Below are 72,089 nucleotides of genomic sequence, written 5' to 3'. Positions count from 1 at the left end.
CGATATCAAATAGGTCCTTATGTCTTGGCTTATCACTGAATTCCCATTGTGAGTTTTTTTTTTTTTTTTTTCCCTAAGCAAGTAATTAATATTGTGGAGTTTGATTTAAATAAGCGAACACTGAGATAGCCTTGACTATTAAGTTAAATAAGTCATTACAATGTGTTGAGTTTAATTTTTTTTTTTTTTTTATTACATAGGAAATCCAGCCACCAATAAGCCCTTCAGACCTCCTAGTATGGCACCAAACCTATGGATCAGCGTCCTCTTCCTAAGTCTCGTTGATCAGGTAAAGTCCAAAATGCTGACACGGCTTCCGTGCATCAGTTGGACATTTAGCCAACCCGACCCCCAAAACACACCTCCATTACCATCCACGGTTCCCATTGACTCACAGAAAACTCTCACCATCCACGGTCTCCGCTGGCTCACAGAACGAACTCTCACCATCCACAGTCTCTGCTGACTCACAGAGTAAATTCTCATCATCCACAGGTACCGCTGGCTACGTGAGTATATTTACTTGAAATTGAACCAAGCTTGTAACTAAACAATTCACAAACTAAAATCAGTCAAGTACGTTCGTGTTCAAGTTCAACTCATGTATTTAATAAATTATAAAATTAAATTTAAAAATCATTAATTATTATTCAAAATAAATCTAAACAAGCTTTTATTAAAGAAAAAAAAAAATTCTTCTAAAAGACTAGTATGATCTTCCATTTAATCATTCCAACTCAAATGGATAATAATTTGTTAATTCGAATATAATCTAATCTGTTTAAACTAACTCGTAATCAAATTGCTTTAAAAAATTTACTTGCTACTAAACAGATTGGGTTGAGTTTATCTGCCAAATATTTTCCAACTTGTTAACAATTAAAGTCCAAATTTATAATTTCATAAGCCCATCAGCCCAATTAACACTCCCAGTCTCCCTGCCCCTTTGTAGTCAATCCTACTCAAATCCAAGCCCAATTTTTGTCTAAACTCTAAAACCTTGAATTCATGATCTCAAAAATTTTTTGGGGGGGAAAAAGAAAAACAAAAAACAAAGAAACACTTAAGGCTTGTTTGGTATCGTTACTGTTTTTTATTTTCTATTTCTATTTCTCCACAATGAAAAAACATATTATAAAAATGTGTTTATTTCTTTTGTCAGTTTTCTGTTTATATTGTCTATTTTTAGCTGTTTTGCCAAAAAATTGAAAACTAGATTTTACGATTTTCAGATGTTTTAGGAACCCGTTGCCAAAAATTTTAACATCCAAAAATATTTTTTATTAGATTAAATTATTCTTTTCATACACTTTTAAACTAAAATCAAATTTAAATGATCACATGAATTTAAATATAATTAAAATAAAAATATACTTAAATTTTAAAAAATAATAATAAAGCCAATTAAAAAAATACTTTTACTATTTTTTAATTGTCATGTCCAATAAAATTTTTATTGTAAAGTAAAATTTGAAAGTAGAACAATTAAGTAAAATAATTATAATAAATTTTATTTTTATTTTAGTAATTTTTAATGTGTATTATTTGTAATTTTATTATTTTAATCGTATTTTGATAATATTTTAATTTAAATATGAAGGTGAGTATTTTTTTTAATTAAGTTTTTAATTTGTATTAGTTTTATAAATGTTAACCAAACAGGTTGTTTTTTTCTAGTTTTTAGTTTTTATTTATGGTTTGTGATTTTCATTTCTCTAATTTTTCACTGTGATACCACCAAATGACCCCTTAGTTTTTCAAGACTTGTATTAAAGAGGTAAAAAATAAGGATTTTTTTAAAATGTGCAAAATAATTTTTTAAAATTTTCAAGACTTTGAATAATTATAAAAAAACAACTTGTTTTTTCAATTTCTAAAAATGTTATAAGGTGAGAAAATGGATTTTGTGAATTTGGATTTATATAAATTTTTTTTTAAAAAAAATGTAATACATAATTTGCACAAACTAAAGTACATGATCCAAATTCCATTGTCCCTTATGCAAAGTAAGAGTTAAAAATCTTAAGAATAATAATAAGATATTTTTCAAATTTTTTCTACAAATTTGAAAATTTGGAAAAATAAGGTAGCATTTTTGTAATTATCTAAAAAAAAAAACTATGTCGACAAGCTAGTAATGCAAAACCTTTTTATTGTTGTTCATTTATTTCACATAAATGTTGTAAAAATGTAAAATTAGCCAACTTTTCTTTGTAATTTTTTGAAAAACTATAATACAAAATGAAAACTGTCTTACACAATTACATGGGTCTTAAGAGTTTGCCGCTCCTCATAGAGAGAGTTTCCAAGAACCAAACCATTCGGTTCGGGAGTAGTTCAATTACTTGGTTCGGTAATGAACTGTTTAGTTCAATCATTTACATAAATGGACTAGTTTGAACAAGTACATTTAAGGAAGTTACAAAAATTATGAGTGCCAAAGTATGCTACTAAGGCAACCATCTTGGTAAAAAAGCTAGCATTCATTGAATTTCAAAATTCACTATAAAAAAATATAACACGTTTCCTTAAAAAATCTTTTTTTGTTTTTTTTGAAAAATGTTAAACACTACTTTTTTACATATGCACTTATTTTAACTGATAATTACGATAAGTACTTGTACAAAAATATTGTTTAACTATTACCAAAAAATAGAGAATGATATATATATATTGATTTAAACATCTAGCTCATTTATTAGAGTGGATAATAAAATAATATATAATTATTAATTTATGTAAATAGTAATACTATCTTTACTTCTACTATAAATTAAAGGGAGATGAGGCAGTTTATCGACATTTTTTCCTTCTCATCATCCCTAAAATCTCATTAGTCTAATAATTTATTATTTATTTATAAAAAAATTTATAGACTATGGCTACACAAATAGTTTAATGAATTAATTTTAATTTGTAAATAAAATTTTTTTAGTTCTCTCTCTCATTTAATACCTTTTCATATTTTCTGGTGAGAGTCATTTTCTTTTACTAGACAAACAATAACTGTAGGGACCCGAATCCGGAAAATAAAATAAAGAAAAGAGAAGGGAATTTAAAAAGGATAAAACAGCGGAACTCGTCAACGGGACTCCATTTATCGTTGATGAAGTCTCTTCTATGGTTCAACGACGAGACGCAATGACTCGTCGACGAGGTTACTTTCTCAGCCACGAGTGACCTTCTACGGCTCGTCTACGAGAACTCCAACTCGTCGATGAGTCTGGGCAGGTCAACATTGTTTATAAATATCATTAGTTTGCTTAATGAGGAAGAAACACAAATCTTCTCTCTCTCTCTCTCTCTCTCTCTCTCTCTCTCTCTCTCTCTCTCTCTCTCTCTAGAATTCGAACTAGTCCACTCTCTCTCTAGGATTTTGTGTCGTCTGTTGCCGGAATCAACAATCTGACATCACTACGTGGATTTGGAGAAAAATCTCTACAATAATAGCAGATCAGATTTTCGATTTGAGGATTTTCAAGTTTTTCCCTAAAATCAAGGTAAGAATCTAATTTCGTTTTTGGTTTGGTAGTTATGTAGTAGTCAAGAATATAGTGAAGTATTATTTTTCAATTTTTAGGTTTCGGGGAGCCCATGTCGTTGCTTTGGATCGATTCGTTTGTGTTTCGATTTTCGGGATTAAGGTAAGGAGATTTGTTTACATCAGTATTTTCAGAAAATTAAACCACTAGAAAGTTAGCTTATGTCTTTATACACGTTTTGACTGCTTATTTGCAAAGTTTTACCGGGTATAAATGTTGTTTCTTACGATTTTACTATTTTTGGCAAAAATAAGGTTTTGGCATATGAACTCCAAACTTTTTGAAACTACTTTATTTGTTTTAAAACTAAAGTAGGAGTTGCTTGATACCCATGTTTGCGGTCCAAATGGTATTTTTCGAGTTATGCACTATATATAGCAGATTTTGACAAAACAAGCATGACATATGATATGAAGTGGAATATTGAAACGACCCCTACTCTGATACCCCATGCTATGAAACTCGAGCCTCGGAAGGCATCGGGGTAAATCTGAATATAAAATCATACCTATGCAGCGGAAACGTAATCCATACATCCATACACATCATACAATACCAAGAATCTGTATTTTTAAGCCATAACTATATAATACATCTCTCTCCATAAATATTTGTCCCAAAACACAAAACCTTGCACAAACTTACCCTCTAATCCGGGGTAATCAAATAAACTTTCTATCCGCGAGCCTGATCTGCTTGCCCAGCTAGTTCACCTGAAAAATGTTAAAGTCATGGGGTGAGTCGATGCTCAGTAAGTGAAAACATGCTATTACTAATATGTGGCGACCAAGTCATAAACTATAATAATAGTATGTAAAACTGCATGATCTGGTAAATCTGTAAAAACCATATATCACATGCATAGTAGCTTAAAATATATGTATCATCTGAACTTTCTATCATTGATACTGCTAATATCATACTATATACAACAAAAGTTATAAAACTGTATACATATACATAATTGTGTTTTATCCCTAGAACTCTGTATGTCATGATTTGACACCTCATGACAGGGTTGTGCGGCCTGTAGGCGGGACTTAATCTGGTTGGCCCTCCAGATAAGTCAATATACTCTACACTACCTCAGCCCGGCTAAACTGCATACTCTCCTAGGCGCGGGACTGGCTGCTACCTCGTCAAACCGGCCTCCTCAATCCAGCGAACTGGGGAGGTGCATACTCTCCGAGCACGGTTAACGGTACCCACACACTATTTGAGATATGTGCTTGCACTATATTTGTATATAGCAATGGTACTGTGCTCTGTATTCTTTATCTATATCTGTCTGTAATCATTCCTCAGAGTTTTGATACTATATATATATATATATATATATATACATATATACTCTTTTATTGTTTTCATCATGTTTCCAAAATTACCATAACGCTATCTTCTGTATTGTAAACTACAGATCTCTATATTTTGTATCAGTAGCATCTTGATGTTATCTCTGTATATCTGTCTATGAAAAATATATCTATATACTCTGTTTGTATACTCTGTATGTTATGGTAATAGGAAACATGACATACTATAAACACTATATATACTATTCTAAGCAAAGTTTTAATATACTGATCTGAGTAAAACTGTAATATACTATTCTGGATAAATATCTGTGATATACTGATCTGTATAAAATTATAACATACTGATCTCAGTAAAATTGTAATATATTGTTCTGGATAAATATCTGTAATATACTGTCTATATCTGTGTATTCAGTATAGTATGATATACTATAAAAACTATATAAGTTCTTCATCGCATAAATATCTACTCAGACCACACAAGTATTTAAAACTCATATTCTGTAAAACTAGGTAATAAGATGGTATATACATATGTGTAAAATCTCTGATAACATTATAAAAATTCCTAGCATAACATATTTTCCTTACTTAATTCCTGAAAAGCCCTCACTGAACTTTGGCCCTACACCCGCAGGGTTCTCCACTCAACACCTTGAAAACGACATCCCCTTGAACAAAACATCAGTATTTTTCTACATATTATATTTCCTATAATTGCAAGGAAAGAAGATTCTGAATAAAACACCTTACGCTGGTATTGGGATGAATTTCGAACCAACTTCCCCAACGATCAGCTCCGGTAGACTTACAGAGAACTTTTCCAGGAGCGTCGTGGTAGCCTAAGATCTTCAATCCGACAAGAAACGGAGCCAAGATCGAAGAGAGAAGGAGTGAGGTGCGTTTTAGAGAGAGAAAGGGAGAGTTTGCACTGAAAATTCATCCAAAAATCTGGGTTTTCACTATTTATAGAGCCGAATTCATTGACGAGACATGTCATCTCGTCTACGAATCCTTAAGGAATTTCGTCGATGAACTTCCTCCCTCGTCGACGAATTTCAGACTGCCCCAAGAACCCCTCTCGATACTTTCTCGTCGACGAAACCTGTCCCCGTCAACGAGCTCCTCTTATATCATCGTTGATAAATCCCTTGTGTTTGTCGACGAGGACCCTTCTAATTTTTTTGAGTTATTACATCCAAAGTGCAATGTCGTCGACGAACGCAAACTCTTCTATTTTTGTTTCCATTTCCCTCCCTCTTTATTATTTAAATACCATTATTCTTCGGGTCACTACAAATATACTGAACTGCTATACTGGAAAATGAACTATGAGAACTGAAGTTCCATTTTGTTATCTGAAAATGTGGAAAATAGGTGTCAGTTAATCACCGAGTTTTATATGTAAAAAGGGTTGAACCGAGAGTGTTTGTGTCGATTAACACCACTATTTGGAAGAAAGAATGAATGAATGAAAAATTGCGTGATTATGATTATGAAACTATTGCAATTACATAGGTTGCTATGTTTTCATTGTAAATTATATATATGATAAATTGGGACCACAGCTTGTAACTAAAGGAGTTGAAAGACACTCCAGGATATCTGAAGCTTTAAATAGCTTGAGGAGCGGTTCTGTTGCTAACTGAGGTACAGTGCAACCACACATGTGAATCAGTGTGGGTATCGAGATAGTCAGATTGCAGGAGTGTGTGGGGTCACTGGTGAAATAATGGATCAAGTGGGGCAGTCGGACTATATATGTGATGCTTGAATAGTGTCTGCACAAATAGGGCTCTGTCAGAGTTTATCAATGCACAACCCATGCCACGATGTAATTAGGCATATTATGAAGTTCCAAAGTTGGTCATTGTCCTAAATTTTCATATACATGATTTAAAAAATAAAATAGGCGAATTCACAAGGTTGAGTACTGTGTGGAGGGATCGTACAATGTATGGGTCTGTACCTTACCCTAACCTCGGTAAGTCTCGCTTGTAATGATGTTGTATTATGTTTATGTATCTTCTATAGTATAGTATTGTGAATGTGATATTGTGTAACTGTTTCTAATTGGAATAAACTCGTGTAGTCACATGCTGATGTAATATCTTCCACCTTATTGAGAAGTGTCTCACCCGAATCTTACAACCTTTGTTTCAAGTCCTATAGGACGTCAGTCTTAGTCTTCTAGAGGGACTTTGGTGCATAAAGTCTTGTTAGTAGACGTAAGTTTTTGTTTCAGTACTGGGTTGTTAGCCTAGTTGAATGTGAGGGGATGTAATATAGTTTATATTTTAAGTATGGATCTTATGTACTGAAGAATACAGATAGAAATCTGGTATATGTCTAATAGAATCCCGTAAGAATGTTTATGTTTTCCGCTGTGCATGAATACATATATGTATGAGATACACTCGTTTGTCCCTGTTTAGGGTGGGTTGTTTATGTATGTTTATCAGATACAGGTATAACGTATGTGTAGTAACACTCTGGGCTTGTGTAAAGGGTCGGGTTGTTACAATAACCAGTTGAAGAGTCATATTTTCTAAGGTAAAACAAGAGAATAGTAAAATTGCACTAGTTAAGCGGTTTGCGCCAATTCGATGATCAGTTGACTAGCCTCTTGAGGGTAATCAACCAATCTGGATAATTTTGAAAATTTGCCGATATTGTTAGGTGTCCTTAATCATTGACAGGTGTCCTATAACACTTACAATTAAGGGTGTTTAGAAAATTGGTCAAACCAACCGGCTCACTCGAACTAACTGGATCGAGAACCACAAGATGAGTTGGGCACTGATTCATGGTTTGATATGGTTCAAACAAGAGTGAACTAATTCTCGATTTATGGTTATCTGAACTTGAATGGACCCGACCTGACTGCCCCTCTATACAAATGATGCCATTTATATGTTTTATAGGGGGCTATATAAATCATTTTAACTCCCTCTCCCCTTCACTTCACTCGTTGCCTATTGCGCGAGCCCTAACCCTCGTTCATAGCTGTTGTGATTTCCATGAATCCACTCGTCTAGGCGGTCTAGCCACTGGCAACCAGTCACTCACCATTGCTAGCATCACCACTTGCCACTGACTCCTGAAGTCCTCATTTCTATGAGTTGTGAATCAAAATATAAATGCATCATCAGCCACAAGACTCACCGCACAATAGCACAGGTAAGGGTTGTAAGGCTTTTTGTCAAAAGTAACAAAATAAAGGAGCAATAGTGGTAAATTTTGGTTCAAGGAAGAATAAAGCAGCAAACTTTGTGAAGAATTAGTGTGGATTGGGGAAGAAATTGAGTTGAGAGGTGGGCAACTCAAGCTAGGGTCTGTTTTGGGGAAAATGTCGAACAAATGAAAGAAGCAGACTTAGAGAAGTTTTGGGAACACATGAGGATATCTATGGGATGAAACGGTGCGTTAGGGAATGGTTCTTATAAGGACTGCGGGCTGGACAGTGTTCTTATAGATCATTAGGCTTGTTAGTTTTGTTTTGAGCCTCAGTTAAAGACAATTTGGGTTGGTCATGCTTTAAGCAAACCTGGAACCCTTGGCCTAATTTAGCCCATGCATATTTCATTCAGTAGTTATTTATATCGAATCCATCCGTTTGAAATAGTAAAAGGAGAGAGAAAGTTAGTTCCCTTTATCAAGGGAATTGAACCAACATGCTGAACATTCAGAATTGGCTAGGCTAAATCTGGGACTAGAGGATGCTCCCTCGAAAGAGCTTGGTTCCTTTCACCTATGATTATTTTCTTTCTCAATTCCTGCAGCTTTCAATCTTTTGATATAATTTCATCACAATCATTCCACAATTCTATCATCCCTTTCATTTCTTTACAATTTCATTCGATCATCTGCCATAAATCCAAATTATTACAAACCATGAACACAATTACAACTTCAGATTTGTTACAACTAGTATCAGACCTGGCGGTTCTCTAGCCGGTTCCACCATTTCTAGCAATCCATTTCTAGCAATCCATTTCATCATCAGACCTTCATTCAGCCACTTATCTCAGCAATAACCTTCATCAACAACTCAATCCATTGGCAATTTATCTTGGCAGCAGCTTGTATTCCATCCACTCATGGTAGATAATACATGCCTCAAGGATCTTAGCACCACCATGGTTGACCTGCAGAAGCAACAAGAAGCACTAAGTCAGCAGCAACATCGACAATAGGAGGAAACAAGGCAAGGCATAGCAGAACTGAAAGATGAAGCAAAGTAGTCAAGGAAGTCAATAGCAGATTTGACAGCTAAAACAAGGCAGTCCATAGCAAAAATGACAGCGCATTTTAGCTCATTTGCAGCTGAGATGAGGGTCTTTCACCATGAACCACCTATGCTAGATCCACCCCAAGGCAACTATAGACCACCACCAGCTTATGATGACACTAAGGATGATGATGATTTGGTGCAAATCTAACCAGCTAGGCTTGAATTTCCTAAGTTTGAAGGTATGGATCCTATTGATTGGCTTTTCAAGGTTAATCACTACTTTAAATTTCAGCAAACCCCTCCAAATCATAAGCTACTCTTAGCCTCTTTTCATATAGAGGGAAAAGCCTTCGTATGTTACCAAGATATGGAGGGTTCGGGAAAACTTACCAGTTGGGAGGCTTTTGTTAAGGCTTTGTTGGCTAGGTTTGGTCCTCAATCTTATGATAACCCTATGGAGGCTATGACAAAACTTAAGCAAACCTCTAGTGTTGAAGGATATAAGGAGCAATTTGAATTCCTCTCTAATAGGTTGGGAAGATTACCCGAGGACTATAGGTTAAGGTGTTTCATTGGTGGATTGAAGGATGAAATTTAGTTTAAGTCAAAACCCTTAACCCCCTTACTATTCCACAAGCCTATGGCATTGCTAAGATACAAGAGAAGCATCAATGGGCTCTCAAAAAGTCACTATTCCCCAAAACTCACCATCAACCAGCAACTACAACTCACTCTCTTACAACCAACCAAATTACCCTAAACAGTACCCCAAACAGCAGCTACAACCCTCCCAATTACCCAAAACAACAGCCTAAACCAATGACCACTAACCAAATTACCAAAATGACTCCAAATCAGTTGAAAGAAAAGAGAGATAAGGGCCCATGTTTCAATTGTGATGCCAAATAGCACTCGGGTCATAAATGTGGAGGTCTTAAATTGTTTTTTTTTTTTTTTAAGGCAATGAGCTCAATGTCTTGAATGATCAAGTGCATGCTTTGGAGGAAATTTTGAATGAGGGAGATGAAGGAGTAATGGAAAACCATGATGAATTGCCGGTTGGACAGAATGAAGAAAACACACCTGAAATTACTCTTCATGCTATGTGCTGACTTTTTGAGTCCGTCTCTTGTTTTGATTATGACAAACCATGTATCTTATCTGTATGCTAAGTGTATGAATAGGTTTTGTTGATTCTACGAGTCCAATCCGATTTTAATAATGACAAATCACTTGGTATTTGATATGTGTATTGAGATTGTGAACAGGAACAATATTTAGCATGCACGGAAGGATAACAAGTCATGGAAGTCATGAAGATTGAAGCATACTCAACTTGGCACAATCCATGGAACTGAAAGAGTAGAAGAATAAATATGCAAGCGACAAGTTCAAGAACGTCATGGGAATGGGTACTTAGAACTTATGTATACACATATTGCATATGATTTAATTTGAGGCTCAATATATACCCTAGACTTAGGACTCATGCATCTTATGAACATCATTAGGTGATATTTATGGACTTATAAATATTTTTAAAACCCTAGAAAATATTTTTTATAAAAGAGCCAAGAAAGAGAGCAAAGAAGATTTTTTGAACTAAAAAGAAAAATTTAGGAATTTGTCACTTCAGAAGATCGAATTCAACGTTCAGTCGTCTGAAGTTGCAACTTCAGAAGACCGAAGTTAAGCTCAGTCATCAAAAGAATTTCTTCAGAAGATCCAAGATTAAGTTCAGTCATCTGAAGAATTAATGGTGAAACACAGAACCTAGCAGAAACACCTTAGAAGACTGAACTCAGACTTCATTCGTCTGAACCCGACACTTCAGAAGACTGAACCTCAACTTCAGTCGTCTGACCCTGTGTCCAAGTTAATTTTTCGAAGCTCTAAGGAAATTTAGTCGTCTGGGCCTTAACCCTCATTCGTCTAAACCCACAGGAAAGTTTAAAATTTTAATTTTTTAATGAGAGAACTCACGAATTATTTTTTGATCCAACGGTTAAGATTGATTCTAAGGGCACGATACATATATAATGAACATCTAAACCCTAGTGCCCTAAGAGATGAGAAGAGTACAAACCTTTGGCATACGTTTGAGGAGATTGCATGCTTAGCACAACTTTGAACACACTGCTGAAACTTTTGATTGGGATTTCAAAGTTCTTACGTTGAATTTGAGCTAAGGCTATCTCGATTTTTGAAAGACAATCTAGCAATCATTCTGCAATCATTTTGGTATTGAGGTTTGGTATATCGATCTGCCCGTTAATATTTATTTTCTAGTCTTTCATCTAAACCGATTTTCTTGTTGATATATATCTTTCAAAAAACTTTTCATCTCAAAATCTATTATTGAATATAAGCTGAGTGATTGATTTTGAGTGTACTTATAGATTATTTAGATAAGATCACTACTTAAGAAAGGTTTTTGCCATTGGTTAAACAGTTTTTGATTCAAGTGTATATTCAGACTCTATATTTTAGATATCTTAAAATCACTTGATTAAATATCCTTAGTGTTCATAACTATATATATTTTATTGAGGAATATTTTCTAGAAAACATTACATTCTATTTTTTATCTTTGGAAATCACATTATATATATATTTGCATATTACAAAGATCGTATTGTGGTTGAATATTTGAAAGAAAGCTTTTTGATTTTGATCGATATGATATTCAAGACAAAGCTTTTGATAAGTTCACATTTGATATTCATACATTTTCGCAAAGAGAACTAAAACACCCTAATTTTCTCCAAAGCTTTTACATAAATCATTACTTGGGAGATTTGATAAACGGGAAATTGGTTGAAGCATTTCATTTATATAACGATTGTATCGTTTCTTACATATTGAGCTTCAAGTTTCATCATATGTATATGTGATAGGTTTCAATTGTACTCACTTAACTTTGTTAGAAGCGATTCTTAAGTTGGTTTGCAGATTTGATATTATATTGTAATCACAGTTCGGGTTGTGAACCGGGTGAGGAGGAAGTTGTGGCTCTTGTAAGTAGCGGATGTAAGGGAAGCTCCGTCCCAATTTAAGGAGTAGGGATATAGTGGAATCCTTGAGTGGATTGCTCAAGGCGATGACGTAGGTAGGGTTGGCTGAACCTCGTAAAATCGCATTTGTCTTCTCTCTTCCCTTATCTTTTTAATTGCTACATTGCATTTCAATATCTAACTTGCATGCATACGTTGAATAACTCTACATGCACTTAATTGAGTAAAAAAAAAAAAGAAAAATTCATTGATAAAATAAATTAAAATCAGCCTCAAACTCCTGTATTTAATTTATTAAACTTAGAAATTGGGATTAAGTGGTAATTAATCTGAAAAAATTTAAAAATACCCAATTCACCCCCCTCTTGAGATTACACCTAAATTAACATTTGGTATCAGAGCGGGTTTACGTAGACTTAATAGTTCTTTTGTAAAAAGATCACATAACACACATCGGTGTAACTCCATTCGGTGAGGTACACTCATCCACTAGACCACCTATTTTCTTGCGGTGTAAATTAAACCTACTAGAAAAGAAGGATGAGTATATACCTTTTAAATATAGATTGGAAAGTGTGAAAAATTGTTTTCAAGGGAAACCATGTCCCTATGAAAGTAGTTGATAAGGTTAATGTATCCAAAACTGAAGATGAGTATACAGAGGAAGACTGAAAATCAGTACAAATAAATGCTACTGTGATGAACTTGCTGTTCTATACACTAGATGTAAATGAACTTAATAGGGTAATGACATGTAACTCTGCTAAAGAAATTTGGAAAAAATTAGAAGTTACATATGAAGGTACTAAGGAAGTAAAAGATAATAGGATAGACATGCTCACCAGTAAATATGAAGCATTTAGAATGATTGCTGATGAATCTATTCAATCCATGTACACTAGATTCACACACATCACAGATTCTTTAAATGCACTTGGAAAATCTTACCATACTTATGAGTTGATCAGGAAAATACTCAGGGGACTACCTCCAGTTTGGGAAGCGAAAGCTATGGCAATAGTAGAAGGAAAAAATCTCAAGGAGATGTCGGTTGACGAACTTATTGGATTGCTCATCACCTATGAGCTAGCAATAAATTAGAGGAAGAATGAGCAAAGTAAAGCAAAGAAAGCGACAGCACTTAATGCATTGTCAAACAACTCTAGTGAAGAAAGTGATTCTGATACAAAAGATGACATGGCCTTGCTAACAAAGAAATTCGGGAAGTTCTTGAAGAAGAATAAGAAGTTCAATAGAAAATTCCGGAACTCAAAATCAGAAAGGGGAGAGACAAGCATGAAGAAAAAGAAGGAAGATCCACCAGCATGCTACAACTGTAGAGAGATTGGACACATCAAGCCTGAGTGTCCAAACTAATGAAAGTCTCCAAGAAAAAGAAGAATGCGCTAAAAGTCGGTTAGGATACGCACAACACAAGTTGTTCAGAATATGAATCCAGTGATGACGAGACTGCGAATCTGTGTCTAATGGCACATGATGACCTTGAGGTACAATCATCATTCTCATCATCTTCTTATTATTTTAGTGATTCTGAAAATCAAAATGGCATGCTTTCATACAATGAACTGAAACAAGAATATTTGTACACTATTAAAATGCTTGAGAAGAAAACTAAGAAAATTTTTTATTTGAAAAATAAAGTTAAAGAACTTTCAAATTTAGTTGAACGTCAAAGTGAAACTCATGCATCTCTCATGAAAGATAAGGATTTGAAAATTGAGAAGTTAGAAAAGAATTTGAAAGACAAATCTAAGATTATTGGTAAGTGTATAGAAGGACAAACTAATTTTGAAAAAAAAAAAAAAAGAAACTTCTTAGAAAAGGAAGGTCTTGGTTATAATGGTAAGGATAACATAGAATGGAGACACCTTTATATGGGATATTTTGTAAAAGAGTCAAAATCATATGTTCCATCTAAAGACTATCATCAAAATATTATATATTTTAAATGTAAGAGGCTGGGTCACATAAAATTTGACTGTCCTTTCAAAAATAAAGATGTCAAAATTAAGAAAGTCTAGAAGGTCAAAGGAGAATCTAGTACTAACCTCCATGGACCCAAGAAAATCTGGGTACCAAAAGTAGTTATCAGATTGTGTCTTGCAGATATACTTAAGATCATCATCCTCAAAAGATAGATGGTATGTGGATAGTGTATGTTCATGTCACATGATCGGGGATAAAGCAAAGTTCACATCCATCACACCCAAAGATGGAGGATTTGTCACTTTTGGGGATAATGCAAAGGGAATGATCACAGGTGTAGGTAAAGTTGGTAATGATTCATCACTAATTATAGATGATGTTTTACTAGTTGATGGTTTAAAGCACAACTTATTGAGTATAAGTCAACTGTGTGATAAAGGTTACAGAGTGTCTTTTGAACATGACAAGTGTATTGTTGAACACAAAACTGATAATAAGACATTATTCACTGATGAGCGTCATGAAAACGTATATACCACAAGTTTTGACCACTTAACCTCACAAAGTGTGACATGCTTCTATGCTATGAATGAAATTAGTTGGATTTGGCATAGGAGATTAGGATACACTAACATGGACTTAATATCTAAACTAGTTAAGGGAGACTTAGTTAAGGAATTGCCTAAGACAAAATTCGTCAAAGATAAAATTTGTCAGGCTTGTCAACTAGGAAAACAAGTAAGAATGAGCTTTAAGAAGAAGAAAGAAATCTCCACTACTAGGCCACTTCAAATGCTACACTTAGATCTATTTGGTCCAAACCCAATTCAGAATTTAGGAGGAAAATCATACGCATTCGTCATAGTTGATGATTTTTTAAGATATACATGGGTATTATTTTTAGGTCACAAAGATGAAGCATGTGAACAATTCATAAACCTGTGGAAGAAAATCCAAAATGAAAAGGGATATACTATCACTAAAATTCGAAGTGATAGGAGTAGAGAATTTAAAATTCAAGACATGGAAGACTACTGCAGTTCATTAAGAATAGCGCATAATTTTTGGGCTCCTAGGACACCATAAAAGAATGGTGTAGTTGAAAGGAAAAATAGGTCTATACAAGAAATAGTCAGAATTATGCTTAACAAACATAAACTACCTAAGTACTTATGGGCTGAGGCAATAAATATCGCATGCTATGTTCTAAATAGAGTTTTGATTAGACCATCTCCAAATAAGAGTCCTTATGAATTATGGAATGGCCATGGACCAAACATATCATATTTCCATGTCTTGGGTTGTAAATGTTTTGTGCTTAAAAACAATGAACATTTAGGAAAATTTGATGTGAAATCAGATGAAGGTATCTTCCTAGGGTATGCCTTAGATAGTAAAGCCTATAGAATATATGACAAATAAACATTAACAGTTATAGAATCTATTCATGTAGTGTTCAATGAGTCAAATCCCTTCTCCAAAAGAACTGATGAAGATGAAATTGAGATACACAAGGAATTTGAGAAACTATCTATTGAAAATGATTCAGAAAAGAGAAATGAACTTAAGGAACCATCTACTGAATCTAATCACATTGAAAATAAGGATAATGCACTACTTAGAGAATGGAAGTACATAAAGAATCATCCCATTGATCAAATAATAGGTGAACCATTATGTGGAGTAGCCACACGATCCTCACTTAGGAATATGATTAATCATTTTTCCTTTCTATCTCAAGAAGAACCGAGGAAAGTGAGTGGAGCAATTGAGGATGAATCGTGGGTGTTGTCCATGCAAGAAGAGTTAAACCAGTTTGAGAGAAACAAAGTATGGACATTAGTTCCTAGATCTGTGGATAACAATTATTGGAACAAAATGGATATATAAGAACAAGAAAGATGAATATGGGATAGTTGTTAGAAATAAGGCTAGACTAGTAGCTCAGGGATATAACCAAGAAGAAGGAATATAATTTGAAGAAACCTTTGCACCTGTAATTAGAATGGAAGCCATTCGAATGCTTTTAGTCTATGCTGCTTTTAAGGATTTCAAGCTATATCAAATGGATGTCAAAAGCACATTTTTAAACAACTACATAAGTGAAGAGGTATATATAGAACAACCCCCAGGTTTTTGAAAACCATAAAAATCCAGATCATGTATATAGACTAACAAAAGCCTTGTACGGTCTAAAACAAGCTCCTAGAACTTGGTATGAAAGACTAAGCGGCTTTCTACTGGATAATGGATTTATCAGAGGAAGGATAGACACAACACTTTTTATCAAGTCTAAGAAAGATGACATGCTCCTAGTCCAAGTATACATAGATGATATCATATTTGGAGTTACAAATAAAGACTTGTGTAATGAGTTTGCAAATACAATGCAAAATGAATTTGAGATGAGCATGATGGGTGAACTAAATTTCTTCATAGGACTTCAGATCAAACAAGAGAAACATGGTATATTTGTAAATCAATCGAAGTACATTAGAGATCTGCTCAAAAAGTTTAATATGGAAGATGGAAAAAATACTAGGAACACCCATGAGCGCTTCTTTGAAATTAGACAAAGATGAACAAGGTATACTAGTAGATGTCAAACTCTATTGTGGAATGATCGGTAGCTTACTTTATCTGACTGCCATCAGACCTGACATAATGTTTAGCGTATGTTTGTGCGCAAGATTTCAGGCTGCACCAAAAGAGTCACATTTGCTAGCTATTAAATGAATACTTAGATACCTGATAGGAACCGTGGAACTTGGGTTGTGGTATCCTAAGTATACATCTTTTGAGATTATTAACTACTCAGATGCTGATTTTGGTGGTAGCAAAGTGGATAGGAAGAGCACGAGTGGTTCATGTCATTTCTTAGGACATTCGTTAGTTTCTTGGTTTTCCAGGAAGCAGAATTCAGTAGCTCTTTCCACAGCTGAGGCTGAATACGTAGCGGCAGGAAGTTGTTGTGCTCAAATGCTATACATGAAGCAACAACTAACATATTTTGGATTAAACTATGACACAATTCCTATAAGATGCGACAATACAAGTGCAATAAACATCTTAAATAATCTCATATTACATTCACAAACTAAGCATATAGAAATATGACATCACTTTCTTCATGATTATGTGCAAAAAGGGGATGTGACACTTGAATTTGTATGCACGGATGAACAATGGGCAGACATATTCATGAAACCACTTGCGAAGGATAGGTTTATTCAAATTAGGCGAGAATTAGGCTTGAAGCATAGTTGAAAGGTTGCCTAGAATTATATTAGATGACATAATTTAGGGGAAGTAACATCACTTGATATTCACAATTTGTTAAAAATTTCACTTTCAACTCATTTGTTCTTATTTGATATCACATTGGTTAACATTTGGTATCACATGTTAATCATCACATAATCTTTGAAAATTGTCACACTGTGTATGTTCACATTGCAATTTACATTCAACAACACATCTTTCAACATTAGCAAGGGAGAGAAGCAAATTGAAGTAACACAAGGAGACACATTTCATAATATAATTTTTTTTTTCAAATCTGATGGTTAAACAAGTTTAAAACTTTAAGATTTAAAAGGGGAGAAGATTATAAGGTTATGTCCACTCATGTATTAGTATTATACACCTTTTGGTTAATGTCAAAAGGGGGAGAAGAATCAGGCTTTAGGCAAAAATGGACAAAAATGGTTGACAACACTAATTGTGTAAAGGGGGAGAAGAATAAGGTTATAAGAAGAATCAGGTTATAAGAATCAGGCTATAGCAAAAATTGTTGGTAAAACTAATTGTGTATGAGCATGAACATATTTTATTTGACATGAGCATATTTCATTTGTTGAATATTTGATGCATTATTTGAGGGGGAGCGTTGTTAGGCGTAACCCATTTTATATTTTTGCTCATGTATTTGTCATCATAAAAAATGGGGAGATTGTTGACTTTATGAGTCAAATCCGGTTTGATAATGACAAATTACTAAGTATTTGATCTATGCATTGAAATTGTGAACATGAACAATATATAGCATGCACAGAAGGATAACAAGTCATGGAAGTCATGAAGATTGAAGCATACTCAACTTGGCACAATCCATGGAACTGAAAGAGTAGAAGAATGAAGATGCAAGCGACAAGTTCAAGAACATCATGGGAATGGGTACTTAGAACTTATGTATACTCATATTGCATATGATTTAATTTAAGGCTCAACATATACCCTAGGCTGACCTTAGGATGCATGTATCTCATGAACATCATTTGGGGATATTTATGGACTTAGAAATATTTTTAAAATCCCGAAAAATATTTTTATAAAAGAGCCAAGAAAGAGAGCAAAGCAAATTTTTTGAACTTAAAAGAAAAATCTAGGAATTGGTCACTTCAAAATACGGAACTCAACGTTCAGTCGTCTGAAGTTGCAACTTCAGAAGACCGAAGTTAAGCTCAGTCATCAAAAGAATTTCTTCAGAAGACCGAAGATTAAGTTCAGTCGTCTGAAGAATTAATGGTGAAACACAAAACCTAGCAGAAGCACCTCAGAAGACTGAATTCAGACTTCAGTCGTCTAAACCCGACGCTTTAGAAGACTGAACCCCAACTTCAGTTGTCTGACCCTGTGTCTAGGTTAATTTTTTGAAGCTCTAAGGAACTTCAGTCGGCTGGGCCTTAACCCTCAGTTGTCTGAACTTGTGGGAAAGTTTAAAAATTTAATTTTTTTAATGAGAGAACTCACAAATTATTTTTTGATCCAACGGTTAAGATTGATTCTAAGGGCAAGATACCTGTATAATGAACATCTAAACCCTAGTGTCCTAAGAGATGAGAAGAGTACAAACCTTTGGCATACTTTTGAGGAGATTGCATGCTTAGCACAACTTTGAACACACTGCTGAGACTTTTGATTGGGATTTCAAAGTTCTTATGTCAAATCTGAGCTAAGGCTATCTTGATTTTTAAAAGACAATCTAGCAATCATTCTGCAATCATTTTGGTATTGAGGTTTGGTATATCGATTTGCCCGTTAATATTTATTCTTATAGAGTTTTTCATCTAAATCGATTTGCTTGTTGATATATATCTTTCAAAGAACTTTTCATCTCAAAATCTGTTATTGAATATAAGCTGAGTGATTGATCTTGAGTGTACTTACTTATAGATTATTTAGATAAGATCACTAATTAAGAAAGGTCTTTGCCATTGGTTGAACACATTTTGATTCAAGTGTGTATTCAGGCTCTATATTTTAGATATCTTAAAATCACTTGATTAAATATCCTTAGTGTTCATAACTATATATTTTATTGAGGGATATTTCCTAGAAAACATTATATTCAGTTTTTGATCTTTGGAAATCACAATATATATATTTGCATATTATAAAGATCGTATTTTGGTTGAATATTTGAAAGAAAGCTTTCTGATTTTGATCGATATAATATTCAAGACAAAGTTTTTGATAAGTTCACATTTGATATTCGTACATTTTCGCAAAGAGAACTAGAACCCTATTTTTCTCCAAAGATTTTACATAAATCATTACTTGGGAGATTTGATAAAAGGGAAATTGGTTGAAGCATTTCATTTATATAACGATTGTATCGTTTCCTACATACTGAGCTTCAAGTTTCATCATATGTATATGTGATAGGTTTCAATTGCACTCACTTAACTTTGTTAGAAGCGATTCTTGAGTTGTTTTGCAGATTTGATATTATATTGTAATCACGGTTCGGGTTATGAACCGGGTGAGGAGAAAGCTGTGCCTCTTGTAGGCAGCAAATGTAAGGGAAGCTCCGTCCTAATTTAAGAAGCAGGGATATAATGGAATATTTGAGTGGGTTGCTCAAAGCGAGGATGTAGGTCAGGTTGGCTGAACCTCATAAAATCGTGTTTGCCTTCTCTCTTCCCTTATCTTTTTAATTTTCGCATCGCATTTCAATATCTAGCTTGCATGTGTATGTTGAATAACTCCACACACACTTAATTGGGTAAAAAAAAAATTCATTGATAAAATAAATTTAAATCAACCTCAAACTCCCGCATTTAATTTGTTTAACGTAGAAATTGGGATTAAGTGGTAATTAATCTGAAAGAATTTGAAAATACCCAATTCACCCCTCTCTTGAGATTACACCTAAATTAATAGGTTTACTTTTCTTAGCATGAATGATAGATGAGATATGGAAGCTGAGAAGCACTTAAGCGAGCACATCATTTGACGCAATTCATAATATTACAAAGGAGCAGAACATGAAGTTCATTTTTTTTTCTTTCAAGTTGTATTGTAATTGTAATAAGTTTTTTATGGTCTGTAATAATCTATATATCATGCATGATAGGGTTTAAATGCTCAAGACCATAGTTTGACCATAAGAATCACATGAACTTAGGAATCACCCTTCGGTCGATCGACGCCGGATTTTTGGGATTAATTAAAAATCCTAGACCTTTAATTGACCCTAGGTCCTTGCACATCACTTTGATAAATCCCCTCAATCTTACAGATTATAAATTATGCAAACAAGGGAAAACCATACTTAAAAACAAGACCCATTTCTTAAAACTCGAAAGGACTTCGGGCGACCGAACCTTGTGCGTTGAAAACACCTCAGTTGACCAAATGGGTGAAAAGTCAAAATAGTTGACTTGGCCTGAGCGACTAAATCGAAATTGAACTAAACTTTCACGGTCGACTGAACCATGAATATTGACTTTTTCACCTTCCCCGGGTGCCCGAACCTTACGTTCAAGTATACCTCGGGCAACCGAAATGAGAAGTTTGGCAGATCGAACTATGAGACAAGCGACTGAACCTCGAGCGTTTGGAAGATCGCCTTGGCCCAACCACCCGAACCTTCATTCAGGCACCTAAAGTCAGAAGGTAAATTTTTCTAACTGTGTCTATTTGAGCGACCGACCTTAAAGGCTGAGATTATGGCTTGCTTCAAGCCAAATCGTCAACGGTTTTGGGAAAACCATCAACGGTTTCATCCGCGTAAGTGACGCCTATAAATTGATGTAAGTCATTTTTTTTTAAAAAAATATTTGTTTCCTCTCATCTTTCTCTCCGTCTCTCTCTAGGGTGTCACTCCCCTGGCCAACCCTCGCTCTCTCGCACGTCTCTCTCGCTCCCATGGCCTCCCAAGAGTTTGGCAAGCCCTCCGGATGTCTCTCCCTTCTTCCTTGGCTTACCGACGACTCTCTCCTCACCGTGTTAAGTAACCTAGGGTTTGTTCCAGGGAGCGTGATAGGCGTTTTCTTCAGAGAAAGGTAAGGGGAATAGGTTATGTCAGCTACTTTTTAGATTTTGAACCAATTAAACTCAAGAATATGTTACGTATATGCCGTATATGAATTTCTCAATGATTCATGCATATAAAATCGTAGTTTTTGAATATTATACATATTTGGGGAAAACCTATGGTATGTAGGTTAATCATCTCTGTTTGCTAAAAATATATTTTTGGTTAAATAAATTGTGGAGGCGATCAGACCTAGTTTTTCGAAAAAAATGAATTTTTCTAGGCAATTTGTCATATTACAAGTTTATAATTAAAAAGTGTGGCATGAGGATAACTTAATGAAATGATTTAAATGATCCTGTTGAAACTGTTATGGTATGATATTGCAAGCATGTGTGGTTAGGTTGATTTATGGATATATGTATATTTTGGGATTATTGTGAAATCATTAAATGGCAAGTCTGATTTGATTTTTTGGGCATGACATTTTTAATTCCATTGTATGAATAAGCTATACCTTGCACTGAATTGGGAAATATGGAGTGACTGATTATATAACTATGTAGAAGGCCTGTGTGGCGTATAAAATGAAGGAGAAGGCCTACGTGGCATATAACTAACCGGTGTGGCACATAACTAGCCTGTGTGGCATATAACTAGCCTGGGTGGCGCATAACTAGCCTGTGTGGCATATAACTAGCATGTGTGGTGCATAACTAGCCTGTGTGGCATATAAATAGCTTGTGTGACATATAAATTGAGGCAGATGGCCTGTGTGACACCTGAATTGATGTCGATGGGGTGGTATGCTCAGTTCAGGAAATTTGAAGTGCTATAGAAGTCTTATAGCCGTGTGAATTAATTTATCTCCTATATATTGTAAAACCTACGTTAGTAGACTTTATCATGAACTGCTTTATATTAGCTGCGATATTACTTGAACTGCAATATTATGTTATTTGTGGTTTGCCGTAAAATACGCGTTAGTAAGTTTTTTTTAATAGACTGCAACGATATATGTGTTAGAAATTCTATAAACATGTTTTATTATATAAATGTTGTATTTATTTAAGATTATTACAGGAAATGTATATAAATGATTGTACAATAAAACTCATCTGCCACACATTGATATAATGTATTTTGTCTTACTGAGAGGTGTCTCACCCCATCAAACATATTAACTTTTCAAGGCCTTCAAGGAGTCAAGCCTAGGAGCTCCTGGGCGGGACTTAGACGTTCTCGCCGAGGGTAAGTGTGGGCAGGATACCATGTTGTTATTGTTAGATTTTTGGTCATTTTGGGATTTTTATATACCCAGGATGGGTTAGTACTCGGTAGCTAGGGTAATTATGGTATTAGAAAATATTTCGCTTCCATTTTGTTTATTATTTAAATATAGATAGTGATACTACGAACCCCACTAGATTATTAAAAATTTATAAATGTGATATCAGGGCATGTGGTATTGAATGATGTGGATATAATATGGAAATTTTATGTATTTTATGGGTGTGTTTTCGGGGTGCTACGTAAGTGATCACCATATTATGATTATGGGCCTAAAGCACTAGTCCATGAGATTTTAGTATGTATGGGCCTTGTTTGCAGAAGTCCGTAATGGGTAGGGTTTCCTTATACTAGTATTTAAGCAATAAGGTGATGTCCCGCCCTTACCCTAATTGAGCGTGGTTGCCCATCAAACCATACATTTAGAGAAGTCTCTTGGTAGTAAACTCTTTGAAACATTGGAAAACTCTTTGAATCTCAACAATGGAATTCATGAAATAATTAAGGTACACATCTTGAAATTATTTTCCATTTCGTGTATGCTTATGATTGATGACGATGAAATGTTTTTCAATAGGAGCGTTACTTTTGGAACAATATTTATTTTTATTATTGACATCATAATCACATCATGTTGATGTCAATCGTTGAATCAAATAAACTTAACCAATAGCTTCAATGGAATGATGGTTGGCTAAGTTTGAAGATATTGTTTAATTAATAATATTTTGTTATCATCAAAGCATTAGTTTTTTTTTTGAAACCGCGGAGTCAATATTAATTAATGATTAAATGTGATCTATAAATAATAATATTGGTGGCTAAGGTCGTAATTATTCTTTTGTTTTGTTATTTATACCTTTTGCAATGAAATATCATAGTGTTAGGGAATATTATTACAAAAAAATGAAAAAAAATTTTTAGGGTAGCAGCATATAATAATTAATAGAACCATTTCATCATCAACTTGATCTATCTTTTGGTGATTAAATGTTTAAAGAAATGACTTCATTAAGATCCGTTTTGGATAGCAATAATGCGATAGCAATCATTTTGCTCTACAAAATTAATTATAGTAACTTGTATAAATCTTGTTAGAAAGCAATCTTGATCTAAAATTAGTTTTGAAGGACATTCCAATAACCGTTATTTCCCCTAAATGACTAAGGTTTAAAATCAATTTCCAAATACAAGAATGTTAAGTAAATGAAGAGTGCAACTTCATCATCTACCAAAATGAACTCTTTAATGGATATATATATATATATATATATATATATATATATATATATAGTTGTATCTAATACTTCTAGCTTCTTGGGAAAATATAACGATGCTGGATAAATAAATTCATCAAAAAAGTATTTTTACTTTAAATTTGTTATTTTTGATGACGTCTTTGTTCATCACTGAATGTCTTTTTTTCTTTTTATAGTGCATGATTTAACGTCATGATTATATGAGCTAAGAGAAGATTTAAATTGGAAAATAAAATCATGTAGAAAGTACAATGAAAATCGTAAATAAGTCAAATAATCATAGCAACTTTAAACATGTATGAACAGAGTCTTCGTGTCTTCGATACAAGTAATAATTTTTCATATAAATTAAAATATTTATAGTTGAGTCTCCACAAAGCTCGGTTTTACAAATGAAAATGCGACAAAATGATCGGGCATGGTCAAATAAAATGATCTCACTAGCACTTTTGGAACCCTAAAATAAAAGAACTAAAAAGAGAAAAACATGAAAAGTGGAGATCTGAAGATAGAGAGTTTGGTGAAATTTCATAATCCAAAGCATAGACGCTGAAGCTTTTCGTGGACAAATCCATTGTCGGTAAAGGGTCGGAGATATGCATTTGAATTTTCCTCACCATTCTCCTCTCGCTTTCAAAGCTACCCTATTAGTTCAATTCAACGCCCTTCTTTCTCTCCTTTTCTAAATAAATTATGTATCATTTTCAATGAGGATACTTTTCTAAGTAATATTTTAATAGTTGAAAATATGTCTGACTATGCAACATTATTATCATAACAAAAGGCATGCTTAAGCTGGGGAGAGCCACATCTTTTTATTATGTATATGCTTTAATTATAATGTCTAAATTAATAACTCAGAAGATAAAAATATTATTAATAATAATAATAACGATAATAATAAAAGACATCTGTAGTGGTTCGGACTAAGACTGATAAGCACATGAACATGAAACTAGAAATAAAAACGTTAAAACTGGGTACCTTGTACTATAGATTTCATTGTTTCGATCCCAAATGAATTTTTTGCATATTTATGGAGAGTTCACCACCCTTTTGCCTTTTCTTGATCTGTGACTTGACGGGAAACCATACTAAAATTAGGGTGAGGGCAAGGTTTTTCCTCGTATAAAGAAACGTGACTCATTGTTAGCTCTATGTGTAAACAAGGTCTTCACATTATTATTATTATTATTATTATTATTATTATTATTATTATTATTATTATTATTTTGGATTACGTACCGGGTTTCCACGTGTCGGTTTTACGGCACACGTGACTAATCCCGTGCCCCTTGAAGCCAACCCCACAACTCCAAAGAGAGGTAAATTTCAAGAATCCAGGTGCGGAAACGAACCCGAGAGGGTTTGAACACCTGACCTCGTGAGAGGCACTCCCGCACCCCGCACTACCATCTGAATCATATCCTGGGGGTTTATTATTATTATTATTATTATTATTATTATTATTTGATAACTCGGGAATTCCAGCTACCATTGCGCCTCTTTGAACACTATGGTGTGATACCAAACTCGGGGGGAGGGGTGAAAGCCGTTTGCCCATTGATGCACTCCTGATAATTCTCCTTACTTAGTGCATTAGGTCCAATACAAAATATAATGATCATTTACTACACCTCAACATAATGCTGCAAAATGTTAAAACGATCATTTAGTTCGTCTTTTATAATCAGTGACCTAAATTTGAATGTTTTTTTGAGTTCGACATCTTTTCACAAGACCAAACATGTATCAAGTGGTCATCCCTGATAGTGAATTTTTGGGCTGATTGGAGTGTTCACATTGGGTCTGGGCTAGACAAAGAAGTTACCTATCTCCCATCCTGAGCTCATTCTCACTCTTCAACATAAAAATTTCATTAATAGAATGTTTCCTAAGATACTTGACAGTGAGTGAATTGAGTGTATGGTCAGAAATATATACCTAATTAATCAATTTATAAACGAACCGACCTTAACCCAATGATAAGAGAAGTATATTCGAACTACAATGTCAAATATTCAAATTTATATTTGATTCACAAAATAGTTATTTGTAAAACTAAAATAAAACCCAATAAAAAACTTGGGAATAAATAACAGTTATCTCTTATCTATTTCTTATTATTCTATACAATATGGAGTTGGAAAGGAGTATACATAAATTAAGAATGATGAAGGGCCAATTCGTTATTATGTATTCATAAAAAAATTCACATTGTCATTTGTTTACGGTAATAATATATGTTTTTTTATAAAAAATTATCCAATTCTTTTATTATAATTATACGACATGCAATAATGTGATTTCAAAAATAGATCTTAAACAAAATCATTTAGATATAATATTATTAAAAATACAAACTTTCAATTCCATAGGTAAATCAAAATTTTTTTCATATATTTAGATATAGGATTTGAAATTTTGGAAATATTTTCTATATATTTTAAACATTTTTTTATGATTCAACTTCGATGAAAACCTTAAGGTTGTGTTTTAGTAAAGAAACTTAATATAATTTTATACTTTGTTTTCTCCAAATTCAAACAAATCCAAATATAAAGTTTAAAACCGATGCTTCCAAACACAAGGTAAGTATTTGGTTAATTTTTTTGAAGATTGTTTTTAATAATTTGAAATTGCTTAATAAATTTATAATTTAATAAGTTGATTAATATTTTGAAACTCCCTTATAAATAAAATTATTAATATTTTAAAAAATATACATAACATAAATTTATAAGTTAACTTTTTAAACGGCTAATGACATTTTAATTAAAATTTTCTATAATTTTTTATTATAAGTGAACTAAATTTTTTTCGAACCGCTTACAGATAATTATTATTTTAAAGTCGTCGCATAAATTTTATAATTTAATTTATCCAATACTCAATTATAACTAAATTAAATTTATATAGCCGCTAATATGTTGACATCTACTCCCTTATTAGGTTTTTTGTTTGAATTGAGCATACCTTTATTCATAATTATTATTTATATTATCAATTTTAATATATGTCCTATTAATGATACTAGTATATTTAGAGCTTTAAATACATTACTCATACCTATTCATAATTAAGTTAAAATAAATGAGACAAAGAGTTCAAATTAATTATTATGGTGAAAATAAAAAATTTCAAAGTTATAATGTGTTGGAATAAATCAATTATGTAAGTGTTTACAAAGCAATTTAACCATGGACATAGGCTTTGAAATTTGGACAACATTTTTCATGTATTTCAAACATTTTCCTCACGTTCAACTATAGTGAAAAATTTTAATTGTTGGGTTTTTTTTTATAAAAAAATTAACAATTTGAAATTATGCAATAAATTTATAATTGATAAATTGATTACTATTTTGAAACTAGTCCATAAATAAAATTATTAATATTTTAGAATTGTATAACAAAAAAATTGTAATTTAACTTTTATATCAACGAATGATAATTATATTAGCCCCCACGGGCATGACACGATGAAAATGCATCAGCACGTAAGAAGAAGTATCAGGGGTTCAATTTCATGTAGATACACTCACGGAACCAGCGGTACTTATGGATGGTGAGAATTTACTCTGTGAGTCAACGGAGACTGTGGATGGTGAGAGTTCGCTCTGTGAGCCAGCAGGGACCGTGAATGGTGGGAGTTCTCTGTGAGCCAGCAGGAACCGTGGATGGTAATGGAGATGTGTCCCTGAGGTTGGGTTGACCGAACGTCCAACTGATGCATGGAAGTCGTGTCCGCATTCTGAACTTTACTTGATCAGCGAGACCTAGGGGGAGGACGCTTATCCGTAAGTTTGGTGCCGCACCAGAGGGTCCGAAGGGCTTGTTGGTCGCTGGAGTTCCTATGTAATAAAAAATAATAATAATAATTATATTAAATATTCAAATACCAACTAATTAAAATTGAATTAAATTTTTTATAGCAACTCAAATAAGTTTATGTCTACCATCCTTATCATATATCTACACACACACACACATATACATACATACATATTTATATTTATTTTATTGATTAATTAGAGCATCATTTTATTCATACTTATTATTTTAAAATTGCGCATAGTAAAATGATTAATATTTTGAACAAATTCATAAGTTTGTAATTAATTTACCTAACAACAAATCAAAATTGGACTAAATATTATGCAATCACTAATATATATTGCTCACTACCATACTTAATAGATTTTCTTATTTTATTAATGGGAATATAAAGTCATTTATATTTACTTATTTATGTTTTTGATGTAGAATATGATCTATTAACGACTTTAATAAAAAGTCAAAGTTTAAAATTCATTTACACATAGTTATTACAATTAAATTTGAATGAGACACGAGCTTACATTGTCATAATAAATAAATAAATAATTAAATAGAGTTGTAATGTATTAGAATAAATTAATTATGTAAGTATTTGCAAATAATTTTAGGCATCAAAAATTCTTTTAAATGTAATGTAAAATTATGAAACTAACTATAGATAAAATTATCAATATTTTGAAATTATAACATGATTTTTAATTCAAATTTTGTAACAACTAATGATATTTGAATTAAAATTTTCTACCAAACCCTAATCATAGAATTAAATTTTTTTAAAAAATTTTAATTAGTATAAATTGATGTCCACCATCCTTTAGATTTTTTTAATTCTATTAATAAGTGTATAAATTTATTAATAATTATTATTTTGAAGCATACTATAAATAAAATGAAGTATTTTTTAAATTTAATTATGTGAAATTTATGTAACCACTAAGATATATTGATGTATGTCCGCCTTATTAGATTTCTTTTATTTTATTAATGAGAGTATATTTTTATTCATAACTATTTATTTATTTATTTATGTTGTTAATGTAGAATACACACACAATTATTCATAATTAAGATTAAAATAAAAGATATAAAGAATTTATATGATCAAGGTAAACACAAATTTTTAAGATAAAGTTGTAACATTAGAATTATATTTTTTGTTTGAAGGGGTTGATATTTATATATTTTTCAAAAAACCCATTGCTAATCTTATTCAAGAGTATGAGAGAGAGAGAGAGAGAGAGAGAGAGAGAGAGAGAGAGAGAGAGAGAGAGAGAGAGAGAGAGCACCATTGGAGAGGCATCAATCTCCTTGCAGATGAACTTTACAATAATGAATGACAGGTTGTGTTGATGATGAACTACTGGAGCGTTGGGTGTAGGGCTAAGGACCAGCAAAAAATTGAGAAAGTAAGTGATGCTTTTATTTATATAGAAAAAGGAGGGAATGTAGGCGTAAAGGGTGGAAATTTGTTCTGTAAGAGTTAAATAAATTTTAAATATGATAAAATTGGAGATATGTGTATCCCAATATAGGAGAATCCTAAAATATTAGGATCCAAATTTTGGAGCATATGAAATTCACAATATGTTTTAATATGTACATATTCCTTAAATGAGGCAATTTTTTTAAGTAAATAAAAGTTAAATGTGATGGTCTTAGTCCACTCTTATAAATTGTTGTCCACTTTCCCTAGTTTTTACAAATAAATGCTCGGGTTGAAGTTAAATCATTCTTATATGCTTAAGATCTCGTAGTACACACTTAATGTTGAATCATGAATAGACCCCCGTCTAATTTCTGACGCCCCTTTCAGGATGACCTTACTCTTCTGTAGGATCCATCCATATAAAAATACTGTTAAGATTAATGCAAAATTTATTAATCTTTTGTTTGTACACATTCAACTGTACAAGGTCATCCTTTTATAGAAGAAGGAGGCATACTAGGGTACAAGGGTAAGGGAGATATACTAACATAGGTACAAGGGTATTTTAGGGAGATATATTAACATCCCCCCTCAAACTCAAGATGGTATCAAAGATGACATCTGGAGTTTGCAGACGAAAGCACGATGACGACTAGGTGGATGAGATTTTGTGAAGATATCAGCCAACTGATCTGCCGAAGGAACGGACAAGAGGCAAAGTGTCCCGTCCTGAAGATGATGACGCACAAAATGACAATCGATCTCGATATGTTTGGTGCGTTCATGAAAGACATCATTGTGAGCGATCTAGACAGCACTATGATTGTCACAATAAAGTGGAGTGCTCGAGGGTTGAGGAACTCCCATATCTTGGAGAAGCCAACGAAGCCAAAGATGCTCAGAAGTAGTATCAGTGAGAGCCCGATACTCAGCCTCAGTGCTAGAGCGAGCAACAACAGTCTGCTTTTTGCTCCGCCAAAAGATAAGAGAGTCACTAAGTAAAAAAAGAAAACCAGTGGTAGACCGACGATCACTAGGGTCCCCTTCCCAATCAGCATCTGAATAAACTTGTAACGTCAAGGATGAGTGAGAGGGAAAAAAAAGGCCATGAAATAAGGTGCCCTTCACATATCGTAAGATGCGAAGAATAGCTGCATAGTGAATAGACCGAGGAACTGACATAAACTGACTAACAAGGTGCACCGCATAGGAAATGTCCTGTCTAGTGAAAGTGAGGTAAATCAAGCTCCCAACAAGCTGTCGGTAACGAGTGGCATCGGGAAGGAGCTCCCCATCAGTAGGACGGAGTTTGATGTTGGGCTCCAGCGGACTATCAGTTATCTTACAATCGGTGAGACCAACACGTGTGAGAAGATTATAGGCATATTTGGCTTGGGTCAAGGAGTAGCCATCAGAGGTAGGAGACACTTCTAAGCCAAGGAAGTAGCGAAGAGAACCGAGGTCTTTCATCTCAAACTGCCGACACATAAATTGCTTAAACTCATGAATACTAGAAGTATCATCACCAGTAATGATCATATCGTCAACATAAAGTAGTAGAAGAATGATGCCAGTAGCAGTGTGAAGGGTAAAAAGAGATGAATCATAGGGGCTAGAGGCAAACCTAAGCTGGGCAATAGTGGAGCTGAACTTGGAAAACCAAGCACGAGGAGCTTGCTTAAGCCCATATAAAGCATGGCGGAGACAACAAACCTGACCAGGAGAATGAGGATACCCAGGAGGGGGCTGCATATATACCTCCTCAGCCAAATCACCATGTAAGAAGGCATTCTTGACATCCTTCTGAAATAAAGGCCACCGCCGAGCAGCCAAAAGGGAGCAAACGGCGGTAATACGAGCAACAAGGGCAAATGTATCCTCATAATCAATGTCATATTCCTGAGTAAAGCCCTTTGCCCCTAAACGAGCTTTATGTCGTACTTCAGAACTGTTGAAATTTTTTTTTCGTTTATACACCCATTTGTTCCCAACTACAGTCTTACCAGGAGGCAAGTCAACCAAGTCCCAAGTATGAGTTTTGTGAAGGGCGTCAAGTTCTTCAATCATAGCTTGCTGAAAAATAGGAACAGAACAAGCTTTGCGATAACTGCAAGGCTCGTGAAGGGAGTCAAGAGTAGAAAAATAGTGAAAGTCACTAAGATAGGTAGGAGGTGCCCTTACCCGACTAGAACGATAGACATCCAAATCAGTGGACTCAGGCGGTGTGGAAGCGATGGCAGGATCATCAGACGGTCCAGGTTTGGGAGCAGCAGACGCAGAGGGATCACCTGATGAGCTAGGAGGACCTACATTAGAAGAGAAAGCGGGAGAGGGATCAAGGGCAGGATCAGTGAAAATGGGGGAGTATGAGAGACAATTGGAAGAAAATGGAGAGATACTAGCGAACATTTTGTGTTCCCAAAACTGAACATGCCGAGAGACGCGAAGATGCTTGGCTATGGGGTCATAGCACCGATAACCCTTGTGTTCAATGCCATAACCAAGAAAGCAACAGAGACGAAAGCGAGGTTCAAGTTTTGTATGTTCATGAGGTGGAAGCAAAACAAAGCAAGCATAACCAAAGACTTTGAGAAAAGAATAATCAAGTACCTTTTCATATAGAGCCTTATATGGAGATTTATAGGAAAGAGTAGGGGTTGGAACCCGATTAATAGTGTAAACAGCAGTAAGAGCAGCTTCACCCCAAAAGGATTCTAGGAGGGATGCAGAGAAGAGCTGAAAGCGAATAGTGTCAAGAATGTGACGGTACTTATGTTCGGCACGACCATTTTGTTGGGAGGTGAATGGACAGGATCAATGGGGTAAGGTTCCGGCCTCTCAAAGTTCTTCAATGAAAGGGGTAGAAGTATATTCTAGGGCATTATCAGACCGAAAGACTTTAATGGTGCGAGCAAACTGAGTTTTAATCATCTGCTTAAAGTCACGAAAAGCATTAAGTAACCCAGTGTGATCATGCAAAAGATAAATCCATGTATACCGAGATTAAGAGACAATAAAAATGACAAAGTAACGAGACTCGCCCTTAGTAAGGATAGGAGCAGGTCCCCAAATATCAGAATGAACTAAATCAAAAGGTGCAGAAGACAAAGAATTACTTTCATTAAGGTAAAGCTTTCTGTTTCCCAAGTTGACAAGGCATACAATCAAAATGGTCAAATTTAACATGTCCTAAGCAACCACTAGAAGCTAAAGACTGAACACGAGACAACGAGGCATGACTGAGATGAGAATGTCAAACACTAGAAGACACTACAGCAGAAAAAGACGGAGGAGAACACGAATGAGGCAAATGCAGAGATGTGAGCTCGAACAGGCAACCAACTTTTCGCCCGGTCCCAACAAGTTGGCCCGTCTTCGGATCCTGCACATCACAACCTTTGTGAGAAAATGTTAAGATCAAACCACATTCAACAAGTTGACCAACAGAAAGGAGATTAAGAGACAAGTTAGGCACAACATGTGTCAGGCACGGAAAAAGTAGGAGTAGAAATATGACCAAGATGACTAACAAACATATGTGAACTATCAGTAGTATAAATTAAGGGAATAGGATTTAAAGACTGCTTATGTGCCACTAAAGAGGAATTAGAGGTCATATGATTGCAACAGGCAGAATCAATAAACCAAGGTGTCGGGGTACCTATGGAGAATGATAAGGCAGTAGAAGTACGAGATAGAACCTGGGTGATAATTGCCTCAAGGTCAGCTATAGAAAGAGATGACAAAGGAGGCACAAAAGATGGAGTAGAAATTGAGTAGCTGGTGGAGACAGCAACAACGGGCTTGGAAGAGTAAGAGGCCTTAGTCTTGAGAGCATCCCTAGCATCCTTGGTCTTCTTCTTAGGAAAATCGGAAATACGGTGACCATCTTCCTTACAATAGTGACACTGGCCGTGGAAACGACGCGGTTTAGAAGATGCAACAGCTGCAGCAAGAGTAGCCTGAGTAGAGGAACTAGACGGAGCAATAGCTAAAACCATATTTGTAGAATGAGCCCGACGAGTTTGTTGGCGTGTCTCCTCAGAAATGAGCTCCGCAAGAGCAACCTCAAGTGTAGGAAGAGAAGAGCGATGTAACAAGGAAGCTTGAGTATTCTCAAATTCGTCCCGGATATGCATCATAAAGTACATAAACTGACGATGGTCTCGATATGCAGCAAAAAGTTTGATCGACTGCTCATCAGAAAAAGTAGGGTCAGCCTAAGAAAGCTGATCCCAAAGGCCACTAACCTGAGCATGAAACTCGGCAATAGATTGTCGAGGTTCCTGACGCATCTGGGAAAGCCTAGTTTCCAACTAAAACTCGAGAGCAACATTACTACCACAGTTGTATAGTTTGGCCAAAAAATCCCAAGCAAGTTTGCCATTACGAAATTTTGGAAGTAGACTCTGAATAGTAGGAACAGATGTATTAATAAACCAGGAAAGGATCTTACAGTGTGTACTTTCCCATTCACCAAGGGCCTCATCAAACTCTTCCATTGATTTTGTGGTAGTTTTCATGGGTTTTTGTTTTGTTCCAGTAACAAAACACCATAATCTCTAACCAATAAAAAAAACTAACATTTGTTGGGCCTAAGCATTATAGTTGGAGCCATTCAAAACAATCTCTATAGGGCGGGCAACATCAGTGAAAGATGCCATAAAGAAAATAGCAATTTAACGGAATTTTTTAGAGATGAAAACTGGTGCTTCGTCAGAGAAGGTTATCCATATCCTGCACGTGGTGGCCAAAGATGCATGGACAAAAGATGAAAAGTGAAGCACAGTAAAAATAAAATATAATAATAATAATAATAATAATAATAATAATAATAATAATAATAATAATCAAGTCTCAAGGAGCCACTTTCAAAACCCAGCCACGTCACAGAACCAGCCAAAACCATGGGTAGCTGGAGTATCACAGAGAGCCACTTTCAAAATCCAGAAGGTGTGGCAGGGAAGGAACCCAAACATCGCCCAATTTGAGAAAAAATTGTGAGGAATTATATATATATTTTATTTTTTTTTCTGGCTTGCACACGAAAAATGCCGCCGTGGTTGTCTCAAGGTGCTGCGCTGGGAAGAGTTCTCAGTCGGGGTTGAGATTTCGAAGATCCCCAGACTCAAGGAGGTGTTGACAGAGGGCGTGAAGACTCAAGAGCAGGCTCATGCAGGGAGCGGCGGGGACAACTATTGTTGCGGCCGAACCAGTGAAGACGCGAGAGACGCAGGGACGAGATCAAGGATTGGCTAGGCGCACCGGTTTCAATTGCTACATCAGCAGGGAGTGCACAAACGACGGAGATAAGCGGCGGAGCACGACAACGAACTCGCGTCGTGAAAGATAGAGACGGGGAGAATAGACGGAGAAGACAGAGATTCTCTGCCCAGGGTGTTGTGCGCCGAACTAAAACAGGAGGCGGCAAACAGAAACGGGGGGCGGGCTGAGAGGGAACGACTACCAACGATTGATGATTGAGCGACGATGGAGAGGGAACGGCTACCAACGATGACGATGATGGCGTCCAGAATGGCAGCGAGCAGGGGGTTTAAGAAAAAAAAAAGAAAGGGTTAACTTGTCTCTGATACCATGTTAAGATTAATGCAAAATTTATTAATCTTTTGTTTGTACACATTCAACTGTACAAGGCCATCCTTTTATAGGAGAAGGAGGCATCTAGGGTACAAGGGTAAGGGAGATATACTAACATAGGTACAAGGGTATTTTAGGGAGATATATTAACAAGTACCTTTAGAGTGACTTCGATATCAAATGTAATAGTGTTAAACCTACTTTAGTATGGTATTGTACGGTTTAACCCACTAATCGAACCTCATGTATCCTATACAAACATCTCACACAGTTAAAATTTAGGGTAAAAGACACTAACATCCTTTGAGGTTTGACAAAAACGACACAAAAACCTCATTTGAGATTTTAAAAATCTCAAAAGTCTCCTTTGAAATTTCAAAATTTTCACATACCTCCTCAGACAAACTTCTCTTTGTGTTTGATAAAAAAAAAAAAAAAAAAAACTTTTTTAGGAATATACGTGTCTCAAAAATCAAATGTCAAGAAAGATTTATAGAATTTTTAAAATTCTAGGAGTTTTTTTTAAAGATTTCTAAAGTTTTACGAGGGAGAGCTTTGTCTTTTTGTCAAAACTCAACCTAGGTTGTTGCCCTAACAAAGTTTAAAATCTTGTTTTGATGATAACAAATCAAATGAATTTAACATATTTGGTTAAGTGAAGTTTCAGGATTCAAGTGTTTTAGATTAAGATCAAGTGTAGTGACCCGAAGAATAATAGCATTTTAATAATAAGAGGGAGAGAAAATAGATACAGAAACAGAAGGAGGCCGTATACTTCATCGACGAACACAGGGTCTCGTCGACGAAGGTCTTCAGAATTTCGTCGATGAGAAAATACCGAGAGACGGTTCGGACTGCTCTGAATTTCGTCGAAGAACACAAGGTCTTGTTGACGAATTTTGTGAAGGGCTCGTCAACGAGGTGACATGTCTCATCGACGAACCTGGCCCTATAAATAGTGGAAACCTGGGATTTTTTACTATTTTTTACCAAGCTCTCTCTCTCTCTCTCTCTCTCTCTCTCTCTCTCTCTCTCTCTCTATGTCTCCCTCTCCCTTCTCTCTTCGATTCCAGCCCCACTAGTCACCGGATCGACAATCCGAAGCTACCGCGACACTCCTAGAAGAGTTCTCTGCGAATCTACAGGAGCGGATCATCACGAAAGCAAAGTTGGATTTCATCCCAAATTTAGGGTAAGGACTTTTATCCAGTTTTTGACTTCCTGGCAGTTATAGGAAATGATGTAGGCAGAAAAATACTGATATTTAGTTCTGGAAAATATCGTTTTCAAGGTGTTGTATAGGAGGCCCTGCGGGTATCGGGCTAAAGTACAGTAGGGGCTTTTCAGAGTTAAGGTAAGGGATATAAGCTATGTTAGGAAATTTCTAAATAGTATACAATGTATTTATTTACGAAAATTATGTATTAAAGTATGGTGTGGCTTGTGAATATGTATGTAGTACGGGGATATGTTTTACGAATTGTAGTTTCATGATTTTTATGAATTTCAGTACCATGATTTTGCGGACTTAAGTTCTATGATTATGTGAACTTCAGTACCATGATTTTACGAATTTTAGTACCATGATTATACGAATCTCAGTATCATGATTATATGAATTCCAGTATTATGAATATGCAATTTCATGTTATGATTATTCAGATTTCAGTACGTTTTGCAGCATCATGGTTATTATGATTACTTCAGAATCATGGTAAATCAAATAAATATGTATAGAAATATATTATATGATATCAGACCCTGTTGGACTTGTAGCTATAGAGCACAGTACCGTTGCTACAGATACTATGTTACTTTATGAGTGCAACCACCTATTCAGATAATACGTAGTACGGTCGACCACGTAGGCCCTTGAAGAGGTTAGGCTCCCCATCCAGATATGGGTTGAGGTGGGCAGGTCGACTGACGGAGTTCAGTGATTTATTCTTGGTTGGCCAGCCAGGGTAAATCCAGTCTACGGGCCGCACAACCTTGTCATAAGAGGCATGTCATGACACAGATAGCCACAGGGAACAGTTTCAGTTACTATTACTTACGTATTGATTTACAGAAACGGGGATCCTACTTATATACATTAGAAGTATTTTGAATTATAACCATAATACTGATATGTCAAGCAATAGGGAAAAGGGGGGTGTACTTTATTATTTGTGCTGTACTTTTGTACTCAGTTATTCATGTTTATATGAATTACAGATTTCATGAAATATATATATATATATATATATATATATATATATATATATATATAATAGCTCATTTGCCACACATTAGTAATAGCATATTTCTTCTTACTGAGCGTTGGCTCATCCAAGTGTTTAAATATTTTTCAGGTGATCTAGGTAGGCGAGCAAACCAGGCTCGCAAATAGAGGGGCATCTGTAGTGCCCTGTCAGAGAGTGAGTATTATTTTGGGAACGTTTTTGTAAACCCTAGCTAGCTGAGGGTATTTTTTTTTTGGGAAACAAATACATGTACATATTTTAGAAACATGTAGTACTCTGGTATTATGTGGCATTATATATAATGGTTTATGGTTGCGTTTGTATGATTTTTGCTTCCTGCTGCTTAGGTTAATACTATGGTATCAGAGTATTTTATTTGCTATTATGAAAAAAAAAATCAATTTAATAAGCAGGTCGTGACATCGAGTGCTACAAAGCTTGAACTTAAAGTTAGAAGATCTTATGAAGTTAAAGACTATTGAAGTAAGAAGACAAAATAAAAAGCAATGCATGAAGACTTAGTGATTAGAAAGTCATAATCTTTAAGAAGTCTCATGAAGTATTTCACAAATTTCAATATAAATGTTTGAAACTCTTAGGAACTATTATTGAGTTAAAGACCCGTTTTTGAAAACCATGAAAAATATTTTTTTAAAAGTCTCATTTCAACATTCCAAATTTAAAAGCTAAAGAGTTTTGGAAACAAATTTCTTGAAAGCATACAAGTTGTGAGGACAGCTGACTGATGCATTGTCGTCAAGCGACTGACATAATTATGCTGATAAAATTGAGCAAACAGAAGCAGGATAGGCGACTGATGAAACATAATCAGGTGACTAACATTTTTGTGCTGTTAAAAACTAAACAGACATAATCGAGACAAAAGACTAACCCATCTAGCACAGTGAACTTAAGAGGCATAGGTGACTGACCTCAGGTCACAATCAACTGACTGTCGTACTTTAAAATTTACAACAGCGAGTGAAAGTTTCCAAAATTGATTGCTTGGCCCCCAATTTTAAGAAAACTTGGGAAACAATACAAGTAACTTGGGGAATATGAAAATTTACTTTTTACGTATATAAATACATTTAAAAAAAAAAAAAAAAAGGGCGACACCTCCATTTATTTATTAAAATACCCTCACTTTTGGTGGACGAATATCGTGATTACAAGACCAACCAAACTAGGACAACAAAACTAAACATAACTGACAAATAAGATAAAAACATAAACACAACAAAACTCAAAACAAAATACACCAAACAAAACTCTAGAGTTAAACTAATGATGAACGGAAACGAGACCCCACCTATCCATCTGAAGAATACCTTTCAGATAACATGGTAGAAGGTGTTGTTCTTCGTAAATTACATTGTTTCTCATTTCTCCTTCTTTAGCAAGAAAATCAGTCGCACTATTGCCTTCCCTATATTGATGCATCACCATGACGTTCACTTATTCTAATTCCACCATGAGCTCCTCCCAAAATTCCCAAAGATACCACAAAGTACATTTACCTTTCCGAAGCCAATGAACTACAATTCGCGAGTCACTTTCAATAATCACATTAAAATAATGCAAACTTTTGCACAAATGAATTTCCTCTCTAATTGCTTTTAATTTCGCACTATTATTCGTACAATTGCAAAAATAACTTGAAAAACCCGCTTTAACCATGCCATGGCCGTCCCGAATAATTCCTCCACCTCCTGAAGTACCTAGATTGCCCCACAACTCCCATCACAGTTAAGTTTTATCCAACCTACTGGAGGTTTAATCCACTAAATAATTTTTTCAGACCTGTCACAAATTCCTTGATGCTTAATTTGAAACTTAATCAAAATCTTAATGTCCGACTTCTTCAATATTTGAAAAGAATTGTTGCTCTCAGCAATAAAACTAACCCAGAATCGAACATTTTTCCACATCTGATATGCACTTTAATAAAATCCTCTCATTCTCACTTTACATCTACGATTCTAGAGGCACCACGTAATTAAACACGGAATCAGCCCGAATAATATACCTTTAATAGACGTTTTTTTAGCATAGTAGAACCAATTTGCCATTTTGTTTTTCCATGGAAGGGATCATTGGAAAGGAATCCCCAACGCCACACTAGCCCGACGCCAAACCTCTGAAGCCACCTCACCTAAAGAAAGAATATAACCAATGTTTTCCTGACTTTTCTGAACGCAACAATCACAAGTTGAAGCCATCGATATTTCTTTGGCCTAAATTCTGTCATCTACAGCCAAACATCTAAACCAAGCTCTCCATAAACACATTGAGATTCTTTTAGGCAATAAAGAATGCCAAAACCAGTCATTCCACACAAAATTATCACTTCTGCTCCTCACTGCCTCCCAAGCCGTTTTTGTAGAGAAATTATTGTCAGGGGCAGGCTTCCAGACAAAAATATCCTACCCACTTTTACCCGCCGGCACCTGGTGCAAAATTTCCCTTATTTTATCGGCACCAACCAATTCCAGTACTAAATCAGAGTTCCAATTATTATTTAACTAGCAATCATTAATACATAGTTTCTTGATCAAAATATCCTCAGTGTTCACAGATAACGGGCATGATGATAGCCACCAGTTGAACCAAAAAGAAGAGTTCCCACCTCTCACCAAAATTTTAACATGTATTTTAATATCTATAAATACATGTTAATCCCAATAATTAAACAACAACAATAATCAACATTCAAGCAAATTCTTTCTACTCTTTAAAGCTATCTTACTAATACTTTTGTTAAAGTTCCTGCTGTGTTCTTATTGATAAAAGCTCACGATTCTTTAATCCTTCACTGAGCATTTCAATCTAAGATAGAAACACAATGATATTTACTTGAGCTTCAATCTTTATATTGTTATATTGTTGAAGTATATTGTTCTTTAAATTGTATAAATATGATCTAACAAAGAGTTTTCTTATATGACACAAAGTTTGTTTCTTTGTTATTGTTTTTTACGATTCAAGGTATTGGATCGTTGCTTAGCAAGAAGGGGTACTCTTATTAGAGAGGAGTTTCCACTTGAGAAGGAGAAAGGTTGTAACTTTGTCTATTAAATAAAGTTGGAAAGCAAAATTCTCACAGCGGTTGCTCAAGGCAAGGACGTAGGCTGCTAGCCAAACCTTGTAAAAAATTCGGCTCTCAGCTCTTCTCCCTACTCTCTTTAATTTTCTGTAAGAATATGCTTTGCATGTATGATCTTTAACTCTTGCTGAATTTTGGGAATTGCTGAACTTTTGATTTTAATCCATATTTGAAATCAGTATACTATATTGGTTATTGGTTGATTTGATATATTCAATTAAAATTCTGATTTTGAATATCAACAGCTGAAAGGTATTTTAAGTTGCAATTTTTATAAAATCAAATCTCTGAAATTATATTTCATTAAATCAGAATTTTAATTCAAAATATTTTGAGATTTGTTTCTAGCATTTCTAAATTGATGCTCAGAATTTATCAGCTAGGCTTTCACATCAACGTATTGAATTTGGATTGAATATTGACTAAACTTGATTAATTAATCAATATTACATTATTTAAGTGATTGTTGAAGGTTGATTACTTACATAAAGTAAATTTAGCTAAAATTAAAACTCAACTAAGGAATTAGTAATCCAAAGAAGTAAAGAAATTTAAAAATCCCAAATTACCGCCCTCTTGGGAGTATACCTAAATTCTCATAGGTGATTGTCTTTTACTTATGTTAAAAAACATAGTAATTGATTCCAAAGATTTTTCTTAGGATAGTTTGACCTCATGTGACTTTTTAAAAGAACCTTTTAAGAAAGAGATGATAAAAATGATCTTTTTATATTACCTTAAAAATGTTTGCCCCCTCTCCTATGAAAAAGGGAACTACTAGAAAAAAAAAAAGTTAGATTTGGAGTGTTTGATAAAAAAAAGTTGTGAAATTTGTAAGTATTTAAAATGACTAAAGTAGATATAAATTGTTTACAAAACACGCGTGATCTAATTTTAATTATTAAAAAAGATAAATTGAGGCAAAAAAAGAGAGTCAAACTCACTTGTAAAACATATCTTATAGAAGTTCCTCACATAAAATTTTGGGTAAAAGTACACTAACCTCCTCTAAAGTTTGACAAAAAGATAAAGACTTCTGTTAAGGTTTCAAAAATTATAGAGACCTCCCCTAAGGTTTAAGAATTTCAGGAACCTTTTTAGTGATTTGTCAAACAAAGGCACAAACCTCCTCTTATATTCCAAAAAAAAAAAGTCTTCTAAGGGCATGTTTGTGTCTTTTTGACAAATTTCAATAAAAATCTGTGATATTTTTTAAATTTTAGGAGAGGTCAATGAGATTTTTGAAATATCAAGGGAGATCCTTATCTTTTTTTCAAACCTAATAAAGGTCTATAAAGGGAATTATGTAGTTTTCCAATAAACCGTCGATAATTTCTATATTTACCTTTCGATGGTTTGAGACAGAATGTTTTTCAGGAGAAAACCGTTGATGGAAAATCCCAATGTACATTTGAAGATTTGCTAATATCCTAACGTATATTATCACCTATTAATAAAAGAAAGGTCTATAAAGGTAATTATATAGTTTTCCAGCAAACCGTTGAGAGTTTCTACATATACCCTTCGACGGTTTGAGAAAGAATGCTTTTCAGGAGAAAATCGTTGATGGATACCCTTGTTATTGAATTGCCGAGAATCCTAACGTCAGTTGCAGATTTGCTAATATCCGTCTTTTGAACTAAAACTTTAAATTTTCACCCTTGGACTTGCTATTGAATAAAAAATTAAAAAATAGAAATCAAATCAAAACACGTCATGGCATGCGCACGTTTGTTTGGTTGCAGCTACGTCAACATGGTAATGAATTATGGAACTTTCTACTACAGAATCCTTCCCCCTCCATTATCACCTATTAATAAAATATAGATATACACATTGAATTTATCTTCAAATTTAAAAATATTTTATTAAGTAAATTGGGAGTGTATCTCCTCCACATTCTTTTCTTTCTTTTCTATTTATTTTCCTTTTTCAACCCTATTGGTTACTTACATTTTTTCTCTTTTCAAAAAATATGTATTAAAAAAGGGCTTACCTCTTCCATTACATCACAAAATCAATTAATTAATTAATAAATTTTAAATGAAACCAAGTGGGATCGGAAAGTTCATTCATTGAACAAAGGGAAAGAAATCGACGCCAAATAAGTACTTATTGACATGCAATAATGAGTTACGTAAAGTCGCCATAATTTTTCAACAGAGTTATGATTTTATGATCAAATGATGTCAACTTTTCATATTAATCGAACCTTACAATTCACATTGAGATACAAATATTGGGCAAGTAATTTACTTAATTTTAAAAAAAAAATTTATTTTCTAATGAATGTCATGTTAAATTACAATTTTGCACGTTGCATGGAAGTTTATTTACATTTTTGACCTCATATGATGAAAGAGTGAGCTATGGCATGGATTAAATATACCAAATAGTTGCTAGCTGTATCTATTTATTTACCTTTTTTTCAACCCTATCGGTTACATTTTTTTCTCTTTTTTTAAAAAATATGTATTGGAAAAAGATCTTAGACTCATTCATTACGTTATAAAATTAATTAATTAATTAATTAATTTTAAATGAAACTGAGTGGGATCGGAAAGTTCATTCATTGAACAAAAGAGAAGAAATTGACACCCAATAAATACTCATAATTTACGTAAAGTCCCCATAATTTTCAATAGAGTCATGATTTTATGACCAAATGATGTCAACATTTCATGTTAATCGTACCTCACGATTTATATTGCGATACAAAATACAGTGCAGGTTAACGTTAGTTTAAATTTTTTTTTTTTATGTAAGTTTTTATTTAGAGAGGATGAGAAAAAAAGTTCCTTTTAACTAATTGTCAAATGAATGTCATGTTAAATTACAATTTTGCACATTGCATGGAAGTTTATTTACCTTTTTGACCCTATACGATGAAAAAGTGAGCTATGGCATGGATTAAATATGCCTAGGTAGCTGCAAGCTTCAAACCGACACGCTTATTGAAAAACGGGAAAAAAAAATACACACACGATAAAAAAAAAAAATACAAAAACAACATAGGATTATTGGATATATATATTGCATGGGAAACAGCTTATAATGGAATTTTACAATAGGCATTAATTATTATATATGGTGCAAGAATAACGACTCTTTTATTTTTCACATAATTAAATCGCCACCAGGCCAAGTAGAATAAATAAAACAAAAATTAAGAAAAAAAAAGAAGAAGAAGAGGGAATAGTTACTTCCCGACTAAATGTGTCTATGTTAGTTAAAATATATTTTCTTAATTAATAATTTAGGAGTTGGTTCAAGTGAATATTGGCGAGTTACAAAATTTTTCATTAATAAGAGGTATTGAGTTCATATCCATAGAAATCTCAATTTTTAATTTATGAGAAGGGAAATATAAGGCTAGTCATGTCCTCTTTCGATTTGGTGCTGTTTAAGGGGTTTGAAAAGATCGTCTAGGTTAGAATTTTGGGTGATGTTGCTATTAAAAATTGTATGACTTTTGTCAAATTGTCTTTCGACCGCGATCACCTGAAAGGAATCAAACAAGAATAACTTGGAGGACCAGGTAAATGAAGAGTGAGTGAGAATGAGATGCTTACCTCTTCTCCAAGTCCCTTTTTATAGTGGTGGAGGTTGACCCTCCATCAATCCGACATTTATGGGCATTATTATGCTTGTGGAGGTTACAAAGGTTTTATGGGCATTTTTGTGGAGGTTTTAAGTATAGTTTTGTAACCATTCCTCTCATAAATGTATGCACATTAAAATTTGCATGTCGGTTATGAAAAAAGGTTTAAAGGTGGTTTTATAACCATTCTTCCTTTTGAGTAAGGATATTTTGGGTGTATATCACTTCTCCCCCCCCCCCCCCTCTCTGGTTTTGAATTTTTGAAACCAATTTCCAAAGTTTAAATGCCTTAGAAACTGTCGAACACATATTGTTGACCCTTATAGGTCACACCCGGTTTTGATAATGATAAATACTCAGGTATTTGATGGCTTTCAAGTGTATGTGCAGGTTCATTTTAGCAGATCAACTAATGGCACATGAAAGTAAAGCATGAAGACCCTGAAGATTTTATTTCATATTGTAAATTCGATTTATGTAATATGGGTCTGTAATTGTAACTAAGGATATGATTTGTAATAATTATCTGCACATCATGCATATAGGATCTGTAAGCTCATAAAGGTCATAGATTGACCATAAGGACTGAATGACCTTAGGGCACCCTTCGGTCGATCGAAACCGAATTTTTGGGATTATCTCAAAACAGCCCTTGAAAAGACCCTAGTAAGACCTTAGGTCCCAAACACTCATGCATATATATCATACAAAATTGAGAAGTGTTAAAAATAAATAAAAATGAATAATATAGAGAAATTTGAGAGAGCTCAGGCGACTGAACCCCAAGAGTTCAAAACTCCTCGAGCGCCCAAACTGTTGAAAAGTCAACAGTTGACTTAGGCTATCGGGCAACCGAACAATTTTGTGCATACCTTCCATGGGCGCTCGAACCACCTGAAAATGACCTCTCACCAACTCGGGCTATCGAGAGATTTAGTTCAAATTAAGTCACGGGCGACCGAACACATGAGTTCGGGCTACCGAACCTATGATCAGGCACTTGAAAGTTCGAAGAAATATTTCTAACTTTGGTTTGGGCCACCGAACAGGAACTCGGGCTGCTGAACTGATTTAAAGGGCTTTTTTTATTGTCTCTAATTAGGCAACCGAACTAGAGTTCAACCACCCGAACCTCACCGGGTTAAAAAAAATTTAACTGAGGTAAATACAGGTTAATTTGAGATAATTGTGTTTAAACATTTTGAAACTTTTCTAAGAATTCCCAACAAATCTCAAATGGTTATAATTTTACCCTTACCTATAAATATAGGCTCATTTGTGAGGATTAACAATTAATTAGCAAATTCATTAACAAAAATTCTCTTTATTTCAAAATCCTATTCTTGCCCAAATACTCTCATATCTCCATTCCCTTGATACATTTTAGCATTGTGAGAGCATATTGGTTGTGCTAGTGTATATTTGGTATTGCTAGAACTCCTATTTGCTTGATTGATTTTTGATATTATTTTTGGGGAGTTTAGTTAAGGTTTATCACACAGATTTCAATATTATAAATCTTGGGTTGGGATAAACTAACAAACTTAGGGATCTTTGGATTGTCATTGCAAGATTCCCTTAACTTTGATTTTGTTGTGCAAAAACATTTTCTACAAGCTATAATATTTTTCAAACTACTCTTGAACTCATTACATTAAAAGAAAATATTTTGAGTTAGTTTGAATATTTGATTAAGCATCTTTGAGACCCTAGTTTATTATTGAGATTTGATATTTACTGTTTTAAAGAAATAGTTTGATTAGAACACTTTTGAGCATATTAATGATAATACCTTGTTGAGTGTTACTTGCACAAAATCACATCTATCACTGAGCTTACATTTCCTATATTGTTGATATGTAGTTGATTGTGTAAGGACTCGAACCTGAGTAGGTTCCTACATATAAATTTTTCAGCAAACGCAAATAAATCTAAATTATTTTTATTACCAGAGCACTAATTAGTTTTATTACAAATATATGTCTCAACTATTAAAATGCAAATTTTCAAAATTATAAAATACACAAATATATTTTAAATTGTAATATGCTAATTTTTTTATTCTACTCAGCTCTTTCTATTCCCGTCCATGCATTTGTTATGTCAGATTTCTGGTACACTCTTCAAAATGATTTAAAATGTAAAATAATGATTGGGATGAGATGACGCTCAGTAAGTAAATAAGATTATTATTAGTGTGTGACTAAAATGAGTTTTCAAAATATTTTAATTTCATAAAATAATATTCAATACTATAACTTTAAAAATGCTTTTAAAATAAATGTAAATTTAAAAATTTCTGCATAAAAACTTTTGTCATCAACTACAACAGTAAACTTTTATAATCATATACTATAACTGTTAAATTAAACTTTTAATTTTAAAAACTGTAATTATAATTTTTAATTATATACTTTTCCTTATGCGTTTCTTCAGATCATCATTTAGGCACAATAATGGTCATACTCATATAAACTTATACTTTACCTTCAAATCATCAATAACTCTGTACACGTAATTAAATATGTATATACATATACTATAAAAATCACCCGTAGGCATGTTAATTGTAAGTCATGTTTACCCCTATAATTGGGTTGTGAGGTCCGAAAACTGGACTTAGTTGGCTGGCCGGCCAAACTAAATCAACGTACATCATCATTAAGTGAGATTTTCCCTATTAAACCCTGGTCCGACTCAAGTGTGCACTCAGAAGAAATCCACTACCATATAAAACCACTCTGTAAATAGTGTGGGTGCACTCTGATCCGTTTAAACTTTAAGTTGCGGTACCGAGCATTCGTAATTTTCTATATCGTCTGAGCCGTAAAGGGTTTTAAAAATGTTTTTATTATATAATTTGTACAATTAAAATAATATCATGAAAATTTCATTTTTACTCATATTTTTGTGAAATATGCAACATAAAAAAATTCAACTCATATAATCTTTACTCATATTTTCATGAAATATGCAACGTATAAATAAACTCATGCCACACAATTTTCGTGTTAAAAATATTTTCTTAACTAGAAATTAATGATGTAAAATACTCGAGGGGTTTAGAACATTTCTTAACTCAAAAATAAATACAAGTATATTAAAGATAAAACTAGTATAATTAAATATGCGTAAAAATAAACTCAAGAGAATTTTATAAAACTAACTAATATAATCGAAATTTATTTACAAATAAACTTCGGTATGAATTTTAAATAAAAATCTAACATAATCAAATTTACTTACCTCTTTTTTTACCTTGTGCTACGAACACAATAACTATCTCTAAGAAATGAGATCGGAAAGAGTGGGTGAGTGAGAACTTACTCAAAAATTCTCTCTCCACCACTAATTCTTTCACTCACTAATCCTTCTCTTCCTTTGAAATTTTTTTATGTAAAATGAAGGTTGAGAGCTTCCTATTTATAGGAAAATTTTGGGAAAGAAAATAGAATTTGTAAAAGTGTAAGGAGAGGGGTGATGTAACGACCTACTATTTAACTGGGTTTATATATATATATATACTATAACATTTGAAATGCTCTGATACCACACTGGATTAAACTCAATCATCAACCTAAGCAGCGAGAAGCAGAAATCAAATAAACATAACCATATGTAATTATATACAATACCAAAATATACAAGCACGACTGTTCTCCAAAATACCCTCGACTGGCTAGGGTTATACAGAAATACTCCAAAAGAAATACTTACTCTCTACTGACAAGGCAGTACCGAAGCCCCTCTACCTGCGAGCCTGATCTGCTCGCTTACTTGGATCACCAGAAAAATGTTAAATTAATTGGGATGAGCCAATGCTCAGTAAGACGAAATATGCTATTACTAGTGTGTGGCAAATGAGTTACCAAACAGTGAAAATCTATTACTATATAGTCATGTATCACTGAATCTGTAAAGTACAATACTAGTAATATAAATCTTCATCTTTTACCTGTTGCTTAACATTTCTGTACTTTAGGTTTCTACTCAAAATACTACTAATATATATATATATATATATATATATATATATTTTCTATTTCTGTAAATCTGTATAAACATAGTAATAACTGTAAACTTCCCTGTGGATAACTGTGTGTCCTGATTTAACCCCTTATGACAGGGTTGTGCGACCCGTAGGCGAGATTTACCCTAGCTGGCTAACCAAGAATAAATCACTATACTCCATAGTCTGATCAGCAATTCTCAACCCATATCTGATGAAGAGTCTGTCCACTCATGGGCTCTGTTAATCGACTTTTATACCACGTATTATCTGAATAGGTGGTTGCACTCTGTATACTGTATGTAGCTATGATACCGTGCTCTGTAACTGTATGGTCCAACAGGATCTGATAATACATAATACATCTCTATATACAACTATTTGTTTTACCATGATTCTGTAATAACTGTATAAATCATGACGCTGTAGAAAACTATATCTATATCAACCGTATTTCTGTAATTAACTGTAAATCTGTATGTCATGGTACTGTAAAACTATATAATCATGATATTTCTGTAATTTCTATAAAATACATTCATTGTTTGTATATTCTGCAAAACACATCTTTGAAAAATACTGTAAAGCATGTTTCTATACTATATTATATTCTCAAGCCACACAATAATTTTAAAACATATTAATCATACTTGATAAATTGTATATATCTCTACTGTGAATAATACTCTGGTTGAACATTTATAATTTTATACTAAAATCATACTCAAATAACCTAACATAGCATATTTCCCTTACCTATTTCCTGCTAAAACCCTCCTACTATAACAGGTCCTACACCCGCAGGGTTCTCTACTCAACACCCTAAAAATCATAAATCCCAGAACAAAACATTACTATTTCTACGTCTATTACATTTCTTACAACTTCTGAAAACCCAAATTCTGAATAAAAGACCTTACCCTAGATTTGGGATGAATTCCAACTTCGTTCCACTGACGATCCGCTCCAGTAGACTTGAAGAGAACTCCGCCAGGAGTGTCGTGGTGGCCTCAGATTGTCGATCTAGCGACTGATGGGACCGAAATCGAAGAGAGATAGAGGAGGGGTCGTAGGAGAGACAGAGAGAGAGAGAGAGAGCGGCGTTGTATTTCTGAATTAATCTGAAGTTTTGCACTATTTATACTGCGAGATTCGTCGATGAGTCACGTCACCTCGTTGACGAGTCCTGTAAAAAGTTCGTCGACGAATCTATACTCTCGTCGACGAATTTCAGACTTCCCAAAATTCCTCTCTCGGTATCTTCTCGCTAACGAGACAGGACCTCGTCAACGAGGTCCTGAAGAACCCTCGTCGACAAAACCCATGTGTTCGTTGATGAGACCTGGGAAAATTTCTTGGAATTATCACCTCCAAAATGTAATGTCATCGACGAACGTTTCACGTTCGTCAACGAAGTCGGCTGCCTTCTTCTGTTACTAATTCCATTTCCCTCCCTCTTTATTATTTAAATATCATTATTACTTGGGTCGTTACAGGTGAAATTATAATTTTTTAAAATTAAAGAATGAGCATAAGATGAGTTAGACATAGGTTAGGTATATGATAGGGATGGAGGTCATGTGAGAGTGCTTGCGACCACTCCCCTTTAATTAATTTTTTAATTAATTAATTATTTATTTTATTTTTAAATTTTTTTAAAAAATCATTATTATTATTATCATTGTTATTATTTTTAAGTCATATTTTAGTATTTTTTTTAAAGAATTAAATTCAAATTTCAAAAACTCATGTGAGCCGCACATGGTCTTGTAGGTTCCGCACAACTTCAAGACCCAAGTGGATCCTACGTAACTCCAATAGTCCTCACACAGTTTTATGAGTCCTACATAGTTTTGAGACTCATGTGTACCCCACACGACCTCGAGACTCATGTGGGTCCCACATAGGATACGTATATTATTATTATTATTATTTTACCATGTATTTCTACAAATTATGTCTGTCAAAATACTATTTTATGTATATGTACTTATTTACGTGTACACCAGTGTCTATCCTATTTTTCTTGTAAAATTCTATTTTGACCAGGCCAACCTCCAGGGAGCGACTGAGCCGCAATGGTTTCTGAACACTCACTAAGACAAGGTCTTTTTTAGGCATCAAACATGAAATCAAGGATCCTACAGAAAAACACTTCTGTATTGATATTAACTTAATGACCATTTTTATTGTTTTATTATTATTATTATTATGCTTTAATCGTATATATATATTTTTAGGTCATCATAGATTGAGTATACTGTGTGTATTGTAGTACATACCTGCTTAGTTGAGAAGCACATTTCCATGTACGTAAATTTATATTGATTGTATTTCAGGCATAGGTCTGAAGAGGGAGACTATCCCTGTTAAATAGTTCTGAACTAACTTAGATCCGGTTAAGAAAGTTAAGTGCGCCATCCTGGTAAGGCGTGTTGGTTGAGGTTAGTTTTGTGAATTGACCTGGTTGTAATCGGTGCCGCTCCACCTGTTAAGTGAACTTTAGTGGAACCTCAGGCTTACGAGCTAGGGGCGAGGACGTAGGCATAGTTGGCCGAACCCCGATAACATTTCTTGTGCGTGCTTTTAATTTCTGCATTTTAAATTCCAGTACATGAATGTTTATATTTTACTATTGTAAATGATTAGGTTTATAATCGCATAGACAGACCCTAGGTTGCGTAATACTGCCAATCTGGTTTAACCTAGGAGGAATAAATTTTAAATACCCAATTCACCCTCCTCTTGGGAATATACCAAACCTAACATATATATATTTAACCCAAGCTGTATTTAGTTCAATCTAAGTCATTTTCTCAACTTACTCCGAGTTGCTCTCGGCTCATTCGAGTTGTTTTTGGCTTCCGCCGAGTTGTTACTCAGCTGAACCAGGGCTAAATTTGATTCCATCTGAGTCGTATCCGACTTGAACTGAGTAGCTCTTAGCTTTATCTGAGCCAAATTGGCTCCCTACGAGTTGTTTTTCGGCTGCATATGTGCTACTCATGGCTTATCCGATCCGTTTTGACTAACTTTGAGCCTTTTTTTTTTAAATCTGAGTGGCTATTCGGCTCAATCTGAGCCGCTATTCAACTAGATCTATGTTGTTTTGGCTCAATCTAAGCCTCTGTTTGACTAAATCTAAAATGTTTTGGTTCAATTCGAGCTGTTGTCCAGTTATATCTGAGTTGTTTTGGTTCAATCTGAGCTACTGTTCAGTTGGATCTAAGTTGTTTTGGCTCAATCCAAGCAGTTGTTCGGCTGGATCCAAGATGTTTTGGCTCAATCTTAGCTGATGTCAACTCAATACAAATCGAATAGACTTCCTTAGAGCCATTTTTTTCAGTTGAATCCATGCTGCTCCCGGATCTTCCGAGCTGTTTTAGGGGATTCCGAGCCTTTTTTTGGCTGAGTCTGAGATGCTATTTGGGTGGATTTTTGCCATTTCGGCCTAATCTGAGTTGAATCTTGCACATTTTGGCTCATTATGGGCTGATAACCTTGCTCGTGTAGGCTTAATATATAAGCCAAATATTTAACCTCTTTGGCTTTGTCTGAGCTGATTTCATCAGTGTTTTTCTTGATTTGAGCTGAATGTTTTACACCTTTGCTTAATCTGAGTCAAATGCTTTGCAATTTCTTAGATTTAACTATGTCTATCTCGTGATTTGTGCTCATCAGTTTGAGCCGGTCTTTGGACCTCATGAACTATGCTCATTTGTTGGGCCAATTTTGGTGAGTAGTGCTTATTTGCTTGGCTCATGAGCTATGCTAATCAATAAGGTTGGTCTTCGGGCCTTATGAGCTATACTCATCAGTTGGCCCAGTTTTCAGGCCTTATGAGCTATACTCGTCAGTTGGGCCAATCTTGGGCCTCATGAGCTAAAGATTGAAAGACTAGAAGGTTAGACATTAAGACCTGAAGATCTAGTGAGTTAAAAGCTCCATTTAGAGGGATATTTAAACATCTAAAGACTTAAAGGCTCTAAAGTGAAAAATCAAGTTCTAAAAACCTAAATGCTTTAAGATGCGAGTTAAAGACTTAAAGACTTTAAGGTTGTGAGTTGAGATTGAAGCTTTTACAACTTAAGAGCTCTAGACCAAATGTTAAAGCTTCGAAGACCTAAAAACTTCAAGTTGGGAGCTAAAGCCTTGACAACTTGAGAGCAGTGGATTGAGAGCTAGTCGAGACAAATTGAAGGTTATAAATTGAGGCCTTAATGACTTTTAGAACTGTGATTAGATTAATAAAGCCTAAAAAATTTCAATAGCCTAAATATGTTCTTATATTTTTGGGAGTGGATAAAATTCCCATATACCAAAATTAGTTCAAGCTAAAATAGTTAATTGACAACAACCTTTTACTCATGTAATCATAAAAGAGAAAATTGCTTGGAAGGCCACAAGTGGCCTCTACAAGACCTCTCTAATGTTTAAAATAAGTGTCATTAGCATTGAATGTAATGAACCTTTGAGAGTTCTGAAGAGGAGACCTTTAAATAGAAGGTCATATCATCCTAGGTCACGTAATGAGTAGTTCCCTAATATGGGGAGAGTATGTAGAAGTATTAAAAAAATCACTTCTAAACCATGGAGATATTGCCCACTTTCCCACTTTCTATTCAAAATTAGTTATGGAGATCTTGTTTTGTTATGGTGGCATTATTTTATTGAGAGAGTATTTTCCGTCCATAAGATAGGATGTTGTTTGATGAAGGTATTATAAATTTAAAAATTTATAACTTATTTATGAATAAATACTTAAAAGAATGAAATGTATATGTATATAGGGGATGTGTATAGTGGTGAATACGAATGGAAAAAAATGATGATTTTAGTAGTATATACTAAATTTCTCAAGTTAAATATATTCTACCATGAAAAGTTAAATAATATGTACATTTATAACAAAGGGGATGCGATTGTAAATTGATCAACCACCTCTAAAACATTTAACACAACTAGTTTTTACTTAAATACATATTTGATTCTACAAGAAATTGAATTCCAATTAGGAAGTTTGAGTTGATAGCTTGTTCTGACCACTAGATCACCCAATAAAGAGTAAATTTAAAATATGGATGTTAACAAATCATAAAAATGATAATATACAATAATCAAAACGCATATTGAACCGATAGAGATGGTATATAATTGCAAGAGGCAAAGTAAAATTGTCAAAGATTTCATAATCCTAAACCTAAGTATAATTTTTAAACGTTGTCCACACACCACTGACTACAATTAAGGATTATAAATTAGCTTTTCTTATTCGTGTATTCCTTAGCTTACATGCGTAAATAATACTATTTGTTCATAAAATTATGGGTAATGAGTTACAAATCTTGAAAAGAAATCTCAAAAATACATTATGATCACTAACAACTTCTTTTTCACACAATCATAAATTGAATTAATTTTTAACAAGAAAAAAATACGTGGCAATATTGAATCCTAAACATGCGCATACACACACACAAAAAAAGTTATATTATAAAGAAAAGAAAAGAAAATGGTCTCTAAAGTTTACTTTAAATTAGCATAGAAATCCTTACAATATTGAAATGAGTTTATATAGATTAAATTGGTTATATAGAATCTTAAACATGCACATATACACAAAAAAAGTAATATTATAAAGAAAAGAAAATGGTCTCTAAAGTTTACTTTAAATTAGCATAGAGATCCTTACAATATTGAAATGAGTTTATATAGATTAAATTGGTTATATAGAATCCTAAACATGCGCATACACACACATAAAAAAAGTTATATTATAAAAGATTCATCACTTGAATATAAGTATCATGTATGATGATTAATTAAACGTTTTTATTAACTATTTTTTTAGTTTAGGAAACCCTTACGTCCATTCTCATCCCTTTTTCTTTTTCTTTTTTATTTTATTTTTCTTGTTCTAGCTATTTAATTAGATTTAGCTTTTTCGAGGTTATTATCAAAATTTATTGACTTTTAGATCACTTGTATATATGTCAACCCTATTCCGCGTATAAGTATAGATATATGTTTATTAGGATGATAATGTTGTTTAAAGCATGAGAAAAATATGAAAAAATAGGTATGACATATGAGAGACACACAAATGCAATCATAAAAATGTAGAATATATATAATGCACTAATTAAGGTTGACATGACAACTAATAGACATAATAATGTATTTAAATACAATATTTAAGAAAATTTCACTTATATTATTTGCATATTACTTCTTCCATTATAAACATTGATAAAGTTATTATAATTTTTTTTTCAAAAAAAATTAATATTGCTACATCCTTAGTAGTATTCTTCCTTTATATAATTATATCTATAATTTTTTCATTAACACAAAAAAAACTTATTTTACAATTTATCATTGTGTAAGCATTGTGCCTAAATTCTTAAGAAATTACGCCCTAAGATTATGTGCATACATATAAAGCAAATACAAAAATTTGAGAAAAAACAAAGGGAGAAGAAGAACATGAATTTACATGGTCCAACAATATGCCCATGTACACAAAGTCCTTACGCAATTTTCACTATCAATGAAAAACTATCTTCTTTGGGTTTCAACTCTCGGCTACAATGTCTATATGAAGCCTTATATGAAATTGTAAAATACCCGCATATGATATATAGCTATATTGTACCTTGACTCTAACATATTGTAATTATATCCTTATGAGATATATAGTTGTATTGTATCATGACTCTAACATACTGTAGTGCACCCTTATATGATATACAGTTCAATTCTATTGCACCATGACTCTAACATACTGCAGTGTACCTTTGTATGATATATAGTTGTACTACATCATGATTCTAACATATTGTACCATACTATGACTCTAATTTGTAACAACCTTCGAGTGTATACCCTCTGAATATGAGCCACAACTCATCAATCTCCACTTTGAGAAATGTTCACCACTTTGGAGCTTTTAGGATTGTACCTCCACCTGAAACTGCACATTTTTTTTTACATGATTTGACAATATGCCGACGTCTATAAACCCTTGACAATTTTCTTCTCCATCACATCAAACACGATAAAATCTAGTAAACAAGATTGGATAATACTAAAGTTGATATGTTCTAGTTCCATCTAATCATCTTCATCCATTTTCTACGCATTTTCTCCTATCAAAGTCTTGTAAACCTTCTGTTGAACTAATAGACCGGTTACCCACATGTGTCATAGGCCGAAGTTCTCTTTATCATCGAACTTTTTGAATCTTATCTTCATTTCGCTCATCCTTACTAAGATCTACATGCAAATCTTAGAAAAAACAAGCACAAACTTGATGCTCTGATACCAATTGTTGAGAAATTATACCATAAGAATATGCAACTACACATACAGCAAATATGAAAATTAGAGAAAAAACAAAGAGATAAAAAAAACACAAGTTTACGCGGTTCAGCAATATGCCTACGCCCACTGAATCCTTACGCAATTTTCACTATCAATGAAAAATTACATTATCTGGATTTCAACCCTCGACTACAATGTCTATATAGAACCTCGTATAAAACCTCAAAATACATTCATATGAAATACAGTCGTATTGCACCATGATTCTATCATACTCTAACATACTGTACGTTCTATACCCTTATATGATATACAGTCGTATTGCACCATGATTCTAACATACTCTGGCGTATCATAATTCTAATTTGTAAAAGCTTTCAAGTGTATATCTGAATATGGGCCACAACCCAACATAAACTATACGGGCGAAGTATAAATTATTTAAAAAGATAAAAAAAAAAATTAAAAATACATATACATTTATGCAATACCAAATAATTAAATACACTTTCAAATACTCCTGACATAATTCATGAGTGTCATCGTAGCATCATTCCTCTCGTCATTAAAGAAGATTGCATTCCTCACCTATGGGTGGGGTTGGGGCAATTCTTTGTTTACTGCGTCACATGGTACGAGGATGGCTGTCTCACCTCGCCCACCTCAATTAATTATCCTTCCTAATTATTTATCTAATTAATTTACTGCATTAAGTATTAATTAATTAAAAATTTGAAAAGAATTTTTTTTATTGGAGAGTAGACAGGAGAGGAGGGGCGGCAGTGCTGGTGTTTTGTCTTCTTCTTTATTCTAATTTGACTTGTGGATCTCCTTCATTACAGATCATGATCACAAATGAGGTCTAAAGTTAAAAAGCAATGGAAAGCAACTCTTACATGGCATTTTTAAAATTACTTTTATATAAATTGAAGTATTTTGTATGGACCATTAATTTGATGTGTGAAACCTAAGAATTTAATGAATTTTTATTTTTATTTTTTTAAAAATATAATAATTTCTGTTTTCAAAAGTTGTATTAAAAAGGGTAGAATAATATTAACGAGTTTATTAAGTTGAGCAAAAATTAATTTCTTTTTATTTTAAAATTTTAGAATAGTGACAAAAATACATAAATTATTTTTAAATTTTTAAAAATTATAGTTTGGAGCATGAATTTTAAGACTTTTATCTTTTTAAAAGAAATAAAATAAATTTCTTATTAAATAACTAAAAATGTGTGAAATCCAACTAGGGAACTTAATAATCAGACCGAATACAAAGAGGAGAAGTGAAAGTAGAATCTAATCTGTAGGAATTACATAACTAAAGAGTAACAAAATTCATAAACAACAATATCCATATCCCATGCTTCCAAAAGTAAGATAAGAAATCAAATATCTAAAAAATGATAAAAATATATTTTTCAACTTCCTAAATAAATTTGAAAAATTGCAAATAACGAGGTATTTTTATAATTATTTGAAGAATTAGATATGAAAAATAAAGCTATTTCTACAAGTGAATAGTGTCAATTTTTTTTTTTTCATCTTTTCATATGAATATTTTGAAAAATGAAAAATTAGCTAGTTTTTAAATAATTTTTTAGAAAATAAAAAGTAATAACTATTTTCCATAGTCAAACAGTCCTTAGGTGTCTTGGAATACTCTGTCCCCTCTATTAAAACCATGTTACATAAATTTGTGTGCGTCAAAATTACTTAAAAATTAATGACACAAAATATGAAACTTGAAAAGTCAAAGGAAAAAACTTAATACCCATCAATAAGGGCGGCCGTTTGCCGAATTATTGAAGATCGCAATAGATTATATTTATTTTTTGTCTTTCTTTCTTTTCTTTTCTTTTTTTATTTTTTTAAAAAGGTGTGTTTAAACAAGTAGACCACGGTCAGTAATTTGCATTAAACCCAAGCACAAAAATGACAATTTTTTTAATTAAAGTAATATTAAAAAAAAAAAAAAAAGACAAGAGGATAAGTAGCATTATAAGTACTTTATTCTAGAAAAAGCAGAGTTATTTTTTATTATTATTATTTCACTTTTTGAAAAATGGCGCTGCAGGTATACCCCACCAGGGGCCATCTGCAACACGTTTTGATTTGTGGTGTGCTTTTTATGAAGAACCATTAAAGTTCTGGTCACGACTTCCAAACACCCCCTGTCTCTACCTTCATAAAAGACAAACACAGGAGAAGAATTTAAAGAAGAAGAAGAAGAAGGAGGAGGAGGAGGAAAATCCACTGATCGCCAAGAAGAAACATAGAAATGGAGAGGGCGCCGTGCTGTGAGAAGATGGGACTGAAGAAGGGGCCATGGACTCGCGAAGAAGATCAGATTTTGATCTCTTATATTCAGAAATACGGCCATGAAAATTGGCGCGCTCTTCCCAAACTAGCTGGTCAGTATACCGTACACTTCATGCATATATACTCAAATCTCTTGCATTCCGAAAATGATCGATATCTCAGATCGTGTATTTTGGATAGTATCCGACTTATACAAGATAGCAGGGTGTCTGGTCGATATACTATCCGAAACATGCGTATGATCAGTCGGAACATGGACGATATACTTAGCATTATCGATGATATACTGTGTTATGTGCTTATTTTGTTATCTTGGTTTAAGGGTTGATGAGGTGCGGGAAGAGTTGCAGGCTTCGATGGACGAATTATCTTCGACCAGGTATTAAACGAGGAAACTTCACCAAGGAAGAAGAAGAAACCATCATCAAGCTGCATCATATTCTTGGAAATAGGTTTGTACGCGTATAATACGTTTCATAGGTGTATATTGAAGACCATTTTCATGCATACTGTTTTATTAAATTAAAAAGAAGAAAGCAAGAAGCAAGTTGTGGTGTGCAGTGTATGGAGCACCATGGGAGTACGACTGCAACTTTCTTTTACAAAATGTCTTAATTATTAATTAATTATTTATTTTATATGTTTTTTTTTTTCTTCCCAACAATCAATTTGGTTAACCAAGTGGGAATCATAATCATTTTCTCTTCCAAAATAGACAAAGGAAATATGCTTGAATTCGTAAGATTGCATTATTTAGAGAAGAAAATAGGCATATATAGTCAATTAGTTAGGATTTTCTTAAAAATTAAGTTAAAAAATTCTTCACACTTCTTTTTCTTGCTTTTTGCTTTTCTTTTCGTTCTTGGGCAACATTCCATATTCCAAAAATTCGTCAAGTAATATATGTTGGCTCCACAAAAGATGAGCTCCACTCTTACACGAATCCCTATGACACCCATAGTTTTTCAAGATGTTAATTAGTTTATTTTTCTTTGTTTCTTTTTTTGGTCAACATATACATATGCATTCAAGTTTCTAATATAGTCATCATTTAAAATTTTCAAAGCTTCAAATATTGATTAATTAATTAATTAATCTTTCTAGGTGGTCAGCCATTGCTGCAAGATTGCCCGGACGAACTGACAACGAGATTAAAAATATATGGCACACCCAATTGAAGAAGAGAGCCCTCAAGCAAAACCCTACCGCGCATAACGTCAACAACACTTGCAGCAGAGGCCAGTACTTCCCAGACCTGTCCATGCACGACGTCGTTTACTCCCCCATTTCCCCTCTGAAATTTCCCGGCAACTTATCCGGCGGAGACATTCCGGCGATAACAGCCATGCGGCCGTGCTTGGAAGAGCGCGCGCAGCTCATCATGACTGCAGCCTCCGTGAGCCGTCCCGGAGAAAGCAATAATAATAACAATGGCAACTTTCCAGTTGTCGCTGATTCTAGGGTTCATCAGTATCCTGCTTCTCACGTGGAACCAGGGAGTGCTATGAATTTGGAAGTGACAGAGGATGACATGGATTTTTGGTACAACCTGTTGATAAAGGCAGGAGACTCTGTGTAGCTGCTTGCATGGATGTGTAATTTAGATACAACACAATAATGATATCAGGCCTTTACGTACTGATGGACTGACCCTTACACAAATTGAAATAGACACTTGATTGACGTCATAAAAGTTGGATGAAGGGTTGTCGAGATTACTTCTTCTTCCCATGATTGAAGAAATCAATGGTTGGTGTTGGCATGGAGGCATATAGAGGAGAATTTAGGAAGTATGTGCGGTTTTGTTCCTTGGTTTGTGATGATGTATGTAGGGTAAAGTGAATGAAGAAAACTTCTGTATGGTGTTTACTTTTTCTTTTTTTTTTTTCTTTTTTCTTTTCTTATTGGATAAGTTTTTATTTTATTTTTTTCCCCCAAATTTTCAGCTAATAGCTCTGATTTTCTTGAGTTTTTTAAAAAGGAATGTACATGGTAGAACAAAATTATGACATCAAATAACTCATAGTGCTAATTGAGCAATTTTAATCTTGGGATTAGATGCTAATTAGCACACGAGTCATATTATCCTTGGCCTACCCATAGGGGTAGACATCTCAGGGCTTAGTGGGACAAGATTCAACCTCAACCAAGCTATCCAAGTTGTATCGGTCAAGATTCGTGTAGCCAAGTTATAGAATTAAGGAAACGCCATATGAAAATAGTTTGTAAGTCTTAATGAGTAATTGTTGTTGAATATTAAACTTGTTGGGCTGCAGTGGAGACGTCGACAGTCACCTCCACCAACCCCAGCTCACTTTTGTTGAATTGTTGTGTTGTAGTAGAGAAGTAGGTAGTCACTTCCACCAACCTCAGCTCACCTCTGTTGAAGTTAATCTCCACCTACCATCCCCATCCATGGCTATAATATGGAGATGTGTATGTGTGTGTAATAAATATGTGGTGGAGAATAGGGAGAGTAACCTGTGAGTATCACAAATTAAAATAAAATGTAAAGAACAGAGGAGGAAGAAGAAAAATGCAAAAAGGAGAGGAAGAAGAAGGAGTTGAGCAAAAAGGAGCTTTGGGCTTTCATCTCCTTGCCTTCTCATATTTTGTATAGAAGAATTGATATATAAAGGAAGGGAAAATAACAGAATTGCGGCCTCACATGTCCATACAAATGGGAAAAAAAAAAAAAGGAATATACAAAACAGAAAACAGAGCTAAAGCGATGCCAATTTTGTTCAAATCCATTCACATGGGATCCTCAACTAAATTCCCCCAACTTCCTTCTGATCTCTAATGCGATGCTGGAGTTTGAGCTAGAGCTGGAGTCTGAGCTGGCAAGGAAGGTTGACTTAATCCTTGACCATCCCCAATTCGTAATAGCCCCCTGCAAGATGGAGAGTAAACATTCTCTACTCCCATCTTGGACAGATGTGGATATAACAGGGAAGAGGGTATAGGTTTAGTGAACATATCTACAATTTGCGAGCTACTGTTGACATGCTAAGTAACTAAACTGCCATCTTGAATTATTATTTTTTTCGTGCATAAGATGAAAATCTAGCTCAATGTGCTTTGTGCGTTCATGGAATACTGGGTTTGCAGCAATATATAAGGCAACCTGGTTGCCATATAAGAGAGTGGCAGGTTGAGGATGAGGGACTTGGAGATCATTCAAAAGGTAATGGATCCAAGTCAATTCATAGCATACCATTGTCATGGCTCTATACTCTACCTCGGTAGAAGACCTGGAGATAGAGTTTTGCTTCTTGGACCTCCAAGAGATCAAAGAAGAACCAAGGAAAACACAGTAGCTAGTTATAAACTTTTGTCTATCAGGACACGAACCCTAATCACTGTCACTATAAGCCTTCAATTGTAAACTAGAATCTGAGGGATAGAGGAGACCTTGACTAGGTGCTCTCTTGATATATCTGAGAACTTTGTGTGCTGCATTTAAATAAGGGAGTCGTGGAGTTTCCATGAGCTGGTTGAGAAGTTGGACAGAATAAGATAGGTCTGGTCGAGTGATGGTCAGATACATTAATCGACCAAAAAGTCTTCTATAAATAATAGGATCCCCAATAGGTGGTCCCTCATCCTTTGACAACTTGAGATTTTGATCCAAGGGTATTTTAGTAGGTGTAGACCCAATGGTTTCGGTATCTGATAGAATGTCTAAGGCATACTTTCGTTGACAAAGATGAATTCCCTTTGCTAATCGTGCAACCTTAATGCCAAGGAAGTGTTTGAGCTGGCCAAGATCTTTGATCTTTAACTTTTCATTCAATGCTGCCTTAAGTTCATCAGTAGATCTCATGTCATTACTGGCCATAATTATGTTATCAACATAAACTAAATTTCAGTGAAGGAACCATTATACGCTCGAGTAAACAAGCTATAATCACCTCTAGATTGAGTGTAACCATGCTGGATGATGAAGGAAGAAAGCTTGGCATACTATTGCCTCGAAGCTTGTTTTAGGCCATATAAACTTTTATTGTTTCATTTGATGTGGGATAACCGGGTTGCAATTTTATGTACACTTTTTCATCAAGATCACCATGAAGGAAAGCATTGTTGACATCGAATTGATGTAAGTACAAGCCTTTGATTGCTCCCAATGTAACAACCCGAAAAATTTTAAATAATTTAAAATTATAAGAAGATAAAAGGGGAGGAGGAATAAGTTGGAAAAAGGGTGTGGCAACAAGCATTCGTCGACGAATGAATTGGTCTCGTCGATGAGGTTACGTATCTCATCGACGAGGAATTACCGATAAGGGTTTCTATAGACTGAAATTTGTTGACGAGTTGGCTGTCTCGTCGACGAACTGTGTACAAGACTCGTCGACGAATCGACGTGTCTCGTCGATGAATCCTTGGGAATAGAAAGGACTTTTCTTTCATTTTAGCGCAGAATTCTTGCATGCTCATCTTCTCTCTCGAGAAATTCGGCCATCCTCCCTTCTCTCCTTGATTTCGGGCCAAATTTCTGTCTATTCGACAATCTGAAGCTACCACGATGCTCCCGGAAGAGTTCTCTACAAATCTACTAGAGTGGATCGTTGGTGGAGCTAGTTGGGGATTCATCCCAAATTTAAGGTAAGGCTTTTTATGTAAAATTTGGTTTTACCTTAGTTGTAAAAAAATTTATATGCAAAGAAATACAGAAATTTAGTTCTAAAAAATATGGTTTTCAGGGCGTTGAACGGGGAACCCTGCGAGTGCAAGCTGATTATTTTAGGAGGCTTTTCAGGAATTAGGTAAGGGGAAATATTTTATAATAGCTCTTTAGTAATTATTAAAATAACTAATTTTGGGGGAAAATCCTACATATACAGGTATAATTTTTCTAAACTAAACTGATATTGAAAACACTGTTTTAATTATATAAGTACTAGATTGGGAAAAATTGTGTGGTTGAGACCATTTTTCTAATTAAATGATTGTGATTTATATGAAATGAGGAAATTGTTGAGATTGTGAATGTTATTTGACTAAAATTCTTGTCTGGTAGAATACACCGATTGGATTGTGAACATTGTTTGGTTAAAAATACTGGACAGTTGAGTATGCAATGGTATTTGCGTGGACATGGTTGATTGGTCAAGTTTGTGATTGATCTGTGGTGTGGTTCATGTAAATGACAATATAACGTTGGCAGTGGTATGAGGAGGTCGTTATATTGTACCTGGTATAACCGTCATATAACGTTGGCAGTGGTATGAGGAGGTCGTTATATGGACGTTTATACTGGAAGGTAACATTGGCAGTGGTATGAGGAGGTTGTTTACCTATTTATCATGAACGGGGTGTTTATTTTGTAATCTGTGTGGCTTAAGCAGTCCTGTGTGGACATTTATACTGTGCTTAATTAGTCATGTGTGGACGTTGATGCCGTAGTTGAGTAGTCCTGTGTGGACATTTATACTGTGCTTAATTAGTCCTGTGTGGACGTTGATGCTGTAGTTGAGCAGTCTTGTGTGGACATTTATACTGTGCTTAATTAGTCTTGTGTGGACCAGTTTTGTGTGGACGTTGATGTTGTAGTTGAGAAATCATGTGTGGACATTTATACTGTGCTTAATTAGTCCTTTGTGGACCAGTCCTGTGTGGATGTTGATGTTGTAGTTGAGTAGTCCTGTGTGGACATTTATACCGTGCTTAATTAGTCCTGTGTGGACCAGTCCTGTGTGGACGTTGATGTTGTAATTGAGTAGTTCTGTGTAGACATTTATACTGTGTTTAATTAGTCATGTGTGGACCAGTCCTATGTAGACGATGACGTTGTAGTTGAGTAGTCATGTGTGGACATTGATGTTGTGTGATTTGATCCTGTGTGGATTAATTATGATATGGGGGTATGTGTGAAATTCTGTGAAGCGATTGTGTTGGCTGTGTACGAATGTTAATAAATTAAGTATTTTGGGTAAAGTAGATTAGTCCACCCGAGAGCTTGCTCAAGAATGCGAGTACTCTGGTAGTTATTTATAGATACCAGGGTAGAGGGAAGCCACTTGTATGGGCGGGTGATCTTCACCATTCTCAGTGTCTTTACCTGAATACACAACTTGAGAGCTTACTGAAAAAGGTGAGTGCCCTAGTGTTAGCACTAAAGCAGAGGGAACTCACTTGTATGGGCAGGTGGATTTCCTTATTCTCGGAAAACTAATATTAAAATACTGATTGGTTATGGGTATGTGATTGGATGATAAGGACGTTGATACTGTGCGAATATGGGCATGATATTTGGCTTCTTGTGAACTGTGTGTGTAACGCCCCAACCTGGGTCTGCCAGGGAGCACCGCGTCTCTCCTCCTCCACCTGGCCCAGACAACAGGGGGCGGGCCTTATCAAACTAATAACTGACCCCACAAACCAACACGTGTCATTTTCAGTGTGTTTTGTCCTCACTCACACACTTCCTGAGAAAACTTCTCAGGTGATCACCCATCCCAAGATTGCTCCAAGCCAAGCACACTTAACTATAGAGTTCTTATGGGAAAGCTCCCGAAAAGAAAGGTGCACCTTATTGATATGGGTAGTAACATCTAATCATTTTAAGTCTTTCATCCATGGGGTATCACATTCTCTCCCACTTATAGAACGCAATGTCCTCATTGCGAACCCACATTTCCAAACCCAAGCGATGTGAATCTCATCACACTTTCGGCTGGGTGTTGACTCTGATACCATTTGTAACGCCCCAACTTGGGTCTGCCAGGGAGCACTGCGTCTCTCCTCCTCCACCTGGACCAGACAACAGGGGGGCCTTATCGGACTAATGACTGACCCCACAACCCAACACGTGTCATTTTCAGTGTGTTTTGTCCTCACTCACACACTTCTTGAGAAAATTTCTCAGGTGGTCACCCATCCCAAGATTGTTTCAAACCAAGCACACTTAATTATGGAGTTCTTATGGGAAAGCTCTTGAAACAAAAGGTGCACCTTGTTGATATGGATAGTAATATCTAATCCTTTTAAGTCTTTCATCCATGGGGTATCACAATCCAATGTAAAAATGTTTAATTTAATAATTAATTAATTTATCATTTTATATAAATGTAAAGACCCGAAAAATTAAAATGATTGAAATAATAAAAAAATAAATAAAATAACAAATAAATAAATAAAAGGAATGGCATGGGAAAAAGAATAAAAAAATTAAAATGAAAGAAATTAAATTAAATTAAGATAAATTAAATAATTAAATAATTAGTTATTAAATTAAATATTTTTACATTGGATTTAATAAAAAAAACTAAAAAAAAACTAATTGAAATAAGAGAAATATATATATATATATATATATATATATATATATAATAAGTATAAGTTAAAGTTATATATATATAAAGTAAAAGAAGAAAGAAGAAAGAAGAAGAAGAAGGAGTCAGAACAGAAGGCACCCCCCCCCCTCTGCAAATTTCCTGCGTGCCCGCGCCTCTTCGTCTCCGTCTCTCTCCTTCTCTTAATTTCTCGACGATTTTACGGCGGATTGAAAAATGGAAGGTGTCTTTGGATTCCTAACTCTACCACCGACATTTTTACTGAAGCAGATTTGTCGTGGGAATGACTTAGGCCCTACTCCTGGGGAAAGGTAATTTTTTTTCATTTTCTTAATTTCGCTTTAAATATGCGGTTAAATCGACGATCGGGTACCACAACGTGGTCCTAATCACGGTTGTCGTTATTTTGGTGTAGGTAAACTTACAATTAGGGTTTTCTAGATCCTACTCCAAAGTAAGAGTGAGATTTGAAAATTTTGGCTAAATTTAAGGGGATAATTATTTATTGGGTATTTAAGGGCCTAGGAAGTATTAAATAAAATTTTATTTAAGATTAATTTAATGAAATTAGGATTTTTGATTCAGGGTCCGGGTGAGTGCCGTAGGTATTTTTCGGAGTCCTTGTTGACGTAGTTCAAGAAACTAGGTAAGGGAAAAAAATATATATTAAATCAGAATTTTTATGAATTTAATGAAAAATAAATTGTGTTATATATACGTGTATATGTTTCGGTATTGGTTTAAAATGTCAACCATTTAAATTATATTTTTTCTGAGTTTAGGGCTGTTTATTAGATATGTATATGCGAAAATGAACTGATGAAAGTGGAAAAATATTTTCAGGGTAATTATGTAAGGAATGAAAGGTATTTTCAGTATATAAAAGTTAAAAGTTGGTTGGCTTATTTTACAGGCAATGTATGAATTTTATTGCTAAACTGTGTGGCATGAGATTCTGTGCAAATATATGTTAAATGTATGAGATGCAGGTTAAGTAAGTAATACATTGTGAATGAAATATGATATGAACTGTGCTGCTTGTGTGTGTTAATGCAACCATGTAAATAGAAGAAATATACTGGGTAAACAGTTGAAATATGCTGGGTAAAACAGCTAAAATATGCTTGGTAAAATAGCTGAAAGATACTGGGTAAATGTATGACAACTGAAAAATGCTGAGTAAAACAGCTGAAAGTGGTTGGGTAAATGTGTAACAGCTGAAAGTGGCTGGGTAAATGTGTAACAGCTGAAAAATGCTGGGTAAAACAACTAAAAGTGGCTGGGTAAATGTGTAACAGTTGAAAATGGTTGGGTAAATGTGTAACAACTGAAAGTGACTTGTTAAATGTGTAACAGCTGAAATATGCTGGGTAAAACAGCTGAAAGTGGTTGGGTAAATATATGACAGCTGAAAAATGCTGGGTAAAATAGTTGAAAGATGTTGGGTATGAAATGAAATGGGAAATGAATGAAATGGAAATGAAATGTGAAATGGGAACAAGATAAAATGGGAAAGAGTCGTTTAAAGTGAAATGCAATGCAATGTTAAGCCATAAATATGAACAAATGTGTATGATTGAATAATGATAGAAAGAATGATGTATTATGATATTAGAAGTATGTATGTACGTAGAACATGTTACGAAGGCGTACCTTTCGCCTGAGGGCTTGCCGAATAAGGCGAGTGCACTAGTAGCTACAAATGTGGTAGTAGCAGTATAACGTAATAGGGTGGAAGGAACCTACTTGTATGAGCGGATAGATTTCCTTATCCTTAGGGGCTTTGCCGATAAACTTTTGTATGAATTGTGTGAGTACGAGATCAATTTATCACTTGAAGGCTTACTGAGTAAGGTGAGTGCCCTGGTATGCTTTAACTGCGACCTTTGGGTTGCCTAAATATCAGAGCAGAGGGGTGCTACTTGCATGGGCGGGTAATCACCCCTATCCTCGGGTAATCTCGTGGGTTAAACATTTGCATGTGTTTGAATAGGATCGGAGAATGATTTCAAAAAATTGTGTTAACAATTTTTCAATGTTAAATATTATGTTGATTATAAACTCTTATTGGCCACACACTGTTTTAATATATTGTTTCTTCTCTTACTGAGATGTGTCTTACCCGAATATGAATTTATTTATTTTCAAGATTTCCTCGAGATCGAGCTTTGAGAGCTCGAGATTTTTATAACATTATTGGGAAATAGAAAAAGAAAATGGTATATTTCTATGTTAATTTTGGGGAATGTAAATATTTATGTTTTATGCCTTTATGTTTTAAGGCTATTGAGTAAGGAATGATAGTGAAAATATTGAATTGTTTTGGGAGTTATGTAGAAATATTGAATTGTTATGGAAATGCAGGTGATGGATGATTTAATATGGACTATAGTTAGAATTAGCAAACTCTAGTGTTATGTTATATGGAGATTATGATTATGTTTTCCGCTACATATATTATGAATTATGATTTATCAAGATATGATCAGGTATAACGCACCGGACCCGGATTTAAGGGTTTGGGGTGTTACGGTGTGTACTCTTGAGATGGATATTTTAATTGTATTATAAACACTTCAGCCAAACACTATTATAAATTATTTCTTCCTTACTGAGAGGTGTCTCACCCCGTCATATGTTAAATCTTTTCAGGTTACCCAGGTGATGGAGCTTAGATAGCTGCAGGGCGGGGTAGTTTTATGAGTTAAATATAGCAGATCGGATATGTATTTAGTTTATGTTCAATATATATTAATTCTGGATTTATAATATAAAGGATTAGGTTGTAATTTTTATGGATCAATGTATGTAAATATAGCACTCTCGTATTTTCTATTGAAGACATTTATTATTTCCATTGTGTGTATGGTATCATAGACATGTGTCGGTCTCTTAACGCACTTAGACCCACGTGGCAGGTCCGGGGTGTTACAGTTGGTATCAGAGCATAACGGTTTTGCGGACTTTAGGAGAATTAATACCAGAGTATCGGTTTGAATTGAATAAGGGTAGGAGTGGGTAGAATAGAGTATTGACATGAGTTTGAGGTTGTTTCGTAATTTGGAGGCAGAAATCCCTTGACGAACTTCTGTGATTTTCTGAATCAGTAGACGATTTCAAAAAACCACGGTAAATGTAACAACCTCAAAATTCCTACCATTTTTTGTTTATATATATCTGTGTATCTACATCCATACCTAAGCAGCGAGAACACATATTATATAACCATTCACATATATATACTATACAATACCATAATCTAGTATACACAGACCATAGCCATACAAAAATACCCCCGACATCATCTACTCAAAAATATACACAATTCTGTCAAAAACTCACCCTATAACTAGGGTAATCAAACTACTTTCTATCCGCGAGCCTGATCTACTCGCCTAACTGACTCACTTGAAAAATATTAAAGTAATGGGGTGAGTCGACGCTCAGTAAGTGGAAATATGCTATTACTAGTGTGTGACAACTAAGTTAAGAATACTTTTTAAATAGTAACTGAACTGTAATGCAATAAAAAATCTATAAAGCATATCTTTCTTTTCACAATTTAAAATATAACTGTATCATCTGTATTTTCTACTTTTTATACCGCTAATATCATACTATACTTATCATATACTGTAAAACTATATACATATACATATTTGTGCTTTATCCCTGGGACTTTGTACGTCATGATTTGACCCCTCATGACAGGGTTGTGCGGCCCGTAGGCGGGACTTCATTTGGTCGGCCCTCCAGATAAGTCAATATACTCTATACTACCTCAACCCAACCAAACTGCATCCACTCCTAAGCTCGGGACTGGCTACAACCTCGTCAAACCGGGCCCCCTCCACCAAACGAACTAGGGAGTTACATACTCTTCGAACACGGCTGACGGTACCTACACACTATCTGAGATATGTGGTTGCACTCTATCTGTATCTAGCAACGGTACCGTGCTCTATAATCTTTATCTGTATCTATCTGTAATCTTTCCTTAGGGATCTGATACTATATATATATATATACTTTTTTACTGTTTCCATCATGTTTCCAAAATTACCATAACTCTATCTTTCTGTACTGTAAATATTGTAATCTCTATATACTGTATCTGTAGCATCTTGATGCTACCTTTGTATCTCTGTCTGTATACTCTGCCTATATACTCTATCTGTATACTCTGTATGTTATGGTAATAGAAAACATGGCATGCTATAACTCTATATACACTATTCTATATAAAATTGTAATATAAATATTGATATGAGTAAAACTGTATGCATATATATGTATATATATATATATATATCTGTTTCATGAAACTATCCATATAAAAGTTGTATATGTATGTACATTTTTCTATATACTCTCTGTGAATATAAATCTATATTTTTATATTCAGTGTAATCTCATATACTGGAAAAACTATATAAACTGTATATACTGTCTATATCTGTGTATTCAATATAGTATGATACTTTATAAAAGCTATATAAATTCCTTCATCACATGAAAATCTACTCATGTCACACAAGCATTTAAACTCATATTCTGTAAATACTGTATAATAAACTAGTATAAATATGTGTCTATGAAATCTCTAATAGCATTATGAAAAATCCTAGCATAGCATATTTCCCTTACCTTAACTCTGAAAAGCCCTTATAAAACTCTGGCTCTATACCCGCAGGGTTCCTACCTCAACATCCTGAAAACACAATCCCCCAGAACAAAATATTAGTATTTTCTTACCTACAACATTTCTTATAACTAAGGGAAAGACAAATACTGAATAAAATGCCTTACCCTGAGATTGGGACGAAATCCAACTCAACTTTTCCAACGATCAGCTCCGGCGGACTTGTAAAAAACTTCGCTAGGAGCGTCGTGGTAGCCTCAGATCCTCGATCTGGCGAAAAACAGGCCCGAAAACGAAGAAAGAAGGAGAGAGAGAGAGAGGGGCGCTGAAATGAGATAAAAATTCGTGTTTTCCTTATTTATAGGGCCAGATTCGTCGACGAGACACGTCACTTCGTCAGAATCCTTCAGTAAATTTGTCGATGACTCCCTATATTCGTCGACGAAATTCAGGCTGCCACAAAACCTCTCTCGGTATTTTCTTATCGACGAACCCCTGTATTCGTCGACAAATTCCTTCATGCACTCGTCGACGAACCCCTATATTCGTCGACGAATTCTGGCAATTTCTTTGAAATTATTATTATTATTATTGTTATCTCCAAAATGTGATGTTGTCGACGAAGTCTACGGCCTCCTTCTGTTCATGTTCCTCTCTCTTTAATATTTAAATATCAATATTTTTCGAGTCGTTACATTCTCCCCTCCTTATAAAATTTCGTCCTCAAAATTTACTAGCTATATCCCCATCTATATACTCCATCATTCTGTAGAGGAAAAAGGGTTTACTTATTTTATTATCTGCCCTCACTTGTGGCGGACGAATATCGTGGTTACATTTACGTTCTGGGAAATTACATATATAAAATTAAAAACTATCTGCTAACTGAAATCAATACATGTACCTGCAAAAGAAACCTATCCAACTATTATACTTTACCTGAGCACCTCTATACCTCTTGGAACAACTATGGGTATCTCTGTCTAATCTACTTCTCGAGCTCCCAAGAAGCTTCCTCTATAGCTCCACAAAACTTTAACTAACTGTATTTCTTTAGTACGTAAAGTCTGAACCTTTCTGTCCAAAATCTATACCGGTACTTCTTCATACACCAAGGAATCCTTAAGCTCTATCTCTGCATAGCTGATGATGTGAGATGGGTTTGGGACGTATTTCCTTAACATGGTAACATGAAACACGTCATGAATACGAGCCAAAGCTAGCGACAAAGCTAGCCTGTAGGCAACTGACCCTATTCTCTCAAGTATCTCAAAAGGGCCAATACACCTAGGACTCAACTTGCCCTTCTTTCCAAACCTCATAACTCCTTTCAGAGGAGCTATATTCAAAAATACTCGATCTCCCACATCAAATTCTAATTCTCGGCGGCGAGTGTCTGCATAGCTTTTCTGCTGACTCTGTGCTGTATTGATTCTTTCCCTAATTAACCGGACTTTGTTGGATGCCTGTTGTATTATCTCTGGGCCCAAAACTTGCCTTTCACCTACTTCATCCCAGAAAAGAGGAGAAAAACATCTCCTGCCATATAATGCCTCGTATGGAGCCGTGCTGATACTAGCCTGATAGCTATTATTATAAGCAAATTCAACTAACGGTATAAACTGGATCCAACTACCTCCAAAATCAAGAACACAAGCACAAAGCATATCCTCTAGTATCTGAATTGCCCTCTCAGTCTGACCATTTTTCTGGGGAAGAAAAGCAGTGCTAAAAGCTAACTATGTGCCCATAGCCTCCTAAAAACTTTTCCAAAATCGTGAAGTAAACCGAGGGTCTTGGTCCGAGACTATGGATACTGGTACTCCTTGAACATGAACTATCTCCTGAACATATATCTCTACCAGTCTGTCCTTTTAATAGGGATGAAATGAGCAGTCTTCGTCAGACGATCTACCACTACCCAAATTGCATTCAATCCCTATCGTACTGGTGGTAACGTCGTAATAAAGTCCATCGAAACATGGTCCCACTTCCATTCTGGAATGAACAATGGCTGCAACTGTCCTGCCGGTCTCTTGTGCTCAACTTTAACCTATTGACACATCAAGCATTACTGAACAAATTTGGCTATTTCCCTCTTCATTCCACTCCACCAGAAATACTCTCGTAGGTCCCTATACATTTTAGTGCTGCCAGGATGGACCGTGTACAGGGATCTGTGAGCCTCCTCCAATATAGTCCTCATGATCTCAGCATCTGCAAGAACACATAGCCTAGTATGGAATCACAGAGCTCCGTCATCTAATATGCTGCACTCCTCACCCTAACCATCACGTACTCTAGCCATCACCGCTGCCAACTCTGCATCATCACCTTGAGCTGCTTTAATTCTCTCGTAAAGCGTGAGCTACACTACTAGACTGACAATAACTGTCTAAGGACTCTCCTCCACCAATTCTATACTGAGCCTCTCCAAATCCACCAAAATTGAGTGTTAAAGCTCCATAGCTGCTAATACGGATCCCCCTGATTTCCTGCTTAGGGCATTTGCCACTACATTTGCCTTTCCTGGGTGGTAACTAATCATGCAATCATAGTCTTTAATAAGTTCTAGCCACCTTCTTGGCCGCATATTCAACTCTTTCTGAGTGAAGAAATATTTCAAACTCTTATGATCCGTGAAAATATCGCACTTTCCACTATATAAATAACGTCTCCAGATCTTGAGAGCATACACCACTGCGGCAAGCTCTAAATCATGGACAAGATAATTCTTCTCATATTCTTTAAGCTGCCTAGACGCATATGCAATAACCCGGCCGTGCTGCATCAACACGCATCCAAGACCCT

The 72,089-nt window shown here is 34.5% G+C and overlaps 2 protein-coding genes across 2 annotated transcripts; one reads left to right on the top strand and one right to left on the bottom strand.

Annotated features, from left to right (window-relative positions):
• Positions 1–32,381: 32,381 nt before the first annotated feature.
• On the bottom strand, positions 32,382–33,423 carry LOC131153907 (uncharacterized). Its single transcript, XM_058106354.1, has 3 exons — positions 33,379–33,423; positions 32,830–33,321; positions 32,382–32,510 (listed from the first exon to the last, which is right to left on the bottom strand). The coding sequence occupies exons 1-3, from the start codon at positions 33,421–33,423 to the stop codon at positions 32,382–32,384; spliced, it is 666 nt and encodes a 221-aa protein (XP_057962337.1).
• A 23,871-nt stretch (positions 33,424–57,294) lies between these two features.
• On the top strand, positions 57,295–58,914 carry LOC131153906 (transcription factor MYB4-like). The gene is made up of 3 exons (XM_058106353.1): positions 57,295–57,427; positions 57,658–57,787; positions 58,440–58,914. Exons 1-3 carry the CDS (start codon positions 57,295–57,297, stop codon positions 58,912–58,914), a joined length of 738 nt encoding a protein of 245 aa, XP_057962336.1.
• Positions 58,915–72,089: the final 13,175 nt, after the last annotated feature.

This window comes from Malania oleifera, chromosome 4, assembly GCF_029873635.1.
Source record: "Malania oleifera isolate guangnan ecotype guangnan chromosome 4, ASM2987363v1, whole genome shotgun sequence".
In the NCBI taxonomy this organism is placed as follows: Eukaryota; Viridiplantae; Streptophyta; class Magnoliopsida; order Santalales; family Ximeniaceae; genus Malania; species Malania oleifera.
The sequence above is the reverse complement of the archived record's forward strand: the minus strand, read 5'-3'. Positions and strand labels throughout refer to the sequence as shown.

Excerpts from the sequence above, each read along its gene's own strand:
- LOC131153906 (XM_058106353.1), top strand. The coding sequence starts at position 57,295 with ATGGAGAGGGCGCCGTGCTGTGAGAAGATGGGACTGAAGAAGGGGCCA. Across the intron at positions 57,428-57,657 it reads CGCTCTTCCCAAACTAGCTG|GGTTGATGAGGTGCGGGAAG; the intron begins GTCAGTATACCG and ends TCTTGGTTTAAG. Across the intron at positions 57,788-58,439 it reads CATCATATTCTTGGAAATAG|GTGGTCAGCCATTGCTGCAA; the intron begins GTTTGTACGCGT and ends TAATCTTTCTAG.
- LOC131153907 (XM_058106354.1), bottom strand. The coding sequence starts at position 33,423 with ATGCGTCAGGAACCTCGACAATCTATTGCCGAGTTTCATGCTCAG. Across the intron at positions 33,322-33,378 it reads TTGCCGAGTTTCATGCTCAG|TCGATCAAACTTTTTGCTGC; the intron begins GTTAGTGGCCTT and ends TCTGATGAGCAG. Across the intron at positions 32,511-32,829 it reads TTGAGGCAATTATCACCCAG|GATCCGAAGACGGGCCAACT; the intron begins GTTCTATCTCGT and ends TGTGATGTGCAG.